Source organism: Macaca thibetana, chromosome 5 (assembly GCF_024542745.1).
Source record: "Macaca thibetana thibetana isolate TM-01 chromosome 5, ASM2454274v1, whole genome shotgun sequence".
Taxonomy (NCBI): Eukaryota; Metazoa; Chordata; class Mammalia; order Primates; family Cercopithecidae; genus Macaca; species Macaca thibetana.
In genome coordinates this window covers 89,397,397-89,469,485 of record NC_065582.1, presented here as the reverse complement: position 1 = coordinate 89,469,485, position 72,089 = coordinate 89,397,397, and the positions used below count along the sequence as shown (strand labels likewise).

Below are 72,089 nucleotides of genomic sequence, written 5' to 3'. Positions count from 1 at the left end.
GTATTGGATAATAAGCTTTCTGCACTATGCATAAATGGAAATCAATTCAAACTGGTAAGAGATAGGATTATACAAATGTTAGCTAATATTTATTGAATGTTTATCATGTGCCAGATGCAAGGCTAAGAGCTTTACATGCATTATGTCGTTTCATTTTTATAAAATAACTTTATGAAGTGGTTGATATTAGTATCCCCATATCACAGATAAGCAAATTGAAGTGTTGCTAGGTTAAGTAACTAATCCAATATCACACAGCTAAGCAGTGGTGAAATCTGAATCCAGACTTTATCAAGACCAACATTTCTAACCATTAATAGATTATCCCCCACCAATGTGTACCATAATACTGACTTAAATCTAACAGCCAGTGATTCCATATCTCCTCAGCCTGATAGCCAACTAACTTAGCACCCCACTAACTGGCACTGTTTGGAGTTCCACCTTTTCCGATCATCTAGAAATAGATTTCAAGTGTTCTTTATTGATTCCCCTCAGGGACAGCACAAGGGAAGAGTGGTAAGAATTTTATGGCTAAAGCAATTTTAAAAACCATGTATGAAACCTTCTCTTCTATAATAGTCACAAATCTGGACTCCAAATCCTATACAGACTCGATTCTTAGGATATTTAAATGCAGAAACTTTTTCTGGGAAATAAATATATATTCTATTTCTTTTTCTAATCCAGTAAGTAATCACAAGAAGAAATCATAAATATATTAAACAATTTTACTGTTTCTTATTTGTTTCTATGTATTACTTTTCACAAAAGGCAATTTCCCCCTAGAGCTGGAAAAATAAAGGAGCAGAGGCCTGGAGACTCTTGGCATGGTGGAGGAGCACAGGAGGTGAGGACAGCCTTGGGGTAAAGGACAGCCCCCAAGGAAGATGAGCTTCTTCCAGGGAACAGACTCTGAGAGAAGAGGTATACACATTTTAACCAAAAGAAGAAAACCAGGAAATTGGAGTTGTCTGAATGAGCAATCATTCCTAAGGAATGCTGTGAGGTGAAACCTGATTCCTGTCTCAGACTCCCCCAACACCTTCCTATCTCTGCCCTAGTCTGCAAAGATTCTTAACTACCATTCCTTCATTCCACTCATTCATTTAGCTACCAATTACCCTAAAAGTGGCACAACATTGTACTATGTGCAACATAAAGGACACATTTACAGTATAGCAGAGAACATAAGACATTGTCCTATGAAAAGTTTAGTAAGACAATAAGCAACTAACATTAATCAAACAAGGAGCATTGTATTCATTCAGAGGCAAGGGCACTGGAATCTGGGATGGGCTTGGAAACAGGTGAGCTCACAGAATGACTCTTGCCTGTGGCTAGTGCCAGATATAATTATGCATATTTAGTCATGAATCTCCTGTTTCCTTAGTTTCTGCCTTGTCTGCCCACTAGATTGCCTCACACAACACACACACAAAAAAGAGCTCCCTCCTTGAAATGTTTTGAGATCTAGGTCTTTCTTACATCCTCTCTCCTGACTTATAACCTTCCTTCTGTTCTTGTTTTGCTCCATGTAAGGAGAGAGCTCACCAACCCATCTGACAAACTAATTTGGGCTCATGGATTAAAATGGCACTATGCTGGGAAATGTGCCAGCTAAAGGTTGATTCTGTTATTGGGACTTTGAGAAAGGCATCGAGTCGGTCTGAGGCCGTCATGCCATGGTTGCACCATACCCTGCCTATTCTGTTCCTTTGGGGAGCCCAGCTTCAGGAACCCCACCTCAGTTTACGTTAAAACACAGCCCTGTGTAAATATATCTCTCTCCATCCACCCCAGTGAAGGAGTGAAAGTCAACAAAACAAATTAGGTAAGTCTAAACTGATTCAGCAAGACAGGCCAATTATTAACTTCTTTTGAGTGTGCCATTACATTGGAGTATTTCCTTTTAAAGAGAAAAATGAGAGAAGACTGAGCAACGTCAATGTTTTTATACTTTGAAATATCATGTTATAAAAATGATTTATCTAAAAAATATTAACTATATTTTTTCTTCTTATTCTTTCAGGTCTTTCTAGATAAAATTATTTGCTTAGTCATTTTCAGTTTGGCTCATTTTCAGTGTTTTATGGTGAAAATAAAACAAGTTTTGGAGTTAGACTCTAAGCTTGGCCAGGTACTAACTACATACCTTGGAAGAGGTACTGCATTTTTCAGAGACCCAGTAAATAAGGCATGTCTTGAAGAGGTATTATAAACGTAGAACAACATAATGCAGTTAAATTGCACACTGTAATAGGTACTTACTAGGACAGTTTTATTTGTGATTGCTAATCATTATTTTGGAGGGTAATACCTTTCATTTTTCAACCAAAGTACCTAAAGATTATATATATTATATAATATATATATTCTGATATAGACATTTTCTGATATATATCTGCATTTATATGATATATATATTATATATACACACTTTTTTTTTTTTTTGAGACAGGGTCACACTCTTTCACCCAGGCTGGAGTGCAGTGGCTTGATCGCAGCTTACTGCAACCTCCATCCCAGGTTCAAGTGATTCTCCTGCCTCAGCCTCCCAAGTAGTTGGGATTACAGGTACATTCCACCATGCCTGGTGAGACAGGGTTTCACTATGTTGACCAGGCTAGTCTCGAACACCTGACCTCAAGTGATTCACCTGCCTTGGCCTCCCAAAGTGCTGGGATTATAGGTATCAGCCACCATGCCCGGACCTAAAGATATATTTTAAGTCAATATAAGTCTTCTGGGTAGCACCAACTTCCTTTCCCTGCTCCCCTGTCCATTCTGCTCTGTAACTGGGTGGGCTAACTGACTCAGGTGGACTAGTCAAGGGCTTTCTTGCCCCCTTGGCTGCATTTTGGCCAAGGGAGAAGTCAGTCGGAGGCTGAGAAACAGAGTGCAGGAGAAGAGTGAGGCAGAGTCAGGTTGTGGTATTATTCCCTAGATGCCTCTTGGGTGGCTCCCTCTACCCAGTGAATCTCTGTCCTGAGGCCCCCTTCATAGAGCCCTGCCTCTCTCCAGCTTCCAGCAAGTGCTTCCTCCACTGCCCCCACATATACCAGCTCCAGGGTAGCAGACCCTTTCTGGTTGCTTTTACAAAATGCTGTCCATAGGTTTATAAATAAGCTGTTAAACTCTTTGCAATAACTCACCTTGATGACACCACCTATTTATTTCCTACTAAAGCCAGAAATGACAAAATGATTGTTATATTTTCTACTATTATTGCTTCCAAACTGCGTTGGCTTTTGTTTCAATAACCTATAGGTATTATCAGTCAGATTCTTTCATGAAGCCTCCATAGATAACAGAAATATGTGCTCTGGAGGAACAGAAGCTTTGGTTTCAAACACAAGTTGGTTCTGGTCATGACTCTGCCGCCTTCCAAACTAAGTGATCCATCCACAACTTCTTTATAGGCCTCAGTTTTCTCACCTGTAAAATATGGGTAATAAAAGTTCCTGCCTCGTAGGATGGTTGTGGGGGTTAAATGGAATAAATGCATATAAATTGCTTAATGGAATCTAGAACATTGTGATCATTCAATCAGCATTAGTTATTAATATTATTAAGCTAGGAAAAAGAAAATGATGTCCCCCCAGCCGACCATAAATGAGCAGCTGGGCTGTCGAATTTGCCTTTAATATTGCAACATTTCTGGTATTGGTCAAGCTACTGAAAACTCAGTATTGTATAAGCCCAACACGACAGGGAACAGGGTGACCTGGCATTGGTGTAGCGGTCAGTGCCCTCTGGCCCTGGAGCAAGTCTTTGAGGTATGGTTCTAGCTATTTTTCTCAACCCTGGCTCTTCATCAATCACCAGGGAAGGCTTTTGAAACATAAACTGTTGACTGGACTTCAGAGCCTACACGATTTTGCAAAGCTCCTCAGGTGCTTCTGATGTTTGACTGAAGTGCAAAAAATCTTTATTCCAAGGGTCATTGGTACTGTCCTGGGCAGAAGTGGTCCTGGGTTATGCTCTGTAGGTTTCCTCTAGTCCATAGCCAGAGAGGACCAACATATCTTCAGAGAAAGCAAATACTTAGAAAAGGGTTTCTTGTTTCTAAAGGAGGGTTAGGAGGATAATATTTATCCTTGAGGCAGGGTTACCAGCCACAGATTAGAAGTAGGAGAAGCCTCTTCAACTTGGAATAAAGGTCTGGTACCAGAGATTAATAAATTCAGTATTCTCGGAGGGAAACTCTCAAACTGCTGACTTTTGCACATGGTCTGTTACTGTCCAGGTGTTTCAGGGTTACTGCAACTACCCAAACTCCAACTTTTCTGGAAGGACAGTGCCTGTCACTGACTGGAGATCCTTTGTGTCTCCCCCTCTTCCCTTGCCCTCCTTTCCTACAGCCTACTGTCCAGCCAGAAGAGTCTATCTCTAAGTCAGTACCTTTCATTTCACCAACTCCACACTTGTCTTATGTATTCATTCATTAAATCACTCATTCACTCAGTAAATATTTATTGAACTATCACAGAGGGTAAATCCCACTTAAATATCTGGAGAATCTTCTGCAAAAAGTCCCCAAGTGGTCCTTTGGTATTCCCAGGAGTGAGAAGCACTCTTCTAAATATTCTCGTCCTGAAATAAAAACTTAAGAGTCAAGCATAATCCATATTTCTCTGGCACTTGTGAGTTTGTAAAGCATTTTTGTAGGGATTATTTTAATTGTTAACTCTGCTTGTCTAGGGGTGTATTATTTTAAGTATTTGTAGCTCATCTTTAGTGAAGAAAAAATGGAAGAATATTGAGGTAGGTTGCAGAATGTCAATTATTGAGGTAGGATGCAGATTGTCAATTATGTCAGTGGAAGCAACGTATTGCAGAATGTTCCAACTTATCAATAATGTCTTATTGAAAGGGCTATACAGTAGCCTTTATTTTTACCTTCTGAGGGTTTTTAGTTCAGGGAGGTAAATGGCCACAGCCTTTCCTGCCTCCAATCTTGTGTTCCACCGCTTCTCTTCTCTAGCTGACTGGGCACTGTGATGGCTGTGCCTGGTGTGTTACCACCACCTAGTGGTGAATATAGCACTTAAACCCTGTGACTGGAATAAAGATTTTAGAAGAGAATATATAGGTAGAGTTAGATTAACATCGGTTTGAAAAGTCTTGAATTTCTCTTCCCACTCCAGAAAGCCACCCTGATATAGATATATTCTTTTGACAAGGGCTCACTGCACCCTCCAACCCCTGGGTTCAAACAATTCTCCTGCCTCAGCCTCCCAGGTAGCTGGGATTACAGGCATTCCCCACCACGCCCAGCTAATTATTTTTTGTATTTTTAGTAGAGACGTGGTTTCACCATGTTGGCCAGGATGCTCTCGAACCCTTGACCTCAAATGATCTGCCCTCCTCAGCATCCCAGAGTGCTGGGATTATAGGGGTGAGCCACTGCACCCAGGCTTGATTTGTATTTTTCTGATTATTAGGGATGTTGAGTACCTTTTAATGTACCTGTTAGATATTTTTATGTGCTTTTTGTAGAAATGTCTACGTCAAGTCCTTTGCCCATTTTAAAAGCAGGTTATATATGTTTGTATGAGCTCTTTACAAACTTTGAATATTAACATCCAATCTGGTACAAGGTTTACAAATTTTTTTCCCAATCTGTAGATTGTATTTTCATTTTGTTGGTTCCTTCCTTTGCTATGTGGAAGCCTTTCAGTTTAATATAGTTCCCTTTGTTCATTTTTGGGACTAAATCCAGTTTCTCAGCACCATTCATTAAAGAAACTATCCCTTCCTCATTGTATTTTCTTGGTGCCCTTGTTGAAAATTAATTTGGATTTGGATTTATTTATTTCTGGGCTCTATATTCTGTTCTACTGGTCGATGTGTCTGTTTTTATGCCTGTAGCATGCTATTTGGGTTGCTATAGCTTTGTAGTATATTTCGAGGTCAGATCATGTGATACCTGCAGCTTTCTTCCTTTTGCTCAGGATTGCTTTGGCTGTTGAGGGTTTTGTAGTTCTATATACATTTTACATTTTTTTTTCTATTTCTGCGAAGAATGTCATTGGTATTTTGGTAGGAATTGTGCTGAATCTGTAGATTGCTTTGAGTAGTATGGTCACTTGAACAATGTTAATTCTGTTGATCTGTGAACATGGGACGTCTTTACAGTTGTTTGTATTCTTTTCAATTTCTTTAACTGTTTTGTAGTTTGCCTTGCAGAGGTCTTTCGCCTTCTTGGTTAAATTTATTTTTAAATATTTTATTTTATTTTTTGATGCTATTGTAAATGAGATTTTTTTTTTTCAGCTAGGTCATTATTTGTATATAGAATGTCACAAATTTTGTATGCTGATTTTATATCTTGCAACTTTACTAAATTTATTTATTATATTAATGGTTTTCTGGTGGAACCTTTGGGGTTTTCTACGTATAGGATCATGTCATCTGAAAATAGAGATAATTTTACTTCTTCATTTCCAAATGGATACCTTTTATTTCTTTAAAAGTGTTATCAAGAACAATTAATTAGTTTTCCCCCATTGATTAGGATGTTAGCTGGGAGTTTTTATAGATGACCTTTAAGTTGAGGAACTTTCCCTTTATGTCTAAACGTTAAGAGTTTTTATCAAGAAAAATCTTGAACTTTGTTAAATGCTGTATCTGCATCAATTGATAAGATCATTTTATTTTTGTCTTTCAGTCTGTTAATATGATGTATGATATTGATTGATTTCCATATGTTAAACCAGCCTTGCATACCAGGAATAAATCCCCCTATGTAGTTATTTTTGGCTGTTTTGACTTTTAGCTTTTATACTAGAGATGTACAAAGCATCATAACAGTATTGGCATATTCTGAATTTGACTATATATTTAACTTTACTAGTGAATTTTATATTTAATCTTTAATTTCCTAGTTATTGCATTATAAAAAGCAAAAAGGAACAGGTGAAATTAATCTCAGTAACATATTTAATCTAACCGGGTATATCCAAAAATATTATTTCATCATGTAATTAAGATCAAAAACTATAAATCGAATATTTTGCATTACACGCATAGCATACCTTAATTGGGACTAGCATACTTCAAGTGTTTAATAGCCACATGTGGCTAGTGGTTACATTGGACAGTATGCCTCTAGAGTTTCTATATTCTCTACATTTATATCACTTAAATTTTTATAATGAAAATTTATTCTTATATTACTTTTACAACTAAAAAGTGAATAAGAAAAGAATAGAAATTGAAGAAACAGAAGTTTTTGCTGTCCAATCTAAAAACAAATTTTTAAAAACCAGTAATATACACATGGAGGAAAGTTAGAAAATAAAGACTAAAATAAATCCATCAAATTAGCTGTCATCCTATGTCCAGAAAAACCACATTTAGGCTGGGCACTGTGGTTCACATCTGTAATCTCAGCACTTTGGTTGGCCAAGACGGGAGGATCACTTGAGCCCAGGAGCTTGAGACCAGCCTGGTCTCAAGACCCTGTCTCAAAAAAAAGAAAGAAAGAAAGAAGGAAACAAACAAACAAAAGAAAAGAAATCAGAAAAAACACATTTAACACTTTGGAGAATTTTCTTTCAGGCCTTTTCCCATAAAGTATATAATATCTATAGTACCCTTTATTTTAGGAGTTTTCTCTCTTCCATTTATAGGAACATGTATCTGTTGATGGTTAAATGCCCTTGGGTGTCCTGGCTATTGAAAAATGATTATAAAACTTTTAGAGGCTGAAAGAAAATTATGATGGAGTCCAGATGAGACTCCTTTGACTAGAAGAGATTTGGAAACTATGTGTGAACATGTACGCACTTTTGCTTTTCTCTTTTAAGACAGCCAAAATGTGTGTGTGTGTGTGTGTGTGTGTGTGTCTATGTGTTAACCTTCAAACAACTCACCCCACCAAAATGTTTTAAGCCTTGATTTTATGTTCATCCTTGGACTGCTGCTGGGTTATTTCCCTTTATTTTAATTATTGGAGGTGTGGTAATGGAGGTTGCTTAAACCACTGTGTTGACACATCCTGGAGATGGGAGTTGGTGAGGAATTCTCTTGACACTGACTGCAGCCAGGTACGAAGATGAATGGAACTCACAGCAGCTAAAATCTCTCCTTCACATTTTACTGTTTTGTGTTTCGTTAGTTTTGTTTTTTAAACTTTTTAAAAATACTTTTCATGAGGTAAAATAGCAATCTGGTTTTTGGAAAGACACCAATTATGTATGGCTATGTTCACATTTATACTAGAAATTATTGTTTTCTTATCTCCTTACCTCCAAACAGAGAGCCTTTCTATTTATTTTTTCCAAAAAAGAGCAGCATTGTATCAAATGAAATGTGTTCCAAAAGGAACTATTCCATTAGTCATACATTTTCCATAATTCTTATGGCAGGATTTCAGGGCATTCAACTTGTTTAAGGGCAGAGAATGAAAAAGAGAGACTTTTTCATATAAAGACATCATTTAAATATGAAGTCAGATTGCTTAGCAATCCCTGGCAAAACCAATCTCCTCCCACCAGTTAAAATGATCTCTTTTTATCACAATCTGTCCATTAAAATGACCCCCTTTTGGGAGAAAATTACTTACAAATAAAAATAAATGTTCTGTGCACCTAAAAGATCCCCATGAAGTTTCAATAACTGGGTTTAAGTGCAGAGGAAAGCACCTCAACAAATAATCAAAAGGCAAAATAAACCATAGAGATAAAGCTCAGTGATGAGTAGCAGTGCCGGAGACTAACTGAATATGTGCTGGAAGTCTCATTTTGCTTTTGCTTTGCCGACAGCTGCATTTTCCAACCAACTCAAAGAGCAATGAAGAGAACTCTTTTTCTTGACTGAACTCTATGCAAGTGGGGAACGTTATTTGTTAGTAAGATGAAGGATGGAAATGACCATGTCACCTTAGATGATTTCCTTCCTAATCATCAAGGAAGCAACAGTAAGAAGAATCAGACTTATATTTAAGCTTTGGAAAGGCCAAATTTTTAAAAGTTTAGGAAAAATACGTTAGAGCCCATGGCTATGTACTCAAGACAATAAGTTATTAAGAGGGGAGGAATATTTGAAGTATGAAACTCTGACAATGGATTCTGCAAATGATCTCTGTGAGGAAGAATAGGGATACACATGTAATGATTCCAATATGGCTACACTAGATCTCTTAAAACAGACTTCTCAAAGAAAAGAACAACAAATTAAAGGAGAGCCCTGCTATCCAGGATAATAAAATGGAGTCTCAGGACCTATAAGAACAGTGTCTCAAAGATAAAGACCAAAAGAATGACTTGAGACTTTCTTTAAAAAGAAGAAAATTAAAGGCAAATAAGGAGGCTTTCAATGTGGTTAACTTTATAATGCTATGTCTCAAACAAGGAAAAAGGAAGAGAAGAGTAAACAGAGAAAGCAGAATTACTCAGGTCATTTTCCTTACATCTTTTCAATAAGGAAAACTCTGGTAGGTCGATCATGGGTAGACTAAACATTAAGAAACAAATTCTAATACAGGTCAAATGATGGTAAGATAGCAAGTGGCAGGTTTGAATGCTGGAAAATTATATTCTGGGATAGTAAAAGAAGCTATCTTTGTGGTTGCGGATACATTGAGGAAGGAGAGAGCTATCTAAAGGGTGAAGATGAGAAACTGCCACTTTTCTGAAAGGGCAATGGCTGCCTTTTCTTGTGTGACATTTCCCCTCACTGGAAGTGGTACTGTAGCAACAGCAAGAAGGGGATTCCCTGCTCTTACATAGTGGCTGGATTAGATCATCTTAAAGGCCTCATCCCAACTCTGAGAGGCTATTAAAATTCAGATTCCCAGCAACTGATGGGTTGCTGTATTACTCCATTCTCATGCTGCTAATAAATACATACCAAAGACTGGGTAATTTATAAAGGAAAGAGGTTTAATGAACTCACGGTTCCACATGGCTGGGAAGGCCTCACAATCATGGTGGAAGACAAATGAAGAGCAAGGAGACGTCTTATATCCACCAGGCAAAAAGAGAGCTTGTGCCGGAGAACTGCCCTTTATAAAAACCATCAGATCTCATGACACTTATTCACTATCACCAGAACAGCACAGGAAAGACTTGCCACCATGATTCATTTACCTCCCACTGGGTCCTTCCCGTGACACATGGGAATTATAGAAGCTACAATTAAAGATGAGATTTGGGTGGGGGGACACAGCCAAATCATATTGGTTGCCCGACCATAAAATCTGCAATCTTAAAAATTTCAGAGGGGAGTACACCTTGGTTTTAACAAAGCCTGTAACTTCAAATACCATGTTGTCACTCACTTCAATGAGCACCTGTCAGATAGGCTTCTCAAGATCCCTGGAACTGATAACATTCAGCAGCTCCCAGAGATATGGCCTTCTTAAATTTGTCTCTGTTGATGTCAACATCAATGATCCTGGAAGCACCAGTAGCTTTGCAACCCATAATAATAAAAAGACCAACTTCACCCAGGCCAAACACGACACAAGTTAGAAAGAATTTGACCTAAATTATCAGAAGACACAGATACCCAAAGGCAATACAGGCTGAGAAAATGAGTGGACCCCATTCCTCTGGGAAAGGGAGGTCATGTTTCCGGTCAATTTGTCTTTTTAAATTATTAAATCTTTCACACAACACTTTCCTTTGAAAGGAACTTAAGAGCTTTATATGATGTACTACCAATCTCTAGACAACAGAGGAAAAGATTTCTTACAGGAATGTCAGAAACTAATATTAGAATTGTCAAAATTATGATTCCCCTAAGGGCTTGGAGAGCAGTTTCCAATTTTTCTTTTTTAGGTTGAAGAACAGATGAATAGCAGTACCTGAAGATGTAACTTTCTCCCTTTGGGCATCATATTTATATGAAGGAAGCTGCAAAATTTTTATTTTACCCAGCCACTGTGATTCAGTTTTTGATGTCTACTTATGAGGTCACCATGCATAAAAAAACACAAATACATGACTAAGAATTTCCTGGGAATGCACATAAAAATCTGTACTGACTGCGTGTCCTTTAACCAAGGATACACATGTAATGATTCTAAATGATTCCATTCTAATGATTAGGCTAAACAATTCTAATAAAGTATGCATCCATAGAATCCATTTAGTAACTGTCATTCCTTAGAAAGCCTTTACTCTCCTTTGAAATAACTGGAAGGGGGTAGGAAATGAGACTAGACTCATAAAAATGAGAAAGGGCAACAAAAGGTAGCTGAATTGTTATTTTATTTATTTATTTAATTTTTTTTTTTTTTTTTTGAGATAGAGTCTGGCTCTGTCGCCCAGGCTGAAGTGTAGTGGCCTGACCTCTGGTCACTGCAAGCTCTGCCTCCGGGGTTCATGCCATTCTCCTGCCTCAGCCTCCTGAGTAGCTGGGACTACAGGCGCCTGCCACCATGCCCAGCTAATTTTTTGTACTTTCAGTAGAGACAGGGTTTCACCCTGTTAGCCAGGATGGTCTGGATCTCCTGACCTCATGATCCACCAGCCTCAGTCTCCCAAAGTGCTGGGATTACAGGCGTAAGCCACTGTACCCGGCCTGAATTGTTATTTTTAACCCGAACCTACTTACCCTTGTTTAGAAGAGGACAACGCTTAGGTTCCATTATTGCACTAAGAAAAGCCAGTTAACTTATGCAATCTTCCTGAAAAGGGTGCTTTTTAAAAAAAAAAAAATTAACTTCTTGACTGAGAATCCCTTGGCCCTTCAGGCAATTTCTGTTGAGACAGAGATGGTCAGCACCTTCAGTCATTAGTTCAGTGTCACTTCTTTTGGGGGACTGTCTTTTCAGGTAGTCAACTGAGCATATACAATGCCCAGTTAGCAATGGAGCATAGGCAGTTTATAAAGTTATGAATTTATGTCAGACTTGAGAGTTGCAAAAATCAGTAGTATAAGGGGGTTTTATTTCTTGATAGATTGATTTGGGTCTTTAAAATTTGGCCCCAAATGTTTTAAGCAGAAATTCTTGTAGAATTTCCAAAGGGCGAATGGAAGAGCTGTCTTTTTTCCCTTTCTGTTCTCCACTTTAAAATATCTCAGACTAGTATTTGAGGGTATTTAAATTTTCTATACCGAAAGAGAAGATCAGCAAACTCTTTACTTTTCATATTCCAGTTTTCTTCAAAAAGCAAGCTTTCTAAATTATAATCTCCTAAAAATACTGGTTAAGAACAGATGCTACCATTTTGTTAGTACTTTATGAGATAACTCCAAGAATCCTAAGGAGTTGCTATCCCACTCTCAACACTCCCTTTACTCTTGTTTTCCATGCATTCTTTTTTATATGCAAGAAAACAAAGAAGTTTCTTTTATTTAAGAATGTTTAATATAGGCCCCCAATCTCTTCTGGTTTGTAGGGTTTCTGCTGAAAATGTGCTGTTACCCTGCTGGGTTTCCCTTTATAGGTGACTTGTTCTTTTTTTCCAGCTGCCTTTTATATATATATATATATATTTTTTTTTTTTTTTTCATGTTGATCTTGAATAATCTGATGATTATATGTCCTGGGAATGGTCATCTTATATAGTAACTTGTAGGGGTTCTCTGGATTTCCTGTATTAGAATGCTGGCCTTTCTAGTGAGGTTGGGGAAATTTTTGTGAATGATATCTTCAGATATGTTTTCCAACTTGCTTGTTTTCTCTCCCTCTCTTTCAAGGACACCAATGAGTCATACATTTGGCCTCTTTACGTGATCTCATATTTCTTAGGGGTTTCATTCATTCTTTTTTATTCTTTTAAATTTATTTTTGTCTGGCTGAGTTAGTTCAGAGAACCTATTTTTGAACTGTGAGATTCCTTCCTCAGCTTGGTCTATTCTGCTGTTAATACTTGCAACTGTATTATAAAATTATTGCAGTGGGAGGCCGAGACAGGCAGATCACGAGGTCAGGAGATCGAGACCATCCTGGCTAACACGGCGAAACCCCGTCTCTACTAAAAAATACAAAAAAACTAGCCGGGCGAGGTGGCGGGCGCCTGTAGTCCCAGCTGCTCGGGAGGCTGAGGGAGAATGGCATAAACCCGGGAGGCGGAGTTTGCAGTGAGCTGAGATCCGGCCACTGCACTCCAGCCTGGGTGACAGAGCGAGACTCCATCTCAAAAAAATAAAAATAAAAATAAATAATAAAAAATAAAATTGTTGCAGTGTCTTTTTTCAGCTGTATCAGATCAGTTTGGTTTTTTCTTATAAAGTCCATTTCATATTTTAGTTCCTGTATTATTTTATTGTAATCCTCCTATTTCTATGATTCGGTTTTGACTTTCTCCTGAATATTGATGATCCTAGCTTTTATTCATATTCTGAATTTTATATATGTCATTTCATCCATTTTAGTCTAATTAAGACATTTTGCTGGGGAGCTAGTGTGGTCATTTGGAGGAAATAAGACAATCTGGCTTTTTGAGTTGCCAGAGTTCTTGCACTGGTTCTGTCTCATCTATGTGGGCTGATGTTCCTTTAACCATGGTGGAGTAATTGGAGTACAGTCAATTAAGTTATTTCTGGATGTTTTCAGAGGACTGAGGCTTTGTGCAGGGTCATATTTGTAGCTGAATTCTTATCCTCAGTTTCATGTTGTGGGGGGGTATATTAGTAAAATATTTTGATGTTGAATTTTGGGCTGTGATCCAGTAGATGGTGCCTAAGTTTAATGGCCAGTAGGTAGACTCTTGCTCAGCTACATGACTCCTCTGTTGTGGGGAAAAGAAAGAGAGATCAGACTGTTGCTGTGTCTATGTAGGAAGAAGTAGACATAAGAGACTCCATTTTGTTCTGTACTAAGAAAAATTCTTCTGCCTTGAGATGCTGTTAATCTGTAACCCTAACCCCAACCCTGTGCTTGCAGAAACATGTACTGTGTTTACTCAAGGTTCAGTGGATTTAGGGCTATGCAGGATGTGCTTTGTTAAACAAGTACTTGAAGGCAGTATGCTTGTTAAAAGTCATCACCATTCTCTAATCTCAAGTACCCAGGGACACAAACACTGAGGAAGGCCACAGGGAACCTCTGCCTAGGAAAGCCAGGTATTGTCCAAGGTTTTTCCCCATGTGATAGTCTGAAATATGACCTTGTGGGAAGGGAAAGACTTGACCATCCCCTAGCCTGACACCCATAAAGGGTCTGTGTTGAGGAGGATTAGTAAAAGAGGAAGGCCTCTTTGCAGTTGACATAAGAGGAAGTCATCTGTCTCCTGCTCATCCCAGGTCAATGGAATGTCTCGGTGTAAAACCCGGTTTTATGTTCTATTTACTGAGTTAGGAGAAAACTGCCTTAGGGCTGGAGGTGAGACATGCTAGCGGCAATGCTGCTCTTAATGCACTGAGATGTTTATGTATGTGCACATCAAAGCGCAGCACATTTTTCTTAACCTTGTTTATGACACAGAGACATTTGTTCACATGTTTTCCTGCTGACCCTGTCCCCACTACTACCCTATTGTCCTGCCACATTCCCCTCTCCAAAATGGTAAAGATAATGATCAATAAATACTGAGGGAACTCGGACACCAGTGCCGGCGTGGGTCCTCCATATGCTGAGCACTGGTCCCCTGGGCCCACTTTCTCTATACTTTGTCTCTGTGTCTCTTTCTTTTCTCAGTCTCTTGTCCCACCTGATGAAAAACACCCACAGGTGTGGAGGGGCAGGCCACCCCTTCACTCTGTGTTTCCTCATGATTGCAACCATGCTCCCTCTCAGTATTCTGAAAGTGTGGGCTCCTTGCCCCATTGAGTTCTGGCTACAGATCTTGGCTTGGCACTCCTGGGCTACACACCACAGCTGTGGGGGGAAGCTCAGGCTTTATGCTCCCTCCCCAGCTTGGAGGCAGCAGGGGAAGAAATCTTGGCCATCACTGTAGCAGAGGGCCTTTTACTTGTCTCTTGGGGCTCCAACCCAGAGAATTGCAGAGTCACTACCAATTGACATGATTGACTTGGAATGGGGTAGCTGTGTTGTGGGCCCAAGCCAGGATCTTCTGCCTGGTGATAATAAAGGGGGAGAGGGGGATCATGAGGGAGACAGATTGGCCTCTTCTTCTTAGGGTAGCTGTGGCTTACTGGAGGTGTGGGTAAAGCCCACAGGATCTTTGTTCTTTCCCTAGCCTGTGGGCAGTGGGGGTAGTGGGAAAGAGGCTTTTGGTTGCCTCTGGGAGGTCCACCTCAGAGAAATGCAGAGTCACTCATGTGCCTGAGTGGCAGCTCTGCTAAGACTCCACATACCCTTTCATATCAATCTGAAAGCCCCAGAGTGAAGGGTAATGGAAGTAATGGAGGATTTTCTGAGCCTAGAGTTGCAGAGGTTCATGGGGTTAGTGTGGGTCCCTGGGAACTCTCACTCACCATTTCACCACAGTGGGGAGCATCCCTTGGTTCTGCACCACTCCCAGGTCAAAGGTTGTCCTGTCTTGCTCTTCTCCATTCTCTGTGGGTTGCATTGCTTTCTTGATGATTCCCAGTGTGTCCACCTGGATGATCCAATTGAAGAGCCAGTGTTGACTCACCATTATTTCTTCTCTCCATGAGAGTGGTGTACACTAGCTGCTCCCAGTCAGCCAGCTTGGTGGGAATTTATTGTTGTCATTTTAAGATTACGTAGAGTTTAAGATGTGTATGAATGCCATGTTGACAGGAATGTACTGTGATGGTTAGTTTTATGTGTCACCTTGGCCAGGCTATAGTGCCCAGCTATTCAATTAAAGTAGGTGCTATGGTCTGAGCATGCCCTCCAAAGTATACATTTTGGAAACTTAATCCTCAATGCAATAGTACTGGGAAGTGAGACCTTTAAGAGGTGATTAGACCATGAAGGCTCTGCCCTCATGAATGGATTAATGCCATTATTGTGGATGTAGGTTAGTTACTATGGGGGTGGTCTCCTGACAAATTCAGCTCCCCTTTTCTCTGTTCTGTGCTTGCTTCTGCCTTCTACCTTTGGATGACCCTCATTAGATGTTGGCACCATGCTTTTGGACTTCCCAGCCTCCAGAACTGTGAGCCAAATAAACTTCTATTGTTTGTAAATTACCTAGTTGGTGGTATTCTATTATAGCAGCAGAAAATGGACTAAGACACAAGGTGTTGCTTTGAAAGTATTTTGTAGATGTGGTTTACATCTGCCATCAGTTGACTTTAAGTAAAGATTATCTTCAACAAAGTAGGTGGGACTCATCCACTCTGTTGAAAGGCCTTAAGAGTAAAACTGAGGTTTTCCTGGCAAAAAAGTAATTCCACCTGCAGACCATAGCATTGGCTCCTGCTCTAGAGTTGCTAGCATGCCAGTCTGTCTTACATGTCTCTAACTTGCATAGTCAGATCCCACAATCATAAAGAATGCATAATAAAATTACAAACAATAGCTTCTTTATTAAGGATACTAATGTACTGCAGGAATTTTGTTAGAGTGATAAACAAACATTAACTGAGTTCATGCCAAGACCAGTTCTCCCATGTTGGGCGCCACCTGTCGAGACCAGCTTGGTTGGGGAGACCCTAACCCAGCAGTGCTAGAGGAATTAAAGAAACATACACAGAAATATAGAGGTATGGAGTAGGAAATCAGGGGTCTCACAGCCTTCAGAGCTGAGAGCCTTGAACAGAGATTTATCCATGTATTTATTGACAGGAAGCCAGTGATAAGCATTATTTCTATAGATTATAGATTAACTGAAAGTATTCCTTATGGGAAACAAAGTGATGGGCCGAAATAAAGGGATGGGCTCTGACTAGCTATCTGCAGCAGGAGCATGTCCTTAAGGCACAGATCACTCATGCTATTGTTTGTGGTTTAAGAAAGCCTTTAAGCAGTTTTCTGCCTTGGGTGGGCCAGGTGTTCCTTGCCCTCATTCTGGTAAACCCACAACCTTCCAGTGTGGGCGTCATGGCCATCATGAACATGTCACAGTGCTGCAGAGATTTTGTTTATGGCTAGCTGTGGGGCAAGTTTATGGCCAGATTTTGGGGGCTTATTCCCAACAAGTTCAGCCATGGAACCAAAGGTATTATTTAAGTAGAAAGTTTTAAGAGGCCATTCTATATGTTTTTACAGTGCTGGGGTATAGGTGCCTCATGGTCCAGCCTAGTCCTCAGATATGCAGTATGCACTATGTCTCTATTCGAATATCATGATCTCTGAGATGGGCAACTCAGCTCCTCAACAGAAATGGGTATGTTTGGTTCCCACACCGCAAGTGCCTTGCATTCAATAACTGGAAGGCATCAAAAGATAATGAATGATATTATCATGTGGGTTCATGTTAGTTTATGAGTAGGCTGATTAAACTACAGCAAGCTGCTATGATAAAATACATTATATTCACACAAATTGTACCACACAATGTAGGAGAATCTTATAATGTGGATTCTGTCTTTGATCTACAATGAAGATATACCTTAAGCAGTGAATAGGTTTGAAAGTCAGAACCACCCTTGAAATTCTTTTAAATCATTCATAAATTATAGTATTCAGATATTCAGTTTCTCAGTTTATTAAGAGCTAATTTTCTACCAGTTTTGAAACAGATTTTCTATTTCTTCATTTGAGCACAAAGATCATGAAGTTAACTTCTATTTATGATCATGTTACAAAAAACAATTATTGATCTTTAAACACTAGAATCAAGGAATGAAGCAAGAGGATTGCCCCATGGGAGCTGCAAGGTAACTGAGATCTGCTCAGTGAAAAACAGATTCGTATCTCTCCTGTCACTCTCACTCTAAGGCAGATGTTCATTGAGCAGAAGGGCTGCCAAATTGCTCCATCTATCTATAGTGTCAGTTTTCTCATCCAGGTCCCTTTACTACTCACCCACACTCTCAACACCTGTAGTTAAAACTGATTGAATGCTCATATGTTACTCCCCTATGTCACACTACTAGTAAATGATAGGCAACCTCTGTCAAATATGATAAAAATGACCTAGAAGACATTTAGATTCAAAACTAACAGTAATCAACAGTGGGAAAGAGGCCAAGGGCTCCCTTTTAAAACTGCTCATACCTTTTTGATTCTTCTTTCCAAGTCCATAATCTATGTTCTATTCTTGTTCATAAGTGGTTATCAACTAAGCCTTCCCATACAGTAACTCATAATTAAAAGGATAACTAAAATGGTTTAAGGTTAAAGGGCTCCCAGCAGTGCTTACGTTTCCTTTCCTCTGATTTCATGTCTTTGCAGGGATCTGAATAAATATAAATTTGATATATGCTACTTGCGAACAGTTAATCTACTTCCTCCTTAGAAAAATATTTCATTCAAAAGAATCAACCAGTAGTAAATATTGTTATATACTAAGTACGAGTTTTCTCTGTGCTAGCCATTGAATATTATCTCTTTCAGTCTTCATGGAATCCTCATCCAACAGGTTTTATTTTCCTGTATATAGCGAAGATCTAACCCAAAGAGAGTTTACATAACTTTATAAGACCAGACATCTAGTACAAAGCAGAGGCAGGATTCAAATTCAAGTTTGTCTAATTATAAGGTCCATGCTCTTAATCATTAACCATGCTTCCCTCACAGCTTTATTGTGCTCTGCAGCCAAGTCTGTTGAGTTGTTGTATCATCTGGCACCTCTAATCAAATTCTTCATGTCATAGTAACATCAAACTTTGCATATTGCTTTATCATTTGCAGAGCACTTTTACATCCATTATTGATTTGGCTGATACTTTAAATCAATCTGCAGGAATCTGAACAACAACTACTCCCTGTGTGGAACAGAGACTGGGAATAAAATATGAGTGTTAGTTCAATAAGCCTTAGTTGGAATTTCAACTCTGACAAGGTTTTTGTCACCTTGTATAAGTCCCTGGATTTGTCTAGGTCATAGATGTCTTGTATGTAAGCTAGTATGTTAAATAAAATGATATGTATATTTTATGTACTTGGTTTTGTCATTGCCAATAGTAATATTAAGGAAACAATTAAGTGAGCAGATATACTTCTACTGCAGTTTCCTATTCCAAAGAGCAGATAACATGCAAATTTATCACAGCAATTTTACTACTAGGTATCTGCCCAAGCGAAATGAAAACATACTTCCCACACAAAAACTGGCACAAAAATGCTCATAACACTTTTATTAATCATAATAAAAAACTGGAAACAATTCAAATATTCATCAACTGGTATATGAATGAACAAATTGTGGTGTATCCCAACAATGGAATACTACCCAGCAATAAAAGGGAGATAACTACAATATAATCAGCATCACAGATGAATCTCCAAAATATTATGCAAAATATAAGAAGCCATATCCAAAAGTTACAAACCATTTGTATAATATTCTCAAAATGTAAAATCATATGAACAGAAGAGATTAGTGGTTGTCCTTGTTGGTTAGGGCTACTATAACAAAATGCCATAAATGGAGTAGTTTATAAGCAACAGAAATTAATTTCTCACAGTTCTGGAGGCTGGGAAGTCTAAGATCAAGGTGCTAGCAGATTCATTGTGTAGTGAGGGCTTACTTTCTGCTTCATAGTTGATGTCTTCTTGCCGTACCTTCACATGGTGGAAGAGACAAGGGATGTCTCTGGGGTTTTTTATAAGGGGACTAATCCATTTATGTTTTAATCACCTTCCAAAGGCCCCTTTTAACATGATCACCTTGGGGGTTAGAATTTCAACATATGAATGTTAAAGGAGCACAAACATTCAGTCCTAGCAGTGGTTGCACGGTCATAGACATGAGGGAAGGGAACTTACTGCCAAGGAAAGGGAGGGAACTATGCATTAAAGGACACATTCTATATCTTGATTGTAGTGGTATTATATGACTGAATACATTTGTCAAAACTCATTATTCAACTGTGCACTTGTAAAAAGATGAGTTTTATAGGCAAATTATATTTCAAATAAGTAAAAACTGTAAATCTATAATTCACAATTAGATACCACTAATCACCACCTAAACTGTCTAAAATTTAAAAAGACTTATAATACCAATTGTTTGTAAGGATATGGAAAAACTGGAATCCTCTTACACCACTAACAGGAACATCAATTGATACTACTGGATTGAAAAACTTTTGGCCTTATCTACTAAATTGAAGATACACAACCTATGACTTAGCAATCCATTTCTAAATATGTGTCCACTTAAAATGCATGCACAAACATTTTCATAGAAATATTATTCATAACAGCCAAATTTATACACAATCCAAATGTCCATCAACATGAGAATGGATAAATACACAAATTATGGTATATTCTATAATGGGATACTATGCAGAAATTAAAATCAACTAAAACTGCCCCCAACAGCAGGGGTAAATTTTACAAATAAAGCTAAAGAAGTCAGACACAATACAATAAGAAAAAGAGGAGAAGCATTTAAGGATCCCACCCACTGTATTCTGTCTGGCCACAATATAATTGGAAGAAGCACTTTCCAACCTCTCCCACAAGATTAGATTAGATATCTCTCAGTATCTACTTCAACTCTTCCTACTTTGTCAAACTTGGTTTTAGATGTAAGCACATTTTCTTGGTCTATCCCAAAACCCAAACTGGCTACAGCATTCCACACATTTTCCCTTTAATTTGGTCTTATTCACTGTGCTCTGACCTAAACTTAGGTGCCTAGGTTCCCTTCCCAAACCTGCAGCCCCCACAGAGCCTATTGACTTCCTTCTACAGACTATGGGGGGAAAAGTTTATAATATTTGTAGTGGCCCTGTGTTGAGCAGGTTATGTGCTAAGAACTTTACAAACGCTGGCTTCTCTGCAGCCAATGCAATGAAATAGGTCCTCTCAGATCCTTCTTTTCCTGATAATAAAATAGATGCAGAGTGGCCAAGTGCTGAAGTCAAAGGTCACATGTAACTGGCAGAATCAAAGCTCCAATGTCTCACTCTGATGGCCCTGCTCTTTACTGTATAGGATTCTTAGCAGGAGGAGAAAGCTGTAAGTCACAAAAAACCCTGCACTACTCTCGGGAGGTACTCTCAGAGCTGTATTCAGACAGCATCGTCAATTCTCTCCACCACAGCAGAATCTGGACGCATGGGTCTGGCAGCAATTCACTGTCCACTTGTCACCGGTAAGAGCACTGGATTTGGAATCTGGTAAAGCTCAGTTTAGTGCATTTGCTATAAGGGCAAATTACTTCACCTCTTTGAGTGCCAGTTTTCTAATCTCTACAATGTAGATAATAGGTGCTTCATAAGATATTTTAAAAAGTAGATGTTATGATGGAGGTAAAAGGTTTCATACAGATTAAGCACCATGAGTGACAACTATTTGCTGTGGGTTCCATTTCTATCCCCTCTGAGGCAACAGTCTAAGGGGCACACTGATCCAACAACCACATCTACACTCTCCTTGCTTTCTCTCTCTTTGTCCACTAACTGACTCTTCCAGATCTCAGTCTCTGCTCTACCTCTATTTCTGTCATTGTCAGTTCTTTTTCTTGCTCTTCCATTCTTTTATTAAGGCCTTTCCCTTTCTTCTTGTTTCAAAATTGACCCCTCTCCCACTGCCCTGTCTATCTCAGAATTCCCCCATCTTTCTCCTTTTATCAGAGTCTTTTTTAGGACATTCCCTTTTCAGGACCTCAACTAACTGACATGCAGTATGTGCGGTACTGCTGTGTATAGATCACAGCAAGGAATACAAAGGTGTGTAAGACACAGGACCTGGTATTGAGAGGCTCACTATCTGGTGTGAGAAAGAACACACGCACTACACACACCAGCCTGTGTCAGCCTGCCCCGTCCACTCCTAGGGTGCAGTGCCCTCCTCAAGCAATTCCCTCTCTCCTTTCACCTAGTTATCCAGGTTTAATGCCATTTTCCCCAGCCTTTTCCCATTGTGTCAGATGACTACTCAAAATCAATTGGTCCTACGTCTCAACAAGTCTTTGTCCTTTCCAAGATCTTAACTAGCTAATCCAATGAGCTAATTTTCCATAGTGTGCTCAAGATAGAGGGTTAAATGTGAGGACCCAGGTTCTTTTGTATTTGTCTGTGATTTTAAAAAAAAATTCCCCCTTGAGGATGTTACTTTAATGTTTTTAGTTTATGGTAACCTAGTTCAGCTCTGGGTGCTTTCAGGGGTGGAGACTCTAAACGAGTTCCTTGGTTATATAGAGTCTTTGTGTGGTGGCTTTTCAGATGCTGGTTGTAGTAGTAATGTGCTTAGTTTGCGTGCAGGTTCACTGTGTCCTGTGTGGTTGGAATGGCAGAGGTCTCTTGAAGCTTATCTCATCCTCCAGTGGTAGGTACTTTGTTTATTTATGTTCCCCCAGCATTTTATTTACTGGGTTGAAAAGTTCGGGCTTCAGGCCAGGAGGGGAGGTATCCATGGGTTAAAACCAGCTGTGGTTAACGCAGGTTGGCAAACCCAATACCCAATCGTGGGCAGAGGTCCCAGCCTTGATAGAGACAGCTGGGGGAGCTCTTTGTGAAATGCACTAAGGTCTTTTCAGGGGAAGGGACAGAGCCACCTCAGCTCCCCTTTCAGTTCAGCAGGAAGGCAATCCACCTGGCAGTCACACTCCTGATGCAGTGTCATGGCTATTCAGAGCAGGCAGGCACCTCTTTTCATTTGCAAGAATGCCGATGTTCCATGTAGAGAGGGAGTGTGACTCTAGCCCTCATGCAAGCCTGCACCTGGAAGGCACTCCTCTTGTGAGGTTGCAGACACCCTGAACTGTTCCAGAAAGGCCGTCTACAGACACATCCATGCCAAGCTCCTGTGGGAGGAGCCCCAGCTGTATCTGCAGTAGTGGATGAGGGGGAAAAGAAGTCCCATTCTCCAAGACCCTTCAGGAGCACCAGGACTGCCTCATTGCTGGAGTGGAGCTGCAGATTTTCTCCACCGAGCCCAGCACTGCACTTCTGCCTCTGCTGAAAGAAACTTCCCACAAGTAGAAAATTATAGAACTCAAGGCCTATCATCTGGATTTTTCTTTTTTTTTTTTTTTTGTCCTAAGAGGTGCTCCCTTGATGTGGCGCACTTCCTCTTCCCCTAGGAGTGGGAGTCCCTTAGAGCCAGACTACTATGAATGTTGCTGTTCTTCTGGGTCTAGCTGCCCAGTGGGGCTGCCACACTCCAGAGCAGTGTTGGGGAATGTCTGTAAGGGGTCCAGTGATGTGATCTGTATTCAGGGTGCCCAGCAGTGGGTATCAGCGCCAGCTCTGAAAAGGGTGGCAGCGGAGTGACATAGAGTTTGTGAGATTCCTTGAATACAAGTTGCCTTACTGTATTGTTGGCTTTCTCAAATGTCAGTTGTATTAGAAAGGAACTGGTCACGTGGACAGACTCAGGACCTCTTGGTTAGCCAGGATGATACAGGCAATGGTGATAGCTGAGGTCACACACAAATTTTCTCCATCCTGCACACTGTCATTGTGCCTGTAGAGACTGTAATGAACTGCGGCACTTGGCCTCCAGCCAGGAGGTGGCGCTTGTAAAGAAGCACCAGCTGCAGTGGTAGCAGAGGGATTTGTGTTTGCCTTATGTTATCCAGAAGATGTACTCTGGTGACTTAGGAAATGGATGGGGCCACACAGAACCCACAAAGGTTTTTGTCCTTTATGTTAAGCTGCCAGGGGAGTTAGAAGGGCAAAGGCAGGTAGAAGCTGGGTCATGCAAGTCTACGCTTTGCCCTCCACATGTGAGCAAAAGCAGTGGTCCCATTGGTGACTGTAGAGCAGTTCTCTAGCCACCAGAGTAATGTTCCAGGGAAGAGCACAGTTGCCTCTACTGTACAGAAGAGTCCACATGGAGACTGGAGAGTAGAAGGTGGCCATAAGCTCCACCCAGCTCCCACTCACTAGGCAAGGCCAGTCTCACACTTGCAGCATTCCACTAGCAGCAGCCTGCTAGGTTCCACATAGACTGTGCTCAGAACTCAAAACTGCCCCAGGTCATATTTCTTCCCCCAAGGAGACGGCAACCATGGTTTTTAGGCCATGCCTCTCCTAGTTTGCCTGTGAAGCAGGGGCGCCCAGCTCCTGTGCTTGTAGCTGCAGCACATTTCCCACTCAAACCTCAGTTCTGGCCAAGGGGGTTTGTCTCCACTGAAGATCATATCATGAATCGCAGTTGGGAGCTTCTTTCTACCTGTGACCGCCACCTGAGTTAGCTGGTAGATTTCTGCAAGATCCCCTGTGAGGTAGGATCAGGAATGGCTTCCCTCTACCCCTGCTGGAGACTGAAAATGAATATAAAGCCTGTCCTAATGCCAATTCTTCTCATATACTCCCCACCACTCACTAAGTCAGCTCCAGCACTGGGTAGAGTTAAGACCTTTCTCCATGGCCTGGATTGCCAGGTTTCCCAGTGGGAGTGTATGTTCCAGAGGTAGTCTATCCCCTTCTCACATTCTGGGGACTTACAGTTTTCTAGTTGGCTCACAGTGTAAGCTACATCCCAATGCTTCTTTCAATAGTCTGTGACTTTCAATTTTCTTATTACGTTCTTGTGTTTGCTTCTTGGAAGAAAGTTCATGTGTGAATCTCTACACACTATTTTGTTTTTCCAAGTGGGAGAGGCAAGCTAACAATGCCTCCAATCTGATATCTTGGGGAAAAATAACAAACTCCCCTAGCACTTGGAATATATCATTCCACTCCTTCCTAGTCAGCAAGTTTCTCCTGGAAAATCTGCTGATGGGCTTATGGAGGCTGCATTGTACATCATGAGTCACTTTTCTTTTGCTGCCTTCAGTATTCTCTTTCATGTTTGAAAATTTGATTATATTGTGTCTTGGTGTGGATTTGCTTAGGTTTATACTGTTTGGGATCTTTTGAACTTCATTAGTCTGGATGATGATTTCCCTCTCCAGATTTAGAAGTTTTCAACCAACCTTCCTTCTTTGTTTTTCTACTTTCTTTCTCCATTCCGTTTCCTTCCTTCCTTCCTTTCTCTTTCTTTCATTTCTTCTTTCTTTCTCTTTTTTCTCTCTCTTTCTTTCTCTTTCCCTCCCTCCCTTCCTCTTTCTTTCTTTTTCTTTTCTTTTTTCTCTCTCTCTTTCTTTCTCTTTTTCTTTCTCTTTCTCTCCCTTCCCTTCTCTTCTCCTTCCTTCCTTCCTTTCTTTCCTTCTTTCTTTCTTTTCTTTTCTCTTTTTTCCCTTCCTTCCTTCCTTCTTTCTTTCTTTCTTTCCCTCCCTCCCTCTCTCCCTCCCTCCCTCCCTCCCTTCTTTCTTTCTCTTTCTTTCTTTCTTTCTTTCTTTCTTTCTTTCTTTCTTTCTTTCTTTCTTTCTTTCTTTCTTTCTTTCTTTCTTTCTTTTTCTTTCTTTCTTTCTTTCCCTCCCTCCCTCCCTCCCTCCCTCCCTCCCTTCCTTCCTTCCTCCCTCCCTCCCTCCCTCCCTTCCTTCCTTCTTTCCTTCCTTCTTTCCTTCCTTCCTTCCTTCCTTCCTTCCTTCCTTCCTTCCTTCCTTCCTTCCTTCCTTCCTTTTTGATGAGATCTTGCTGTATTAACTAGACTGGAGTGCAGTGGCTCTTCTCAGACATAGCACACTACAGCCCTGGGCTCTAGCACATAATCATAGCACACTACAGCCCTGGGCTCTAGCCATTCTCCTGTCTCAACCTCCTTTGTAGCTGGGACTAGAGGCATCCACTGCCACACCTGGCTCAATCATTATTTCTTTAAGTAAGCTTTCTGCCTCTTTCTTTTTCACTTCTCCTTCTGGGACATTCATAATTTATATATTAATTTGCTTGATGGTGTTCCATAAATCCCTTTGTCTTTCTTCACTCTTTTTCATTCTTTTTACCTTTGTTCCTATGACTGGAAACTTTTAAAAAATTTTTATGTTTTTGAGAAGGGGTCTTACTCTGTTACCCAGGCTGGAGTACAGTGACACAATCATGGCTCACTGCAGCCTCCACCTCTCAGGTTTAAGCAATTCTCCCACCTCCTTCCCACCCAGGAGCTGGGATCACAGAGGCACCACCATGCCTGGCTAATTTTTTGTATTTTTGGTAGAGACAGGATTTCACCATGTTGCTGAGGATGATCTCAAACTCCTGAACTCAGGAGATCCACCTGCCTCAACCTTCCAAAGTGCTGGGGTTACAGGTATGAGCCACCATGCCCAGCCTGACTGGATAATTTTAAATGACATGTATTCAAAAATTACTGAGCCTTTCTTCTGCTTGATCTAGTCTGCTGTTTAGTCCCTCTAGTAAAATTTTCAGTTCAATTTTTATATTCTTTATCTTTAGAATTTCTGTTTGGTTCTTTTTTATAGTTTTTGATATTCTCATTTTGTTTATGTTTTATTTTTATGATTTCATTTAGTTGTTTATCTGCATTGCCATATATAACTCATTGAGTTTCTATGAAATGATAATTTTGAATTGTCAGGCAATTCACAGATCTCTCTTTTCTTAAGACCGGTTGCTAGTGCTTTTCTTTCTTCTTTGTGTCATAGTTGTCCCACTCATTGTATTTCTTGTAGCTTTGTGTTGATGTCTGTATATTTGAAGAAATGTCCACCTCTCTCATTCGTTAGGCCTGAGTTCAACATGGAAAGCCCTTCACCAATCAGCCTAGCTAGAGATTTTGGGAGCCTCTCATTTTTTTTCTAGGGATATGTATACTTCACTTCCCTCCTTCCCTCCTGGGGAAGAGGTTTAAGGGTTATGTATCTTTTCCCAATCTTGCAGAATTGTGCCAGCTGCGGTGAACTACTCACCTCTTTTCTTTATTCTTGACTTCCCCTAGGAATTTAAACTATTCTGATTCTCTAAGTGTTCTGAGCGAGGCAGGGCAGAAAGAAGTCCCTTGGGCACTGGGCCAAAATGCCAGGAATGATGAATATATGCTGCACTCTCTTTTTACTCCTAAATGGAGCATCCACAAGCTGAGGCAATTTCTCCCAGCGCAGAGCTGTGCCAAATTGCGGGAGGGGCTGATGGTAAAGTAAATTGCTCTTCCAACTCATTTCAGTGTGGCCGATATCAGTATTTTTGCTCATCAGGGGGTACTTCTTAACTGCAATCTGAAATATGTATAAAGGTATTTTGCTCTGCATATCATTGTTAACTTATCATTGTTAAGTATTTCGTTGTTTCTGTAGGGAGATAAGGGCTTAGAACTTCCTGTTCCATCATCTTTTGATATCAAGGAATTACAAATTTCAAAGGCAGTTTTGTTGTATTTTTATTTTTTTGTGTCTGAAAATAATATTCTTCTACCTCACAGAAGAAAACAAAATCAAATCATAGTGACAGAAGAGACTCTAGAGATAATCTTAATCCATCTAATTACATAATTCCTGAGAAGAACAGAAAAGTCAATGTTATCAGCCAGAGAATGTTATAAGCCACAGGGACTCCTATGCCTGCCAAAGGAGGCTCTAAGATGATCATATGGGGTTGGCTATGACTGGACAATAACAAGGTAAGTAACTGGGCTTAGGAGTTTTGCTACAGTGCTCTTCTAACAAGAAACTATATTTTCTTTTTAAAAAATTTTATGTAGTGACAGGGTCTTGCTATGTTGCTCAGGTTGGTCTTGAACTCCTGGCTTCAAACAATCCTCCCACCTCACTTTTCCAAAACACTGAGATTACAGGTATAAGCCACCATGCCTGGTCTGAAGCTTTATATTTTCTACCTATCCAATGTGAACCCAGATTTTAACCCATGAAGAGAACTCTAAGGGTGTATTCACCTTTTTTGAAGAGCTTCTTTTTAATTCTTTTGAAGTTTTCAGTTACTCATATTCTTAGAGGAAGGCATGACTAACAGAAAGTCTTTGGAAAAGGCTGGGTGAGAACTGTCAAAAGGCCGCAATTAAGGTATGTGCTGTGGCTTGGGTCTTCTTTTGAGGTCTTCTCCCAAACTCTCATGGTTGTTTGCAGGTTCATTTCCTCCCAGCTTTAGAACTCGTAATACTTTGCTTCTTTAAGGTCAGCAAGGGAGCATCTCTAATAGTGGGGAAGGCCTAAATCTTATTTTAAAGGGCTTATCTGATTAGGTTGGGCCAGGCCAAAATAATTTCCTTTTGATTAACAGAGATTAATAAACTCAAAGTCATTCTGATTAGGGACTTCATACCTGTAAAATCTCTTCATCCTTGCCAGAAAATGCAACCTAATTGCAGGATTGATATTCATCATATTAATAGGTCTACCCACACTCAAGAGAAGGCAATAACACAGAGTATGTACACCATGGGGGGGAGGTCTTGGTGGCCATTGTAGAATTCTTTCTATGACACTTATGTCAGCATTTTCGTTGTGCTCTGCAGATCACAGAGTGTAAAGTACTGTTTTCTGTGATTGTAGATATTTGTTACAAATTCAAAACTGAATCATATGCTTTCAAAATTGATAGAACAGAATATAGGTGGTCAAGGTACCAGATGAAATTAAATTTTATTCTTCCATTATGTTAAATTAGCATCTTTTCCTTTCAGAAATCACCTACATTGCTTTCTCATATGTTAATCAGACACCTGTGACATTTTTATAGTAAATGCAAAGTGAGAAAGATTTTAGGTGATCAAAGTGAATAGGCCTAACTAGTTCACAGCTCTGAGATGTGGCCACACTGAATATTCATGGAAAGAACAGACCTTACAGAGTATCCTGCATATTTACACTTGTATCAGTCAGCTTGTGCTGCCATTACAGAGTATAATAGACTGAGTGGCTTCAACAACAGAAATTTATACGTTCAAAGTTCTGGAGGCTGAAAATCCAAGATCAAGGTACTGGCAGGCTTAGTTTTTGGTGAAGCCTTGTCTTAGTCAATTTGGGCTGCTATAACAAAATACCCTAGCCTGGGTGGCTTAGAAACAATAGAAACTTATTTCTTACAGTTATGGAAGCTGGTAAGGCTAAGATCAAGGCACTGGCAGATTGAATGTCTGGTGAGGGGCCACTTTCTGGTGATAGATGTCCCTTTCTTGCTTTGTCCTAACATGGCCAGCTCATACAAGGAGACAGAGAGGGCTCTGGTGTCTCTTCCTTTTCATATAAGGACACCAGTCCTATAAGCTTAGGGTCCAACCATTATAACCTTATTTAACCTTAATCATCTCCTTGAGGGCCCCATCTGTAAATACAGTCACACTGGGAGTTAGAGATTAAGATATGAATTTGTTGGGGGACACAACTCAGTCCGTAACAATTTTCAAAATATCTGTGGGCAATGAACAACCTGTGGATTTCCTGCTTATCATGACCCCCAGATAATGTTTAAAAATCACTAATTACCATTCATAAATATATGCACATATTCCAAAAATAACTCTCCATCTATTTTAATTGCTAAAATAATAGAGTATCCAAGGCAACAAGGACACCTGTGCTACCCTGAGAAGTGCAGCAGAGCAACCCCTGTCTTTTTTATTCTGACAGAATTAATGCAAACAACCCAGTTGAATCATTTTTTTTTTTCCTAGTAATGAGACAAGAAAATTCCCCATGGGGCTTCATAAACAGAAAATAACATAGTTACATAGCCAAGTACATGTTGATCTCTAGTGGCCCTCTCTAAGGGAAAGCATAGCGCATAGAGTGTAGACTTCTCCTACACAGAATTAGGTATTAATGTAAGGATCTGTGGTTGAGATTGCTTTTTATAACCTAATATACACTTTCTCCCTCTCTTGTTAGAGACCCTGTTTTACAATGGGATGTCAGTGTGCCCTGTTAAGAAATTACATTTTCTATCCTTCCTTGTGGCTATAAGTGGTCAATGCAACCTAGATTATTGTCTGAGACTCATGAGAAGGCTCTTACAAAGAGAGCAGATAGCTAGCATGTGCCCTTCTCAGCCCTTACCTCTCCAACCTTCCTCTTGTTTCCTGCTTGGAGCACAGATTTGATATGTGCAAATATAGCATCCATCTTGGATGACTGGAACTTCAGGAACCATCTTGAATAAGGGATAATTTCAAAAATGGAAGCCAAATATTAAGAAAGATGGACCTAAAACACAGATGAAGCCGAGGTCCATAATGATGCTTCATAAAGCTTCCATAGCAACCCTAGATGGTTGAACTCTTTCATGTGAGGAAGAAATACATGTTTTCTATCTTACTTAAAACACGATTTCTGCTCTCTGTTATTAGCTGTGTAAAAAAGTTTCTCAACTGATACAAAGTGAAAACTAAAAATCTCAAAATATAAAAATTACCTTAGAAAGTCAATTAGATCTCCCATAAAATCCCCCATAAACTACAGTAAAACAGGGAGGCATAGGGCATAAGAATGGGTTATAGGTAAAGGCAATTAAGCCTTTAATTCTTGGGCCAGTCAAGAAAACAGACCAATTAGGCTCTATCCTTGCATTGTTTTAAGCTAGTATTTGCCTTTCAGAAATTGTCTATATTGCTTTCAGAGATTGTAATTCAGAAATTCAAAATCATATGTATTCTGAAAAGTCTTGTGAAGCACCACATGTACATGCGTGTATGTTTCTCTATGACTTCTCATTAACATTTCAATATTTTTTCATGGCTGTTGAACAGGTCATTAGCACAGACATCCTGACTACCAGAGCAGTGTATTCCATTCACAATTATTAGAAACTCCTTAAAAGCATGTATACCTTCTCCCCGTTGGTTTTGGATTAAGCTAAGTTTGGTTATATCATAACTGTTCTTTAAGCAGAATTGTGGGAAAAATTATAAATTTGATTTATATTGCTCTTTGTTTTATTTTTCTTCTTTTTCTTTATCTTGCATTGGATTTAACTCTATTATATGTTCAAAATTGAGGAAAGCCATTTGTGGCCACATGGTTTTGTCAAGTGAGTAACTGGAGGTCTGAGAATAGTAGGTGAGAGGTTCTAGAACTCAGATTTTTCTAAGGAATGTTACCACGTTACTAAGCTATGTAACATATCTTGACAACCAGGGAGCCACATAGGCTCCTTGGAGAAAGAGTGTGAGATACTGGATGAAGACAGCTGTATTATTTTGGAAGCGTTCGAGATTGGTCTGTCTCTACCAACTAAAAACTTCTAGCTTAAGTGCAGAGATTTAAGGAGATTAACAAAAACTCAGTCTAGACATATTACAAGGCTGGGAGGGTATCAACAGACTTGAGTTCCTGTAAGCAAGTCACCTGCTTTTAATACTGTCCTCAGGTATAATTTTAAAATCATCATTAGAATAATGTTCTAAAATTTTAGGTATGATTTAGTTAATAGTCTTCAAGTTCATTCTTTTTTCAAGAGTATGTAAAAGCCAAATAAGTCTCTTTTAAGAAAATGAAATACACATTGTTTTCTCGTTGACTTTTTTTTCAAAATTTAAAGTGGATCACCACCCTTTAATCTAAGAGAATTGATGTGGGACAGAGATATATAGATTAACTGAATAATATCAGCTAACATTTAAGTCAATTTCATCAGGTTATAGATAAACAGACTGAAATCTAGGCAATAGAACAATTAATCTGTGGTCACTTTGCTGGTTAGTGGCGAATCTGGGACCATGAATCCTATCTTTAAATTTCTGGTTTAATGTCTTTTTCACTCTCCAAATTGCCTGCTGTACTCCTTTCCCCTCAATACAAGTAAAAAGCAAATTTACTGGCTCAATTGTACAAAAGGCCCCATACCAAAAGAATGAGTAAGTCTAAAGTGTGATTTAAACAAAGAGGTCAGAACTAGCTCCTCACTATGATATTCACAAAGAGCAATATGAAAATACACTTTTTATTGCTAGATAGATATTTTCTGGATTTAATATCTACATATATTTTACCCAACCTAGGATAATTTTAGTATTTATGTATATCAAACTGAAGTTCCTGAAAACCAGTTGTTCTGTGGCAACAAGGCTGGGAATTTATACACCATACACTCTAAGTATATAGCATGAAGCACTTAAACATAGATTGCTTTGGTCTAAAAAGACAGTCAATGATCTAAAAGCATCCATCCCAACAAAATCCTGAGATCAATTTCTAGAACATGAACATGTTTTAAACTCTGCAAATTACTCTAACCCAAAAAATCTCTGCCATGGTTATAAATAAAACATGTATTTCCCAATTCTGCTACAATGAATAAGATTTCCATGTAAGATAGAAAAAATGCAACAGGCACCAGAAAATCATCCTTCTTAGATTTCAAAATCGTATACTATTTTCAAGAAAGTTTAAATAATGACTTTCTATGTTCTTAATCCAGAAAAGTTTTTTCTCACATGGTTGTGAATTCACCAAGATACATAACATTATCTTTAATCTCCCAGGTCTATGACACCATAGGTGTCTAAAAATGTTAACTGTTACTCAGTATTGCAAACAACAATATGGCAAAGGTTCTCTGGTTTATCATCTCTAGATATATCACTCTTTTGGACTTTTTTCCTCCTTTAGGTTTTACCATTCTCTGAGAAGATGATACACATTTTAAGATGCTGGGTTTTATAAGTACAATATGAAGAGTCTTTACTTAAAATTAATTCAATGTAAAGTGCATTTGTGAGTATTGTATTTAAAAGTCATCATTTAAATTTACTGTATCAAAATTGATAATCATGTAATACATTTTTTGTTGGTAAGCCAACAAAGTAAGCTCAAATGAAATTAAAAACAGAATATACCTATGCTTTTTATAAATATAATATAAATATTTCAAAATCAAACACTTTGATTTTCCTCTAGGTAAATTTTTTATGATCCACCCATGCCTATGCTTTTCAACGTTTACAAAAATTTGGTTTGAAAACAAAATAGCCTCACATTGCTGTAACATGAGAAACAATTTAGTTCAAGCAAAGAAGATGAAGAAATGTTTGATATATAAGAAAATGACAAGAAACTCTTGTCAGAATGTTTGTCATTTTGTGATTTCAGGGTCTGAGCACATCTGGAAGTGAGGTCAATCAAGTTAGACCCCAAAAACTTTTGTGACAACAGTGGAGAGGGGAAAATAAACACACCATGAACATGAACCTCAACCCCCCAACATCTGCTCTTCAGATCGAAGGCAAAGGCAGCCATATTATGGCTAGAAATGTAACCTGCTTTCTAGTCAGACACACCCCTCATCCCAGAAGAGTCTGCCACATCAAAGGTAAGGTGACTTAAGGTCCTAGTATGTGTCTCTATCCTCTACACTTGGGCTATTTGCTAATTCTGGCAGGTAAACACAAGGCTGCTATTCAAAATATTTAACCACTGGAGAGGTATGGGCATTGACTGTTGGGACTAGGTGCCAGCACTGGAGTGACAGCAGGGGCCTGGAGTCCCTCTCTGTGTCATACAGTAACACTTAAATTGCTTGATTGTTAGGATAGAGACCTGGAGAGGGGCAAAGTTGAAGACCACTCAGGGAGCTCAGGGCAGCCTTGACCCATTGATATAAAAATATTTCAGTATTTTAACAATCCACACATCCATGCTAACATCTACATGCTAAATATCATTCCTAAGGAAGCATATGTTTTACTCCTGCTTCCTTCCCTTCTGTCTTGTCTTTTCTCCCTCCTTCCTTGCCTCCTGACCTCATTCCCTCTCTCGCCTCCTCCCTTTCTTCTCTTTCCTTCCTCTCTCCTTTCCTACCTTTTACTTTAACTTTATACAATAGAATTACTCAAAATTAGACATTAATAACAGCATTTCCCTTTTGAGGGAGGCAGTTAAATTGAGCTTGGATTGAAGAATTTTAAAAGTATACAGTTTTTAAACACATCTTGCATTCTGAGATGTTTTGAGAGGTACGAAGAGAAAAGGGTTCTGATGTTTTGAGGGGTACATTTCTCAAGGTTATTAAATATATGGAAAATAAGCAGAATTGTTTGGACTTCACAGGGTGAACCAGCCAATTCACCTAGGATGCGGTGACTGTGTGATACCACTCCCAACAAAGTAGCATATCAACATTGGCTATTGGGTATAATCTAAATAGACCCTTACACTTATCCCTGAGATTCTTATCCCCAAGAGAAATGCTGCCATAGTGAGCCCCAGCAGATGGAAATGTGTCATATTCCTGAGGTGACAGAAAAAGTGACATTAAAAACCAATGTCATTTGGCTTAGGCAAATAATTCATGACTAACACCACAAAAGCAAATGCAACAAAAACAAAAATAAACAAATAAATTGGACCTAATTAAACTAAAAAGCTTCTCCACAGCAAAAGAAATAATCAGCAAACAGAAAACTTGCAGAGTGGGAGAAAATATTTGCAAACTATGCATCCGACAAGGGACTAATATCCAGAATCTATAAGGAACTCAAAGAAATCAGCAAGAAAAAACAAATAATCTGATGAAAAAGTGGACAAGTAACAAGAATACAAAATTCTCAAAAGAAGATATACAAACAGCCAACAAACATATGAAAACATGCTCAACATCACTAATTATCAGGGAGATGCAAATTAAAACAACAAAGAGATATCACCTTACTCCTATAAGAATGGCCATAATTAAGTCATAAAACAATAGATGTTGGCATGGATATGGTGAAAAGGGAACACTTTTACACTTACGGTGGAAATGTAAACTAGTATACAACCACTAGGAAAAACAGTATGTAGATTCCTTAAAGAACTAAAGGCAGAACTGCCATTCAATCCAGCAATCCCCCTACTGGGTATCTACTAAAAGGAAAATAAGTCGTTATATGAAAAAGGCACATGTGCATGCATGTTTATACCAGAACATTTCACAATTACAAAGATAAGGAACCAACCTAAGTGCTCATTAACCAAGTGGATTTAAAAAATGTGGTATACATACACCATGGAACACTACTCAGACATAAAAAGGAATGAAATAATGTCTTTTGCAGCAACTTGGATCGAACTGGAGGCCATTATTCTAAGTGAAGTAACTCATGAATGGAAAACTAAAGATTACATATTCTCACAAGCGGGTGCTTGTAAAGTATACAGTTTTTAAACACAAGCTAGAGGATGCAAAGGCACAAGAATGATATAATGAACTTAGGGATTCAGTGGGAAGGTTGAAAAGGGCGTGAGGGATAAAAGACTACATACTGGGTTCAGTGTACACTGTTTGGGTGATGGGTGCACCAAAATTTCAGAAATCACCACTAAAGAACTTATCAGTAACAAATCATTCTGTTATAAAGACACCTGCACCTGTATGTTCACTGCAGCACTATTCATGGCAACAAAGACGTAGAATCAAACTAAACGCCCATCAATGATAGGCTGGATAAAGAAAATGTATACATATACACCATGGAATACTCTGCAGCCATAAAAAGAATGAGATCATGTCCTTTGTAGGGATACGGATGGAGCTGGAAGCCATTATTCTCAGCAAACTAACGCAGGAACAGGAAACCAAATATCACACGTTCTCACTTGTAAGTGGGAGCTAAATGATGAGAACACAGGGACACATAGAAGGGAACAACACACACTGGAGCCATTCAGAGGGTGGAGACTGGGAGGAGGGAGAGTGTCAGGAAAAATAACTAATGGGTACTAGGCTTACCACCAGGATGATGAAATAATCTGTACAACAAGCCCCAATGACACAAGTGTACCTATCTATGTAACAAGCCTGCAGTTGCACTCCTGAACTTAAAATAAAAGTTAAAAAAAGAACTTATCCATGTAACCAAAAATCACCTGTGCCCCCAAAAACATTGAAATAAAAATAAAAATTAATTATTAAATTTAAATATAAAAAAACAATGCCATGATAGAAATAAACCAAGCTTTTTTGAAAAAAGGGCAGAGTCCGGAGATAGAGAAGAGAATTAGGAGGCTGCTGCACCTGTGCAGATACACGAGGACAAGCATCCCTGCTATGCTCCTGGCAGCAGGACCAAGCAATGGCAGAATATGAGGCTAGAGAGAGTTTGTAGGGAAGAAATGAAAAGGTGCTGGTTACTGATTAGTATAGAAGGTGAAGAGGAACAAATCACACACCCTTTGCACCTTTCCCCACCCTTAGTTATTATAACTAAAAAATGATGAAACAGGGAAGCTGAAAGGGAGAAGGTGAAGTCATTTCATTCAGCAGATATTTATTCAATTTCTAATACATAAGAAGCTCTGTTCTAGATGTGGGAGATAGAGGAAAGTTTCTGAGGGAGGAAAAAAATGTCCCTACCCTCATGGAGCTCACATTCTCATCAGACAATAAAATCAATTCAGTGGTATACATACTGCATGTGTAGTAACACCAGGCATCCAAATGGAAATGGGCTGCCTACAATCCCAAACCTAGAATAGAAATCTATGTCTGAGTCTCAAATGGGAACTTAGGAGTAAAGATGCACATCGGGAGTCATCAGCATAGAAGTGATATTTAAAGGCATGAATATTGATCATCTCTTTATTCATTCAGCCATCTATACGTTTATTCATTCGTTCAACAAACATTTATTTAGAATGAAAATATAGGCAAGAGCCTGCCCTCAGGAGCTGGACTATCTGGCTGGTCAATTCACTCTGTGAAATGACATTAGTAACAATAATACCTACATCAGGGTTAAGTATACAAACAAGGAAGGCAAAGGCAACAGCAAAGGAATATTAGGAAACTTTGTAGAAGAAGCTCCATATGCCTGTTATGGAGCATGTGGGTAGGAGGGAAGGGATAATGGAAAGTCGGGGTGGAGAAGTGGATAAGAGGCCAGATTTAGGCAGGCTCTGGATATCATGCTAGGGAATTTATATTTCTTCACAACCAAAAGAAATGTCTACATTCATGTTTTTACTTCCTCTCCTCGGAGCCACTCTTCAGCCCACTGAAGCCTGGCCTTTTCGCCCACCATTCTGCATAGGCTGGGCTTGCTAAGTTTACCACTATTCTTCAGTTTGACAAATCCAATGCAAAGAGGATCTGCTGGCTCAAGTAACTGGAAAGTCCATAAGGGAGGTGGGCTTTAGGTTTGAGTTGATGGCCCACTTAAACAACCTGTTTTTTAAAAGCTCTTCTCTCTGCCTTCCACAATTCCAGACTCATCCTAGAGCTGGCTTGCTCCTCTCCTAGTGGCAACATAGCTAAATCAGTTCTTAGTTTCACATCTGCATGCCACTTTGACTTCTTCCCCAGCAGATTTCAGCAAAATTCTCTTTATGTTTTCATTTTACCAGCACACACCAGGTCACATGCTATCCTTGAATGAATCCCCATGGACAGGGAAGTGGCATGCACAGATTAGTAGGCCATGGTTCAGATAACCAATCACTACAGCAAAGGGAATTGGTTCAATCTTCCCCAGAACATATGGCTGCAGGGGCTGCAGAGTGGTAGATAAGGGGAGGAAAATGAAGCAAAATAACCTAAGTAGTGTTGTTAAGGAAAGATAGAAACAGGTCCTGGGCAGAACTGACAGATATCCACTACACTGCAATTCTCTTCTTGACCCCTTGGCTGCATTTGACACAGTTAACCACTCCTCCCTTCCTCTTTCTCTTTCCCTTTCTCTCTCTTTCTTAACCTTTTAAAAAATGTAGCTTCTGTAACAACATATGCTTTAGTTGTTTTTCCTCTACCTCTGTGGCTTCTCCTTCCTAGCTTTATTTTTGTTCTTCAGTAAATGCTGGAGTCCCTCACAGCTCAGTCCGTGGCTGTTTCCTCTTTTTAATCTGTAATGGGATGCTAGACAAATATGTTCATTCACAAGTTTCAAATACCCTCTATAGGCCAAATATTTTTCAAATATGTATCTCAGACTCAGACACCTCTTCAAAAGTGTAGACCTATATATTCAACTGTCCACTTGCAAGGCACGGGATGCCTCGTGGGCACCTTGAACTTTGCTCTTCAAAATTGAACTCTTGATCTTCCTTCAAAAGCAAGGTCCCCCAACCAATGTATCCTAACAAATAAATAGTATTGTAAAATCGAAGTTCTTCTTTAACTCCTCTCCCTCATTCTCTTCCCCTTCCAATACTTCGCTTGATCTTGTCATTTTCCTTCTCAATATTTTATAAATTAAGTCACTTCTCTCCATGGCTACTGTCACAGCTCCATTCTAGGCCACTATTATCTCCTGCTTTGACTACTACTTTGCAACTTGCAGCCCTCATAGCAGCTTTACTTCCACTTTTGCCCTCTCTCCAGTCAATTCTCCATAGAGCAACCAGAAAGATCATATTAAAATATATTTGCCTATTTAGGCCAGCCTCAGTAGCTCACACCTGCAATCCCAACACTTTGGGAAGCCAAGGTGAGAGGATTGCTTGAGGTAAGGAGTTGGTGGTGCACCTGTAGTTCTAGCTACTCAAGCTGAGACAGGAGGATCACTTGAGCCCCTGAGTTCAAGGCTGCAGTGAGCCATGATTGTGCCACTGCACTCCAGCTTGGGTGACAAGCAAGACCCTGTCTCTTAAAAAAGCAAACAAACAAACAAACAAACAAACAAAAACATACATATATAGACTTTTTATCCTACACAAAATCCTTCAGAAGCTTCCCATGCATTTAGGATAAAGCAGTTCATTTTGACATAGGCTAAAATGTTCCCTATTATGTGGCCTCATCTCCTATCAACCCCCTCCCCCATTATGCATATGCCACAGTGGACTTGTCTAAGTTGCTTGAACATGTCACAAGCTCTTTCCCACCTCTGTCTGGATTTCCACACATACTCTTCCCTCTAATTATAAACCTCCCCTCATTATTTGTGGTTCCTCATTTTGGTTTAAATATCATTTCAGAGAGACTTTTCAGGCTCCACATCCTCAATCTAAATTAGATTTTCTTACGGTATTTTTTCATAGTACTCTATATTTTTCTTTAGAGCAATTGTCTTAGATAGACTCTGAGGTGGAGATTTGTGTGAAGGAGCTTTATTAGGAAGTGCTTTTGGGAACAACACTGATAAGAAAGCAGTAAGTAAAGGAAGAAGAACTGGGTAGAAGGGGAAGTGGAACTGCGGAAACAATAGGGACCTCAGCCAATTGCAGGAGGAGCAGTGGAGCTGGGATATCCCTTCAGAGGTGTCTCAATTCCAGGTAAGGGGGCCAGGCCTTTGTAATTCCTACCAACCAGTCACTGTGCACAAGAGCTCTCACTGTGTATGAGAGCGAGAGCAATTCCCGGAGAGGGACTCAGAAGGAGCCATAAGTAACTGACATATGTGGAGCTGGGGAGCTGAAAGCCTAGGTGCTGAAGGCATGATCTAGGTAGGTGGTGGGGGTACTATAGCAATTACCACACCATATGTTGTGATAATAGTTATTTTCATCATTAGTTGAATAGTTTCAGAAATCCTCCACTAAGCTGTGATCTCCATGAAGGTGTGTCTGTTTTGTTCATGATTTACCTCAACTTCCTAAGGAGTGGTTACCACAAGTGAGGTGCTAGATAAATTATTGTGGGAGGAAGGGAGTTTAAATTGCATCCAGATAAAATTGTAGAGTTACTGACAGATTTTAAACAGGATTTATATTCTACACCAGCAGTCTCATAGTTCTATGTCCCTGAGGAATTGATTTCATTCAAAAAATCATTCTAGCTGTATTGTAGAAAGTGGAAGATGAGCAGGACCTTACTAGACATTGGGAGATCGGTTAGAAGATGGACTCAGTCGTCAAAGTGGGAAGGAATGAGTGACAGGCCAGGGCAGAGAGAGGAGCAGAGAAGGTCGAACTCGGGGTAGAGTGAGGAAATTTCAGCTAAGTAGCACAGAGAGAACCAGCAGAGGGAAACAAATTCAAGGAAAATGGCTAGGTGACTAGCAAAGTCATATTCCTAAAGGAGATTAGGAAAATGAAGGCCAAGGGGAAGCAAACAGATGTCACTATAAAGAAGTCATAGATGGCCTTGGAATACATTGTCTTGACCAAACCTGAGGGTACGGTTTTTCACAACCTACATGTGGGAAAAAACCCCAAAACCCACATTTAATTTTTATTTGAAACTGTTTTTTTTTTCTCTATGAAGAACAAATAGTATTAAATTGAATAATTTTTTTCTGGTTTTATATACTTCAAAGCACTTGATATATACCTCTTCTATATTTTCTTTCACATTCTGCTTCAAATTTTCTTATCATAGACTACAAAACTATTGGCAGGCAAGGGACTAATTTTTATGTCTTCAACTCTCCTCTAATGCCTGCCACAAAGCCATGCTCATAGTAATATATGTTCAATTGAAAGAAAATTTTCAATTCCAACATTATTTGTCTGCCTTAGAAATGTAGCTAATTTTAACACTCACTTCTGGGGTGGGGGGAAATCTTTGATTAACACTTGGTCCCATTTACAAACTTTGTTAATTAAATACCTTTAAAAGCTTTAAATGACACTTATTCATTAAATATACTTGATTTTAAAAAATATTTTACATACTTATCAAATTTCTCACTAAGTTGTAAATAACTCCTGTAAGTTAAATAAATTATACTTATAAATATAGATAACTTGGCTGGGCACGGTGGCTCAAGCCTGTAATCCCAGCACTTTGGGAGGCCGAGACGGGCGGATCACGAGGTCAGGAGATCGAGACCATCCTGGCTAACACGGTGAAACCCCGTCTCTACTAAGAAATACAAAAAATAGCCGGGCGAGGTGGCAGCGCCTGTAGTCCCAGCTACTCGGGAGGCTGAGGCCGGAGAATGGCGTGAACCCGGGAAGCGGAGCTTGCAGTGAGCTGAGATCCGGCCACTGCACTCCAGCCTGGGCTACAGAGCGAGACTCCATCTCAAAAAAATAAATAAATAAATAAATAAATAAATAAATAAATAAATAAATAAAGATAACTTAAGCCATTTCTTTACTGTTTACCAACTTAATAATATTTTCATAGTGTTCTACTTAAAATCAGAAATGTAAAATCATTTTAACATTTTAAACTGTAATTCCAAAACTAATTTGTTAGATATTCTAATATTCCAAATTAGCTAATAAGCATTAGCTTAAATGTGTATTTAAGATGTAGATCGGTCCAGGCATGGTGGCTCACACCTGTAATCCCAGCACTTTGGTGGGTGGATCACAGGTCAGGAGTTTGAGACCAGCCTGTCCAATATGGTAAAAACCCGTCTCTACTAAAGATACAAAAAATTAGATGGGCTTGGTGGTGCACATCTGTAATCCCAGCTACTCAAGAGGCTGAGGCAGGAGAATCGCTTGAACCCAGGAGGTGGAGGTGGCAGTGAGCCAATATTATGCCATTACACTCCAGCCTGGGGGACAGGGCGAGACTCCATCTCAAAAAAAAAAAAGATGCAGATCTTAAATTTGTGACCATTGCATATCGTGTATTTAAGATCGATATCTTAAATAATTTAATCTTACATTCTAATGCCGCTCAGATAAGCAATGTGCAAACAGATGTATTATGATATGTGACAAATGCTGTGGAAAAAATAAAAGCACATAAAGGGACAGAGAGTGATGGGGCTCGTTTCAGACAGAGTTGCCAGCAAAGATGATTTTGATGTTATTGGAGAAGACAATTCAGAATGAGGTGAAACAGTGGTACTGGAGGGAGATTTGGAAAAATGAGCAATTGTAGAAAACAGTATCGAGAAGCTTGCCTGGCAATTTCTGGGAAGGCAAAGCAGTCATCTTTTACTACTTCTCGTAACTCGCTGATTAACAGATAGCAATACCCAGCACACCCTCATTTCCTAAGCTGTCCAGTTTCACATGACATAGCATTGATATTGAAAAGAGAACCTTTCTATAACTTAATATTTGAACCAAATCCTATATTTGAGCCAAAAGTGAATAGTTATTTTTAGGAGAGTGATTGAACCCAGAAATCTCTCGTGTATGAGGAAGGAGTTCCTTTTATACCAACCTCTCCTTCCTCCTTCTGTCACAATTTACCTTATCCTGGCTCCTATTCCCAGCTCCTACAGCTTTTTACCTTCTGCCAGGACAAAGGAGGAGCCAGGGTATCTCTTCTAGAAGACCTATTTACATTGAGGCATTCTGGATGCTTTAAAAAATTTAAATCTGACATTCTTGAAAAGAGCCAGCACAAACCCTCTTAGTCATTATCAAGCTTTGGGAAATGAGAGATTTGTCTGGGATAAAAAGAAGGTCTACTCCACTGGAATCCCAGACCAAGATCGAAGATGTGGTCTGGCTCTCAATACTGACAAAATGGCAGGAGATTTTAAGGAAGCATGTAATTGGCTACACTGACTTTCAAAGAATGTCTACCTTGCACTGGTTCATAATACATTTTTTTTTTTTTTTTTTTGGTTCATACAATTTGAAGTCCAATGTTTTACATACATTTAACGATATTTGGTTGGGGAGTTGTTGATCGTTCAAAGAAAACCTTCCAAACATCTAATCTGGTTGTTTGATCTTTCTCTTTTTATAATCTTTACTCAACTAGGCTTGAATAACATTCCAATCTGTACTGTGAATGATGATGAGAATGCATTTGGAACATTGTGGGGAGCTGGCCAGTCTAACCACTTAGAGAAGAACAGAATACCATTTGCCCAGTGCAGTTACCCACCCAGCACTGCAGTCCAGGACAGCCCTGTAAGAGGAGTGTCACCAGCCCCAAACAGTGCCAAAGTGCCTCCACGGCCTCATTCTGGTGAGTTGAGTTAGAATTGATGAAATGTTTCCTTATGCTTCCTGCAAACAAGGGTGTGGGGAGTCTATATGATGCTAAAATAGCTGCAGTGGTTTTTACATAAAGTTTCCTCACTGTGAGGAGCATAAATTTTGTTATATATTATAATTTTTTTCACTCTTCTAATCTCATCTCAGTAGCACGATGATGTCAAAAATGTTATTACCATTATTATTAATAGTACCTAAGACATATTTGGTGTGGTCCTATTCTCTAATCCCTACAAAACTAGCTAAAAGATGCCAGAAATGAATGTTGATCCAACACTGATAGGGAAACTATGTCAGATGAAAATCGAGTCCAGGAAACGCAGTAAGAATGAAATTGCATGTTTACACTGTCCTCATGAGACTGTCATCTCCTTAAGGTCAGGCCCTGTGTTTTTGCTTTCCGTGTTTTTGCCATCCTTCCTTTCTCCCCAGGTCCAACTCAGTGCCTGGTCCTTAGTAAACAATTGAATTAATTTGTACTGAATTGAAGGAAAAAGGCATTGATCAAAAGTAAAGTGTGGAAAAATCCAAAGAGCAAGGTAAAATAGAAGAAAGGAATTCTGCATGGTAGAAATTATATCCAGTTCTTCTCTTTCTCTTGCCCTATACAATTTACATACTGTTACTAAAACTGTCAGGATACAAGAAAATTATTACGGCATAATGTAGTAAAATATATCTCTAAAGATAGCGATAGGACTGGTCAATTATAGAGTACTCACTATGTGGACATATACCATTCTAAAGTCTTCATACTTAACTCATTTCATCCTTTCAAGAATTTCTCTTCCCTCCCTTCCGCTAGCAATGAAGAGTCAAAACCCACTTATTTTCCCTTATTTCTCATGTCTCTTTTTATACCATAGAACCTAGAAACTTAAAAACTACATTTGCAAGAAAGAGGCCTTTGATGGGAATCAGGTGTCACCACCTAATAAGATTTCTATAGCAGATATGGGAAAAGGTCATCTTTTTCTTTTATCTATAAATTAATGTAAAGGAAATTAAGTAAAACTTTAAGTGGTTTTAGGGTAACTTAGGGGGATTTAGTTATATGACTGAGTATGAAATGGGTAGGGTTGAGAGGCTGATAAAAGAAGAAAGAAAATAAAGAATGTAATTGTAACTCAGCACAAATCATCTTTCTGTCTAAAGGTCAAATAACAACAACAAAAAAATTCTCTTTAATTAGATAAAGTGATATTTATATGGACAGTAAACAGAGAAAAATATGTCTTATACTAAAATATATACTTTTTAAATCAGTTTAACCAGATCAAGAAAGCATTTTCTGTGTGTTCTTATATTATCATCTTGGGCATAGAACTAGTTTTTAAATGCAAATACTTTATGTTATTATAATGCCATTTACCTGCAAATTTCCTAACATTTAGAAACAGATTCCTGAATTGACCTTAAAGTCAGAAATACTCTCATCAATTTCAGCAATTGACACATATATCATGTGATATAGATTCTTTTTCAGTTTAATCTAAATACATTTTTCCTCAATTTTATTTCAGAGCCCAGTAGAAAAATTCAAGAGTGCTTCAAAACTTCCAATGAGAATCCCTTAGTAATTAAAAAGGTAAGGAACAGCTATGTACCACTATCTATTTAGTTTGACTTCTGTCAGTTCCTCTCCTTTTCTTTACATATCTTTCTGAAAAGTCACCATGTTTCACAATATTTTTACAGCTTTAGTAATGTCTAATTAACATAATATAAGATACACATATTCAAAGTGCACAATTTAATGAGCTTTGACAAATACAAACCTGGGAAACTACCACTTCAGTCAAGAGAATGCACATCCTCATCACTCCCAAAAGTTTTCTCATGATTCTGGCTGTCCCACAGGCAAATGTTTGTCTGCTTTCTGTCACTAAAGATTACCATGGGCTTTTTTGGATTTTATAAAAATAAAGTCATATGGTGAGTTCTCTTTCTAAAATCTGGTTTCTTTAACTCAGCATGATTATTTTAAGATTCATCCATGTTTTTAAGTGCATCAGTAGTTCATTCCTTTTAATTGCTGAGTAGTATTCAACTGTATAGTTATCCTACAATGTGTTGATCTATTTACCTGTTGAGGGACATTTAGGTCACTCCCAATTTCTAGCAAAGCTAATATAAACATTTGTCTACAAGTCTTTGTTTGGATATATACTTTCTTTTCTCTTGGATAATTCCTATGAGTGAAATAACTGTGTTTTATAGTAGTTGTATGTTTAAATTTCTAAGAAATAGCCAAATTGTTTTCCAAAATGATTGTCCCATTTTACATTCCCACCAGCAGCATATGAGTTTTCTTTTCTCCACATCTTCCCCAAACTTAGAATGGTTAGTCTTTTTATTTTTAGTCAACCTAGTGGGTATGTAGTAGTATCTTATTGTGGTTTTAATTTGCATTTTCCTCATGAGGTTGACATCTTTTCCAATTCTTACTTGTCATGTATATATCTTTTCACAGGAAATATATTGTTAGATATTTTGCCCACTTCTTAAATTGGGTTGTTGGCTGGGTGCAGTGGCTCACGCCTGTAATCCCAGCACTTTGGGAGGCTCAGGTGGGCGGATCATGAGGTCAGGAGATCGAGACCATCCTGGCCAATATAGTGAAACCCTGTCTGTACTAAAATACAAAAAAAAAAAATTAGCTGGGCATGGTGGTGCATACCTGTATTTCCAGCTATTGGGAGGTTGAGAAGGGGAATTGCTTGAACCCAGGAGGTGGAGATTGCAGTGAGCTGAGATTGTGCCACTGCGCTGCAGCCTGGTGACAGAGCAAGACTCCGTCTAAAAGAAAAAAAAAATTGGGTTGTTGACTTTTTAATTATGACATTGTAAAAGTTCTTCATATATTCTAGATTAAATCTTTTGTTACATGCATGTTTTTGCAAATATTTCCTTCCAGTCTGAGGATTGCTCTTTTTTTGATGTGTCTTTCAAAAATTTATAATTTTTTCCATTAGAGCTTCACATCTGCTTGCTGTTTATCTCTGTATTGTGCTTTATTGCAATGGCTAGAATCTCTAGTACAATGTTGAATAGAAGTGACAAGAGCAGACATCCTTGCCTTGTACCTGATTGTAGGAGGAAAGCATTCAGACTTTCAACATTAAGTATTATGTTAATTTACTTTATTCATGGATGCCCTTTATATGACTGAGAAAGTTCCCTTCCGTTCCTAGTGTGCTGAGAGTTTTAACAGAAATGGGGAGAGATGTATTTTGCCAAATGCTGTTTCAGTATCTAGCTGAGATGATCAAATGATTTTGCTTTTTAGCCTGTTAATATAGTGAATTACACTGGCTACGTTTCAAATTTGAACCAACCTCGGACATCTGGTAAAAACCTCCCTTGGTCGTGATGTATTATCCTTGTTATATACTAAAATTTCATAACATATTGTTAGCATTCTTGTGTCTATGTTTATGAGGAATATTTGTTTATAGTTTTCTTATAAAGTCTTTTTCTGGTTTAAATATCAGCATAATGCTGGCTTTATAGAATAAGTTTGGAATTCCTCTTTAATATTCTGGAAGATTTTATGTAGAACGGATATTATTTCTTCCTTAAAAGTTTAGTAGAAATCTTCAGTAAGATATTAGGCTTGATATTTCCTTTGAGTCAAGGTTTTTAACTACCAATTCAATTTCTTTTTTTTTTTTTATATATAGATATAGGCTATTTGGGTTGTCTATTTCTTCTTTAGCCAGCATTGGTAGTTTGTATTTTGCAAAGAATATGTCCATTTCATCTAAGCTGTTGACTTATTGATGTAAAGTTTTTCATAAAATATTCCTTTTATTATTTTATAATGTTTAATGTTTGTTTCCTCATCCCTGATTTTGGCAATTTGTGTCTTCTTTTTTTCCTGATGTGTCTAGCTAGAGGTTTGTGAGTTTTATTGACCATTTTAAAGAATCAATATTTCATTTAATTGAGTATTTCTATCGTTTTGCTTTTGTTTCCATTTCACTGACTTTGGCTCCTATCTTTATAGAAGTTAAAATCTTAGGTCATTGATTTGAGACTTTTTTTTTCCAATATAAGCATTTATTATTACATTTTTCCTATAAGCATTACTTTGCCTGCATCCCCCAAAATTTACTATGTTGAATTTTCATTTTCATTATGTTCAAAATACTTCCTGATATCCTTTTTGATTTCTTCTTTCACCTATTCGTTACTTAAAATCATGTTATTTACTTTCTAAATATTTGGGGGATTTTCCAGATATCTTTGTGTTATTAATTCCAATTTAATCCCACTGTAGTCAGAGAACACACTTTGTATACTTTGTAATGTTTTAAATTTATTGAGACTTGTTATATGGCCTAGAGTATTGTTGACCTTAAAAAATTTTTCATGTACCCATGAAACAAATGTTCACTCTGCTGTTGTTTGGTAGAATGCAATATAAATATCAATTAGGTCAAGTTAGATGATACTGTTGTTCAAGTCTTCTGTAGCAGCAGCTCCCAACCTTTTTTGGAAGACTATTTTTCTACAGACCTATGGTGGGATGGGGGGAATGGTTTCAGGATGAAATTGTTCCACCTCAGATCATCAGGCATTCCATTCTCATAAGGAGCACACAACCTACATCCCTTGCATGCGCAGTTCACAATAGGGTTTGCACTCCCATGAGAATCTAATGCCGCTGCTGATCTGACAGGAGGCAGAACTCAGGCGGTAATGTCGACTTGCCCTCCCACCGCTCACGTTCTGCTGTGCAGCAGGTTGTGGTCCAGGTATTTGGGGACCATCGTTCTGTAGCCTTACCCATTTGCTACTTTTTCTGCCAATTATTGAGGGAGAGGTGCTGAAATCTCTGATTATAATTGTGGATTTCTAAATTTCTCTTTTCATTTCTACCAGTTTTTAATCACATATTTTAAAGCTCTCTTATTAGGCATAAAACTGTTTAGGTTTGCTATATCTTCTTGATAAAATGATCTTTTTATCATTATAAAGTTACTCTCTTCGTTCCGGACACTATTCTTTGCTTTAAAATCTATTTTGTTATAAAACTGTTCAGATTTTCTATTTCTCCTTGATTCAATTTTTGGTAATATATTCTTTCCTAAAAACTGTTTATTCAATCTAAATGTTCAGATTTATTGACTAAGTTATGCATAATATCCTTATATTCTTTTAAAAATATCTGCTGGTTCTGTAAGAAGTACCCTTTTACATATTAGTTGTTTTGATTTGTGTCTTTGTTTTTCTCAATTAAAAGAAGTTTATGATTTTCAACAAAAGTTTATTCAATAAGTTTACTGATTTTATTAGTATATCGAAGAGTTGATTTTCATGATTTTTGATTATCTGTGTTGTATATTTTCTATTTTATTAATATCTGCTGTTATTAGTTTTCTCTTTCTATTACATACTTTATTTTATTGCTCGTTTTCCAAGTCATTTTATCTTTCTAATACATGTATTTTAAAGCTATAAATTCCCCTCTTAAAATTGCTTTAGCCACTCTCACAATTTTTGTATATACCATTTTCACTGAGTTCAAATTCAAACTAGACTGAATTCAGTCTAATTCTCATTATTATTTCTTCTTTGACTCATGACTCAATTGCTGGACTTTATTTGTGTGACATATCCAAGACTAGGTAATTTATAAGGAAAAGAGGTTTAATTGACTCACAGTTCTGCATGGCTAGGGAGGCATCAGGAAACTTAAATCATAGCAGAAAGCAAAACTGGCATGTCTTACATGGCAGCAGGCAAGAGAAGTGAGAGCCAAGGAAAGGGGGAGGCCACTTATAAAAGCCATCAGATTTCACAAGAACTCACTTTCATGAAAAAAGTATGGGGGAACCTGACTTCATGATTCAATTAATTCCACCAGGTCCCATCGGTGGCATGTGGGGGTTATCACAATTCAAGGTGAGATTTGGGAGGGAACATGGAGCCAACCATACCAGTTGATGAGAAAAAAATAAAATGGATTTGTTATACATCATCTCATGTAAAGTCGGTTTCTAAGAACTATTAACAACATTAAGGACTTAATGTGTTACTATATTTCCAAAAATAAGTCTGTATAATAAACTTAACAGAAATTATAACAAACTCTCTCTCAGACCACAGTGCAATCAAACTAGAACTCAGGATTAAGAAACTCATTCAAAACCACTCAACTACATGGAAACTGAACAAATTGCTCCTGAATAACTACTGGGTACATAATGAAATGAAGGCAGACATGAAGATATTCTTTGAAACCAATGAGAATAAAGACACAACATACCAGAATCTCTGGGACACATTTAAAGCAGTGTGTAGAGGGAAACTTATAGCACTAAATGCCCACAAGAGAAAGCAGGAAATTAACACTCTAACATCACAATTAAAAGAACTAGAGAAGCAAGAGCAAACACATTCAAAAGCTAGCAGAAGGCAAGAAACAACTAAGAACAGAGCAGAACTGAAGGAGATAGAGACACAAAAAACCCTCCAAAAAATCAAAGAATCTGGGAGCTGGTTTTTGCAAAGATCAACAAAATTGGTAGACAGCTGGCAAGACTAATAAAGAAGAAAAGAAAGAAAAATCAAATAGACTCAATAAAAAATGATAAAGGGGATATCACCACTGATCCCACAGAAATACAAACTACCATCAGGGAATACTATAAACACCTATATGCAAATAAACTAGAAAATCTAGAAGAAACGGATAAATTCCTGGACACATACACCCTCCCAAGACTAAACCAGGAAGAAGTTGAATCCCTGAATAGACCAATAACAGGCTCTAAAATTGAGGCAATAATTAATAGCCTACCAACCAAAAATAGTCCAGGACCAGACGGATTCACAGCCAAATTCTATCAGAGGTACAAGGAGGAGCTGGTACCATTCCTTCTGAAACTATTCCAATCAATAGAAAAAGAGAAAATCCTCTCTAACTCATTTTATGAGGCCAACGTCATCCTGATACCAAAGCCTGGCATAGACACAACAAAAAAAGAGAATTTTAGACTAATATCCCTCATGAACACTGATGCAAAAATCCTCAATAAAATACTGGCAAACCGAATCCAGCAGCATATCAAAAAGCTTATACACCATGATTAAGTGGGCTTCATCCTGGGATGCAAGGCTGGTTCCACATATGCAAATCAATAAACGTAATCCAGCATATAAACAGAACCAGAGACAAAAGCCACATGATTATGTCAATAGATGCAGAAAAGATCTTTGATAAAATTCAACAGCCCTTCATGCTAAAAACGCTCAACAAATTAGATGTCGATGGAAAGTATCTCAAAATAATAAGAGCTATTTATGACAAAAACACAGCCAATATCATACTGAATAGGCAAAAACTGGAGGCATTCCCTTTGAAAACTGGCACAAGATAGGGATGCCCTCTCTCACCACTCCTATTCAACATAGTGTTGGAAATTCAGGCCAGTGCAATCAGGCAGGAGAAAGAAATAAAGGGTATTCGGTTAGGAAAAGAAGAAATCAAATTGTCCCTGTTTGCAGATGACATGACTGTGTATTTAGAAAACCCCATTGTCTCAGCCCAAAATCTTCTTAACCTGAAAAGCAATTTCAGCAAAGTCTTAGGATACAAAATCAATGTGCAAAAATCACAAGCATTTGTATACACCAACAACAGACAAACAGAGAGCCAAATCATGAGTGAACTCCCATTTACAATTGCTTCACAGAGAATAAAACACCTAGGAATCCAACTTACAAGGGTTGTGAAGGACCTCTTCAAGGAAACTACAAACCATTGTTCAACGAAATAAAAGAGGACACAAACAAATGGAAGAACATTCCATGCTCATGGATAGGAAGAATCAATATCATGAAAATGGCCATACTGCCCAAGGTAATTTATAGATTAAATGCCATCCCCATCAAGCTACCAATGACTTTCTTCACAGAATTGGAAAAAACTACTTTAAAGTTCAAATGGAACCAAAAAAGAGCCTGCATTGCCAAGACAATCTTAAGTCAAAAGAACAACGCTGGAGGCATCATGCTACCTGACTTCAAACTATACTAAAAGGCCACAGTAACCAAAACAGCATGGTACTGGTACCAAAACAGAGATACAGACCAATAGAACAGAATAGAGGCCTCAGAAATAATACCACACATCTACAGCCATCTGATCTGTGACAAAATGACAAAAACAAGAAATGGGGAAAGGACTCCCTACTTAATAAATGATGCTGGGAAAACTGGCTAGCCATATGTAGAAAGCTGAAACTGGATACCTTCCTTACACCTTATACAAAAATTAATTCAAGATGGATTAAAGACTTAAACCATAAAAATCCTAGAAGAAAACTTAGGCAATACCATTCAGCACATAGGCATGGGCAAGGATTTCATGTCTAAAACACTAAAAGCAATAGCAAAGAAGCCAAAATTGACAAATGGGATCTAATGAAACTAAAGAGTTTCTGCACAGCAAAAGAAACCACCATCAGAGTGGATAGGTGACCTACAGAATGGGAGAAAATTTTTGCAATCTATCCATCTGACAAAAGGCTAATATCCAGAACCTACAAAGAACTCAAACAAATTTACAAAAAAAAAAAAGCATCAAAAAGTGGGCAAAGGATATGAACAGACATTTCTCAAAAGAAGACATTTATGCAGCCAACAGACACAGGAAAATATCCTCATCATCACTGGCCATTAGAGAAATGCAAATCAAAACCACAACGAGATACCATCTCACACCAGTTAGAACGGCAATCATTAAAAAGTCAGACAACAACAGGTCCTGGAGAGGATGTGGATAAATAAGAACACTTTTGCACTGTTGGTGTAACTGTGGGACTGTAAACCAGTTCAACCATTGTGGAAGACAGTGTGGTGATTCCTCCAGGATCTAGAACTAGAAATACCATTTGACCCAGCCATCCCATTACTGGGTATATACCCAAAGGATTATAAATCATGCTGCTATAAAGACACATGCACAGATATGTTTATTGTGGCACTATTCACAATAGCAAAGACTTGGAACCAACCCAAATGTCCATCACTGACAGACTGAATTAAGAAAATGTGGCACATATACACCATGGAATACTATGCAGCCATAAAAAAGGATGAGTTCATGTCCTTTGTAGGGACATGGATGAAGCTGGAAACCATCATTCTCAGCAAACTATCGCAGTGACAAAAAACCAACCACCACATGTTCTCACTCATAGGTGGGAATTGAACAATGAGAACACTTGGACACAGGAAGGGGAACATCACACACCGGGGCCTGTCATGGGGTTGGGGGAGTGGTGAGGGATAGCATTAGGAGATATACCTAATGTAAATGACGAGTTAATGGGTGCAGCACACCAACATGGCACATGTATACATATATGTAACAAACCTGCACGTTGTGCACACGTACCCTAGAACTTAAAGTATAATTTTAAAAAACCTCAAATACAATATAGCTTTATTTTTACTAAACATAAAGTTTAATATTGTTCTATCAATTCCAATCATCAAAATCCCAGGTTGTTGACTCCTTTATGTACTAGGTTCTATGTGTTGTTACAAATCAGTCACTTCGAAGGATAGAAAGCCTTTCCTGGAACAGGCACATGGATCTAAGGCTTCTGTAACTCTTCATGGACTTAAAGCTCCCACAACCTTTTAATTTTTAAAAATTGCAAACAGTATATTTACCTCCCAGAACAAGAAAATAACCTTTGTATTTCCCTTCCAACTGATCAAGGGAAGAAATTTAGTTTGCCTTTCTAACTCTCCAGCTGTTAGCTGTTACTTAGAGCAAGGAGGTAGCAACTTGCGTCATGTAGTTGCTTCACAGACAAAGCATAAAACCTCTCAGCTGTCTTTTCCTGGCCACAAAAGAGAAATCTTCCCAACTTAACAGCAAATCTCATATGTCATGAGTTGGCTGTTATTTGGAATTGCGATGTAAAAGGTTATACATTGCATACTACAAATTTGTTATCTTGTTATTTGACCAAGAGTTTAAAGTGATTTCATCAAAAGTTAATAAGATATCACTATTTGTTTTGTCTCCAAATATAAATATTTGATAGTTTAAGATAACACTAACCTTTTTTACTTTCATGTGTCTCTCATTAACCACAATATTTCTTATTCATTTTACAATGAGTTTTCATATAAAATATAGATAGGTGCAAATGTATATTGGTTATATTATACCTTTGATTTAGGAAGAAATTAAGGCCAAAAGTCCACCATCACCTCCAAAGGCATGCTCTACTCCTGGCTCCTGTTCTTCAGGGATGACGAGTATCAAGAATGATGTGAAAGCAAACACCATTTGCATACCAAACTATCTGGATCAGGAAATAAAAGTAAGTATCAGGTTTATCAAATCCATAACTTGGAAACAGCATGAATATACAAAAAAATTTATACCACTAGCATCCTTAAAACTCTTAAATGATTCCTTACTGATAACTGAATTGATTTAAGACTGCTTAGCCTAAAATCCAAGGCATACTCCTATTTTCATTTCCAGTCTTACTTTTCCTTGGAATCTTGACACTCTTAGATTAACACAATCTTTGGTTCAGACATAATGAAAAGCCTGGTGTTTATCAAACAAACCCAGTCCTATTCTTTCCATCTTTCATTATCATCTTAATACTTGAGAGGCACTATTCTTAATGTCTTGCTGCAATCTATACATTTACTTCTCATATTTTAAAGCATAAATTCCTCTAATCAACATTCATCTCGTCCTCTTTTCTTTGCAAAACTATGTCTTCAAACTTTCTCTGCCTGGGGTTATAAACTTAGTTATATTAATAGTAATATGTCATATCAGCTTCCTGAAAGTCCCTCCCCAGCCACAGTTATTTCTGAGAATGATATAAAATCAAGAATACATCAGTCAGCTGATATTTGTCATCTGCCATTTTTCCTTCTTTTAATCTCTTTGATAACCTCTATATTGAACCACCGTTAAGTCCCACTACAACGAACTAAGGGTTAAAAGATGTAATGATGACTCTAATTGGAAGTTTAAGTAATCAGTATCTGTAGCTGTAATTACAAATAACAGAGCACATTGTTGAGATGGTTATTGAATAAGCCTAACAAGGAAGTATTTTAAAAGTAGAGCCCAGAGTATGATAGTGACATTGATGTAATAATTCATGCTGATGATTAAACTTGAGAAGGAGAATAGAAGGAAATGTATAGAAGGGAGAGTATCTACATATTTGACTTATGTTTATACATTATTTCCTGATGATTCTGGCTAAAGACTTTATATTATACACAGTCTTCAGAATCACTGTTTCACCTGCTACACCCTGGCACTTTGATCTTTCTATAATTTTCTCATTCTCACCTTAAGAGCTTTGCTCTAAGAATTATCTTTCCCTTTATTGGCTCAGTGATCAGCTTCTCATTAAGTTTAAGTATCACTTACTCAGAAATACTTTCTCTAACAACGTAATCTACAGTAGCTAACCAGTCACTCTATATCCCATCACCCTTTGTTATTTTTTGCATAAATATGCTATATATGTATGTTCAGACTTATTTATTTGGTTCGATATTTTCTCTCTCTCCTCGCCCCACTCCCACTAAAATTTAAATCATATAAGATCTCACACTTGTCTGCCTTTGCTACTGCTTAATCTTCAGTGCCTAGGTGAGTGCCAGATACCTAGGAATTGTTAGATGAGTATTTGTTGGATATTGAATAAATAAATTAAAAGGAAAAGTCAACTCAAGATAAAAAGGATAACTGTAGAAAATCAGCTAAATACATAGTTCTCAACTCAAATAATCCATAATCTGAATGCAGTTTTAGTAAGACTGTCATTCTTCCTTGGGCATATCAATAGACCAGCATGATCCTATAGAGCTGGGTTTCTGGGCATCTATGAAAGAGCCCTCCTCTCAAACGCATCTTCTATTTTACAAAAATCAACTTAGCTGGACATCAGTTGATATAAAACTCACTAAAGTATAAACTCTTTGAAGGCAGGGATCTTGTCTGCCTTATTCACAACTGATTTCTTAGCACTCATCACTTCACTTGAAAAATATTAACTGGCACACAGACAATGGCATTTTGCCAAATAGTTGTTGACTATTTGCTAAATAAATGAACAGAGAGGGAGTAAAGTGATAAAATAGGTTTTATCAAGATTTTTTGGCTTATATAAAAGAGCCCCAGAAATATTGCTCATCTCGGAGGTATTCTATTCTTCCATGTTTCCTACAAAAAAAAATCAGGAATATTTTCTAATTTCCTACTATCCATTGAGTAACTCTAAATAGGCTGTGAAATCAGGAAATGCTTTTGCAGGGGTATGTGTGAAAGGGTATGCAGTTGCATGATTATTACTTTAAAAGGAAAGAGAAACATAATTCCATGTCTATTAGCACTTTGTTTTAAGCCTTCCTTCCAAAGATCTGGAATTTATAGACATAACACCAAAATGTCTGCCAAACTCTTATAAACAGTTGGTGGGACTATAAATTAGTTCAGCCTCTGAAAGCAGTTTGGAGAGTTCTCAAGGAACTACAAACAGAATTGCCATGTAAACCAACAATCCCATTACTGGGTATATACCCAAAGGAAAATAAATAGTTCTAAAAGATAAAAAGACACCTGCACTGGCATGTTAATCACAGCAATATTCACAATAGCAAAGACATGGAATCAACCTCAGTGCCCATCAGTGATGAATTGGATGAAGAAAATGTGGTACATATACACCACAGAATACTACACAGCCATAAAATATACAATAATACATTTTGCAGCAACCTGGATGCAGCTACAGGTCATTATTCTAAGTCAATGAATACAGAAACAGAAAACCAAATACTGCATAGTCTCACCAGTAAATGGGAGCTAATCACTGGGTAAATGTAGACATAAAGATGGGAACAATAGACACTGGAAACTCCAAAAGGTAGGAGGAAGGAAGGAAACCAAAGAAGGAAAAACTATCAGGAACTCTGTTCACTATTTGCGTGGTGGATTAACTGAAGCCCAAAGCTCAGCATTATTCAATATATCCATGTAACAAACATGCACATGTACCCACTGAGTCTCAAATTTAAAAAGAAAAGTTGACCAAACACATCCATTTATTCTGTAAATATTTAATGTCAAACTACAAAATACTAGAGTATGAGGATATAATCAATTTCTTCATTCATAGAGCTTATGAAGTAATAGTGCAACTGTTATAAGAACACGTACCAGGAGACTTTGTAGCTCAGAGAGTCTTCAAGGAGAAAGGGACCTAAAGAATGTTTAGGATGTAATCAGAAGATAAAGAGAAGCATGGAAGAGATCTTTCCCAGTCAAGTGACCTTCATATCTTAAGACTAAGGTGTGAGAGCATTGCTTAATTAAAACAACGAACAACAATTAATATGGTTGATGCAGACAGTGCATAGAGAAAGTGGCAAGAGATGGGGCTGGAGACTTAAGAACAGACTGGATAATGTAGTACTCTATAAGCCCTATCAAGGTGTCCAGATTTCATCCCAAGGGGTGTGGGAAGCCAGTAAAGAATTTTAAGCACTAAATGATATTGAATTACTTTGTAAGTATAAGAATTACATAGTTAGAACTGTACTTTAGAAAAATCACTCTGGATACAATATGCAGATTAATTTGGGAACATAAGGGGTGACAAAGTTGCAAGCAAGGGACTCTGATTCGAAAATGATAGATTAGATTCAACGCTTAACCTCCTGCTTTAAAAAACTATATAATTCAGCGAAATATATACAGAAACGATTTGCAGGTACCGGGCAACAGACACTACAGATTGGATCATTGAGAGAAGAGAAACAATTGGGGTTATTTCCATATTCAACCCAGACTTCTACCTGGGGCACATGCCTAATCATGGCACAGAGAAGTGGAGTCTGAACAGACAGCAGCAAGTTCACTAGGTACAGAAAACAGAGTTTAGTATTTGGGGATGCTGAGGTGGCTGGAATTTGCAAAGTAAGATCTGAAGAAGATAAATCTGTGCAGAGAATGAGCTCCAGAAATTTAGGGGTACCATTAAGTGTTCAGTCCAATATGAATCCTCACATGTACAGGATGATTCTGAGACCCGGCAAGGAGAGCTAATGGGAGGTATTACAGAGCTTAGAGTTGCTGGAGTTCTAAAAAACCCTGAAAAGACCTCGCCGGAGTGAAGATACCTTGCAGAACATACCAGGACTTCAATTCAGACCCCGGAAAAGTTACACCTTAAAAATAGCCCTGCAATAGAGGCTACTGTAGGCTAGATTCTCAAATCCTAAAATAAAATTTCAGGACATCAAGTTCACCTGCCAATATATTAATAATGTTCAAGAACAAAACACTATTTTTTCCCTCAACTTTTATTTTAAGTTCTGGGGTACATGTGCAGAATGTGCAGGTTTGTTACATAGGTAAACCTATGCCCTGGTGGTTTGCTGCACAGATCATCCCATCACCTAGGTATTATGCCCAGCATCCATTGGCTAGTCTTCCTGATGCTCTCCTTCTCCCCTAACACTCCCTGACAGGTGCCAGTGTGTGTTGTCCCCCATCATATATCCATATGTTCTCACTGTTCAGCTCCCACTTATAAGTGAGAACATGTGGTGTTTGGTTTTCTGTTCCTTCATTAGTTGCTGAGGATAACAGCTTCCACCTCCATCTATGCCCTTGCAAAGGACACGATCTTGTTCCTTTTTATGGCTGCATAGTATTCCATGGCGTACATGTATCACATTTTCTTTATCCAGTCTAGCATTGATGGGCATTTAGGTTGATTCCATGTCTTTGCTATTGTGAGTAGTGCTGCAGTGAACATATGCATGCATATATAACAAAATAATTTATATTCCTTTGGGTATATACCCAGTAATGGGATTGCTGGATTAAATGGTATTTCTGCCTCAAGATCATTGAGGAATCACCACACTGCCTTCCACAATGGTGGGAGTAATTTTTACTCCCACCAACAGTGTAAAATTGTTCCTTTTTCTCTACAACCTCGCCAGCATCTGCTGTTTTTTGACTTTTTAATAATCGCCATTCTGACTGGTGTGAGATGGTATCTCATTGTGGTTTTGATTTGCATTTCTCTAATGCATTTAGCCCATTTACATTTAAGGTTAGTATTTCTATGTGTGAATTTGATCTTGTCACCATGATGCTAGCTGGTTATTTTGCAGACTTGTTTATGTGGTTGGTTCATAGTGTCACTGGTCTGTGTACTTAACTGTGTTTTTGTAGTGGCTGATAAAAGTTTTCCTTTCCATATTTAGTGCTTCCTTCAGGAGCAAGGCAGGCCTGGTGGTGACAAATTCCCTCAGCATTTGCTTGTCTAAAAAGCATCTTATTTCTCCTTTGCTTATGGAGCTCAGTTTGGCCAGATGTGAAATTCTGGGTTGGAAACTCTTTTCTTTAAGAATGTTGAATATTGGCTCCCAATTTCTTCTAGCTTGTGGGGTTTCCACTGAGAGATCTGGTATTAGTCTGATGGACGTCCCTTTGTAGGTGACCTGACCTTTCTCTCTGGCTGCGCTTAATGTTTTTTCTTTCATTTTGACCTTGGAGAATCTGATGATGATGTGCCTGAGGGTGGATCTTCTCATGGAGTATCTTACTAGGGTTCTCCAGATTTCCTGAATTTGAATGTTGGCCTGTCTTGCTAGTTTGGGGAAGTTCTCCTAGATGACATCCTGAAGTATGTTTTCCAACCTGGTTCCATTCTCCTCATCTCTTTCAGGTATTTCAATCAGTCTTAAGTTCAGTCTTCTTACATAATCCCACATTTATCAGAGGTTTTGTTCATTCTTTTTTATTCTTTTTTCTCTATTTTTGTCTGCTTGTCTTATTTCAGAAAGATGCTCTTCAAGCTCTGAGATTCTTTCCTCTACTTGGTCTTTTCTGCTATTAATACTTATAATTACATTACATTGTGAAGTTCTTGTGTTTGTTTTTCAGCTCCATCAGGTCAGTTATGTTCCTCTCTAAACTGGCTATTCTTGTTATCGGCTTATGTATTGTTTTATCATGATTTTTAGCTTCTTTACACTAAGTTACAACATGCTCCTTTAGCTTAGCAAAGTTTGTTATTACCCACCTTCTGAAGCCTACTTCTCTCATTTAGCCATCTCAGCCTCAGCCCAGTTCTGTGTCCTTGCTTGAGATGTGTTGCAGTCATTTGGAGGAGAAGAAGAACCCTGGCTTCTTGAGTTTTCAGTATTTTTGCGTTGATTCATTTTCATCTTTGTGGGCTTATCTACCTTCAATCTTTGAGGTTACTGACCTTTAAATGGGATTTTTGTGGCATCCTTTTTTTCTGTTGCTGTTGTTTTCTGTTTGTTTTTCTTCTAACAGTCAGGCCACTCTTCTGTAGGGCTGCTGCAGTTTGTTGGGTCTGCTCCAGACCCTGGTTGCCTTGAGTTTTCCCATACCTGGAGGTATCACCAGTGAAGGCTGCAAGACAGCAAAGATGTCTGCCTGCTCCTTCCTCTGGGATCTCCATCCTAGGGGGCTACTGACCTGTTGCTGGCTCAAATGCTCCTATAGGAGGTGTGTGGAGGCTTCTATTGGGAGGCATTACCGGGTCAGGAGGAATGGGATCAGGGACCCACTTAAAGAAGCAGTCTGGTTGCTTTTGGGAAGAGCAAGTATGCTGGATTGGGGGGATCTCTTCCTCGTCCAGACCACTTGGACTTTCCAGAGCTGGCAGGCTGGAATGGCTGAGTCAACTGAAATGCTGAGACAACAGCTGCCCTTCCCCCTGGGGGGCTCTGTCCCGGGGGAGATCAGAGTTCTGTGCGTATGACCCTGGCTGGAGTTGCTGAAATTCCCACAGGGAGGCCCCACCCAGTGAGAAGGAATGGATTGGGATCCCACTTAAAGAAGCAGTCTGGGCATGATCTGGCACAGCAGCTGTGCCTTGTTAGTGGGGACTCCTCCCTGTCCGGATGGCCTGCACTCCCTGGAGCCAGCAGGCTAGAACAGCTGAGTTGACCAAAACACAGAGATGCTGTCTGCCCCTTCCCCTGGGAACTTGGTCCCATCACAGGCAGTCTCCAGCCTGTTGCCATTGGCTGGCTGGAATTCCAAGCCAGTGGGTCCTAACTTGTGAGAGCCCTGTAAGTGGGGCAAACAGAATGATGCTGCTTAGCTCTCTGGATTCAGTCCCCTTCCTAGGGATATGCACAGATAGATTTCCTGTCTTGCCAGGATTTCTGAGCTGGAGTATGTTTCTGTGTGTACCTGAGTGGCTATTCTGCTGAGACTCCACACAGCTCTGTGTTTCAGGCCCAGAGCCCTGTGGCATGGGCTCATGAGGGCACTTCCTGATCCACAGGTTGCAAAATGTAGACTCTCCACAATGTAGCATATACAAAGTCCCTCAAATAATAGTTATTAGACACCCAAAGAGCAGCAAACTACAACCCATAAGCAGAAGGAAAAAAGAATTGATAATAACAGACACAGAAATGGCACAGATGTGGAAATTGGTAGAAAAGGCTGTAAAAGAGATTATTTTTAAAGATTTTCAAGGATTTCTAGGAAAGAAAAGACATAATGAGTGAATAGATGAGGCATCTCTCAAGAGAAATGGAAGTTAAAAAGAGACCAAAAGGAAACCTTAGAATTGAGAAATACAGCTATGTACTGCATAACAATGTTTCCACCAATAACAGATCATAAATATGACAGTGGTACCATAAGTATATAATATGGTATCTTTACTGTACCTTTTCTATGTTTAGGTAAGTATATGTTTTCTATGTAAGTATATGTTTACACAAATACTTACCAATGTGTTACAATTGCCTACAGTATTTAGTACAGTAACATGCTGTACAGGTTTGTAGCCCAGGAACAATAGGCTATACCATATAGCCTAAGCGTGTAGTAGGTTGTATCATCTAGGTTTATGTAAGCACACTCTATGATGTCCACACAATGACTGGATCATTAATGATGCATTTCTCAAAACGTGTTCTTGTCATTAAGTAATGCATGACTGTACAATATTTGAAACCAAAATTTCACTGGATGTGATTAGCAGCACACGTGGCACTGCAGAAAAAAATATATAAGTGGAGTTAAAGAGAGGGCAATAAAAAAAATCCAAATTAAAGTAAAAAGACTTCAAAAAATGTAAACAAAACCTTACTGACCTGTGAGAATATATTGGGTGGTCTAACACATGTGCAATTGGAGTCTCAGAGGAAGAAGAAAGAGAGATTAGAGCATAAAAATTATTTGAAGAGCTAATAGCTAATATTTTTCTAAATTTAATGAAACTTTACAAAACCCAAGAAAGATAAACACAGAAGTTACATCTGGGCACATCATAATAAAGCTGCAGAAAACTGAAGAGAATATCTTGAAATCAGCAAGAGAAAAAAGACATATTACATATACAGTCATGCATCACTTAATGACAGGAATACATTCTGAGAAATGTGTCAGCTCCTGAGCTATAAACCTATATAACATTTTACTATACTGAATACTGTAGAAATTGTAGCACAATGGTAAGTATTTGTGTATCTAAACAGGAAAAGATACAGTAAAAATACAGTATGATAATCTTATTGGACCACCATTGTATATGTGGTCCACTGTTGACTAAAACATTGTTATATGGTGCATGACTCTAATGATGAAAATGACAGCTGACTTCTCACTAGTGACTTCTCACTAGAAATATGCAAGCCATAAGACAATGAAATGACACTTTAAAGCTCTTAAAATTTAAAGATAAGCTGACATTTTATAGTTCTGTCATTTGGAAGTAAAGGAAGAGGTGAGAGGGAGATAAGTGTGGTTATAAAGAAAACAGAGTAGTAAAATGTAAAACAACAATAACACAACGTTCAGGTGAGAGATAAATGGAAGTATAACTCACAAGGTTCTTACATTATACATTAAGTGGTATAATATTAATTCAAGGAACACTATATTAGTTTAAGGATGCATATTTTAATCCCTTGAACAACAAAAAAAGTATAGCTAAAAAGCCAATGGAGAGGATAAAGTGGAATATTAAAATATGCTTGATTAATCCAAAAGGAGACAGAGAAAAGAATAAGGGGAACAGTAACAGAAGGAAAAAATAAAAAACAAATAGCAAGACGGTACACTCAAAACTATGCAAAAGGACAAGTAGACTAAAAACTCCAAGAAAAAGACAAGGATTGATAGGTTTGATAATAATTTTTAACAAGGGCCATTGTTTCACCTTCTTTAAATGTTTGGAGTTGATACTGAATATATTTGGAATTATTTATTTTAATACTGATGTGCAGAGTAAATGGTAACTCCTTCATTTCAAATGTTAAATAATCAGCAAACAAATAATTTAACATGTCTTTTAAGGGATAAATATGCATAAACAATGTCAGATAGTTCACACCTAGGTTTTCACCTAAAAAAATTAAAAAGTTTGGACAAACATAAGGATAGAAGTCTCCTATTCCAGAACCTGGCAAAATCAGTTTTCTTTGACCAGAGAAGACAGTTTCTTAGAAATCCAGTTCATTGCCACTCAAATCTCTAATCCCAGGACTGGTTTGGGTAGTTTCTTCTGGTAATGTGCATTAATACCACCAATTTTTTCCCCTGTGACCACTCTTTACAGAGATTCGAAGTCACTAAATCGTGCCAGACCTGACCTTTTATGACTTGGGAGGGCAAATATATTGTTAAAGAAGTGCTGAACCATGTTTTTTGCACACTCCCTTTCAAGCCACAACACACAAAAACTGAGGATGGATCTTTGACTTTGATTTCTAATTGAATAGGTTTAATGACCAGGGAGCTTCCCTCTATTGGGAGTAATTGAAAAAGTTCCATTTCAAGTTTAAGGAATTTCCACATGTGTTAAAATTTGCACTCATCCTTACAGCACGTAGACTTGTGAGTACAGAATAATGCCAATAAAGATGGGAAGATATGAATCATATACATTATGCCACTTCATGAAATATGTTCAGGACAGGCACTCAGAACTCAAGGTCACGAACCATTTTGGAAAATATGATTGTTGGAATGAGAATTGGAAAGTCCTGCAAAGACAGGATGTCAGGACAACTTTTATGGTAGGTACCAAGGCTGGAATCCCCAGAATCTTTGCTGGACAATGGTGGATATCTCTGATGCTGAGCACCTATCCTCTGGAGTTGGAAGAGAAGTTTTCAATTCCAGAAGCCTTTCTGGTAGTCCGCTCTGAGTTTTTGCCTACCAAGATGATACAGAGAACCCTACATATAGGTTTTCAGTTACCACTATGGCAAAAGAAACATGGGGTTGCCTTGAGGAATTAAGGTTTCTTTGCCCTAGAAATCATGAGATCATTGACGAAAAGTTTTTTGAGGGATTCCAAAGAGTGAGTTCAATAAACTTCCACAGGTGGAATAACAGAGAGAATCTACTCATTGGATACTTTTCCGTTTCTCCAGATCTGATCAAGACTTGATTTGTGACCCTTTGGAAAAGCTATAATATCTCTGACACTCAAGAAGCCTGATTTACAGGTGTAGTCATCATCCCTGCCCCAAGCTGCAGAAACAAATGTTTTTCTGAAGAGATTGGAAGCTACTGTGTTCATTGTGCATCTGCGTAGGTTTCTGTAACAGAGAATGCAGGAGGTTTCCCAGGAAGACATATTCTACATCCTCTCGCTGAAAGGATAATTATATTATCTAGGATGTTGTTGATCAATCAGTGATCTATGACAGAAGCAGCTAAGAGTGATGTGCAATCACTATATTGATGAAAAATCCATAGAGGCAGAGTGGTTTAGAAAATACCATGAGGCTTTTTTTCCATTTTTGCCACAGTTGTTGATTTGTTGTGAAATTAGGAGCAAATCTAACTTTCTCTCTTTAGAATATGTCATTATCAAAGACAGAAATCTTAACATAATAACAACGTTCAATACAGGACAGTTGATTTTCCAGCCATTTAATTTTGCTTCTCTATCTTCAGCATCTAGATCAGTGACTAATACAAATATTTGTTAAATTAATAATAATTTAAGACTTCAAGCAGAAATACTAAGAGAATGAATGTTGCAGTAGCTCAAACCAGATTTGATGTTGCTTTAGGCTGGGTCAAGACAATGAGGATGAAGACAAAAGGAGTGATTTAAGAAGTATTTAGAAGGTAGACTTTACTGAATTTGTCTGACATTATGTTTTAGAAAAGGGCAAGGGAGTTGTCCAGGATGAATCTCAGCATCTGGTTTGGACAGTTTAATGTATGTTGGTGCTGTTCATTGAGACAGGGGAACCAGGAGGAAAAGTAAGTTTGGAGCAGGTTTTAGGAAAAGAAATGTGGATTTTGTTTTATATATTTTGTGTCCAAAATATCTATAGTATAGCTAAGTGAATACATCTAGTAGGCAGATGGATATACAGGACTGAAGTTCAGTAAATACATATGAATATCAGATATGTCTAAATTCTAACAGCAGACACAATTAAGACTCAGTCAGGAAGCTTCATTACCTGTGCTTAACACATTGTATTTTATTTTAATGCTTATGATAGTCCATTTTCATGAGAAGTAATTATTCCATATTTCTATTTCTACTGTCACCTACATTTAAGCCTGTAGCTCCAGAGTTTTAAAAAAAACTCAAGTAAGCATTCTGAATAAATAAAGGGAATTATATTCCTATCCCACTGGGCCAATTGCTGTGTTCAAGAAACTGAGGTACAATGATGACTCGAGCCCAGATCACATCCCTCTATCTCAGACTATGGAGAGGAGCAGGGCAGATGGGGCCAGTTCTGTAACTGATGGATTCTCATTAGAACCCTATGGTACAGTGGGAAGGATAAATTCACCAAAAGTATATTCCTACTAGAAGACGTTGGTATTGAATAGACAAAGCAAGACAAATGTTGGGATTCACTCAGGATGGTGGTGGAAATATTAAAGGGAAATATTAGGGAAAGTTATAGGGAATAGTCACAAACCTTTTGGAAGGCCAGAAGGTTACATAGCTTGTAATAATTGAACAGGCTGAAGGCAGCTGGTTCTTACCTTGGAACATTAGGTCATCGGGTAAATACTAGGGACAATTGAAGCTTCCCCAGTTGTCTGTTTACCCTACCTCCATTAACTAACCTTTGACCTAGATGGCCTTCTTGGGGGAGGCCAACTAGGGATATTGCCCCCTAATGGTATTTACCTTAGACCTCGGTACCTGAGCTTTAATCATTCCTAGAACTCTCTTAACCATGTAAATTATCCACAAGTGTGTTTACTCGAAGCTTCTGTTGTTTATCAAATAAATGCCTGGAGTGTGAGCTGGTCAGGGCCAGCCGCAGTGACAAACCTCTCTTGGTGTGCAGGCAGTCGGACACTCGGCTGTACTGGCAAAACAGAATATCTGTGTGTCAACGTACGTTTTATTCATCCGTCGTTTAGGTCAGGGTCTGAGGGCAGACCCCCACAGCTAATGCCCTCTTATGAGGAGCAATACCTCAGACAAACACACTCCATAGCCTAACCTAAAGTGTTAATTGTACTGGAAATGTTGTTTTCACTAAGATTCTACTGTGTGCTATTTGAAATTGAGCTCCCGAGTTAAAAATCTCAATTGACTTAATTGCACATCGTATACAGAGTGATATTTGGGAAGATGGGATTTGGAGAAGGTAAAGGAAAACTGATAAACCTTGTATTATTTATTTGCTCATATGTCACTCTAATGTTCTCTGTTAGATCCTGGCAAAGCTCTGTGACATTTTGCATACTGATTCTCTGGCAGAAGTTTTACAGTGGCTACTTCATGCAAGTTCAAAAGGTGCGATTAAAATATACATTTTAAAACAGTGAGCTCAATTTATTGTCAGAAACTGGAAATATGCCAATATCTGAAGTTTTGTACGTTGAGTTTGCAAAGATAATGTTGCAGTACTATTTCTGCAATGTTTCAGTATAAGGTAATTGCTGTTCTGCATATCCAGCTGCATGCATGTGGGTCATTCAATGAACCCAAAATTCAGTATGCCTTAAATTGAACTCATTTGGGTGACATGAAACACTTGTGTCCAAGGGAGGTATTATTCTCAGCTAGAGTTGGTTTGTGCTCCTCTAGAGTCCACACACCCAGGGGCCTTCCTGAGCACATCCTCTGACCTGTTGTTAACTCCAAACACAAAGCTTATTTCTTTCCTTTGGTAAGCAGAACAGTAGAACAGCTACCCAACCTGCAACAGCTCTTACAGTTGCCCAACAAAACCATCAACTCAGTCATCTCCTAACCTCTTTTGGGCCCTTCCTGTCCTGTTTCATGAAAACACATGCCATTCCCAATCGAGACACTGATAAGTGGCAGAGAGCAGCTATCTTCAAATGTAGCTGGTCATCCTACTGACTGAGGCAAAATCTCTGCGGTGGGACTTGAGAATTTGCATTTCTGACAAGTTCCCAGGTGTTGCTGATAATGCTGTTCTCAGGACTACTCTTTGAGAATTACTGCACTGATCAATGCTAGGAAGTACCAATGTGTGAGGAACAGTCTAATGTTTTAAAGTAGGAAGAATTTGGAAATATTACCTTGCCCCAGGAATTCAATACTACTTTTTAGGCAACTGAAAAGTGCTTAGAGGCAATGGGTCTTTAGTTATCTTCCAATTATTTTTTCTTTTTAAGAATGTAACATTTAATAAACTATACAAGTAATAAATCCTTATTGTTGGGAGAAAGAACAGATGAACCAGAAAGAAAAAAAGAGACGAGACAGAACAGAAATAATCAATAAAATTACCACAGACATCATTTAAGTGAATACTTTGGTGTATATCTTCCTAGATATGCTTGTAACTATTTATTACCTATTAGTCTATATTTTAACGGAATCATATTGTACTTCTTATTTTTGTATAGGTATCCTAATATCTTTGGTGGCAGCCTGTAAGACTGGCTACTGTACTCAATATTTTAAAACTATTCCACCGCTATTCAGGGACAAGTGCCTCAGTGAGTTAACTACTCTGGGCACTCTACAGTATCACAGGTCAACAGAAACCATGTTAAAATGAACCAACTTTTCTGCAGAAGTCTTTACTCCCACATAGGTAACTATCCAGAAAATAGATGACCAGTCTTTCATACTCAGGAGCTGGATAATCCTGTGTTTCTAGCCAGAATGACAATTGCAACCTTCACTCCTCCCATCCTTTTTTATCTCTTAAAACAGAAAAAGAGTGGGTCTCAGCTTTGATTCATTCTGAGCTTGCTGAGATAAACCTGTTGACTCATCACAGAAGAAACACCTCAATGGAACCAGCACCAGAGACTGGGAAACCACCCACAGTTAAATCACCACCCACAGTTAAATTGCCCCAAAATGCACTTGCAAAATCAAAAGTGCTGACCAGAGATACAGAAGGGCATCAACCAACCAGGTAATTAGATGTAATGGCCTCCTAGAAGGAGGGCCTATGGTATATGAAGACTTTGAATTATCTTGTTATTTACCTTTCAAAATGTTAAACAGGAGGTTCTAAAGCTCCGCTTTATTTAGTAAATGACTGCAATATATATTTGCTTTCATTTTCATATATGTAATATAAGAATTGTTCTCAATTCTATTGTTTAGAACATTTTGGCAGAAACTATGTCTTTCTTATCTGGTAACCTTTCTTTTTAAGAAAAATTATTTTTCCACTAAGGGAAAAGCAAGAATGGCTACCTAGAAATCTAAGATAATAAAGGTTTTTATAGTTTAACTAAAAATAGATGCAATTAAGGAAATCAAAATTGTATTGTTACAGTTAGTGTATATTTTGTTAAATGTGTATCACACAGGTTTCACTTTTTTGTGTAGAACAATGCAAGATTAAAATAAATTGCTTCACTTAATTTTCTCTGATTTACTCCTGGGGCCTCCTAGAAAGAAAAATAACTACTAAAATAATTGAAATTACTACAGGAGAAATTTTTCTCAAATGCTGTAACTTCAATAACAGAAGAAAAATATATATTAATGTAGAATCATGGTGAAAGAATGTGTGGTAGGATATTATTTAAGCTTGGAGAGAAAATCTTGTTGCTTTACAATTAAAAGTTGAGTGAAGCTTAAAGTTAGAGGAAAAACACATTTTTGGAAATATAAATATGTCAATTTAAAAAGCATTAAGACAAAAAACTTGTATTACTAATTGTCGCTATCTCAAAGTTTCCATAAAATCTGAAACTGGAAGATAGTAAGAGTTAATCTCTACCTTAATGACTAATATATGATACAATAGTTAGATATTTACTCAAAGTAAGAAGAAGTTTTCATTGGGAAGTAAATTTAGCACTGTATGCGTTTAAAAAAACACACAAAGAATTGGGGTAGCATATTTAAGATACATACACACTGAACTTATTGACGACAGTGTAGTCTATAGAAAATACTTTTTCGTATCTGTGAAACTCACTTTTTTCTTTCTCCAACTGATCTAGAGTGTCAAGTCAAGGATCTGCAGAAAACAAGGAAGTACCAAAAGGTTAAGTACAGTTTTTGGTAGCTACTGAGTTGGTATAAAGAAACCAGTAAGTACTAATGACCTAGGGAACAGATTTTAAGGATCAGTGCTTTTAAAAAAACAGAAAAATACAATAGTAGTTTCCAGATCAACTCTTGCGAGAGTATCTGCTGACTTTCTCATAAAGATAAATTTACCTTTGTTTTGAAAGGCAAAGTGCCTGATCAGGGACAGACATTCTTGGAGAAGCAAGTCAGCAGGACAACAGGAACTATAGGTTTGGTTATAGCAAGGCAGTGAAAAGGGAAACCCTGCATTGACCTAACAAAAGGATAATGATCTCAGAGTTTTGGTTCTTCAGAGCTTAATGGAGCTAAATAATTTCACTGGAAACAAAATCAACCAGAGAGAAGGGCAAAATGGCAATCAGCCACAAGCAGGTGACCTACGAGACAGCAAAAACACAATAGAAAAGAGCAGTTTTGTGTCCCACCAGAAGCCCAGCTCCAGTCTATAGGGGCACCAGGGAGAATCAAGAATTGTGGAAAGTCCTACCTTGGTCCAAAATAGCCCAAACAAAGTATCCTTGTAGGTTTGGCAGTTTCTAGGTTTAAAACAAGCAGAGCACTCATGACTACAGAGCAACAACTATGAAGCGTATCTACAAGCTTTATACAAAAATCTGTCTTGTCATTTCTACAAGTTCCCTTTACACCAGGAATGATATATAGTCAATTAGAGTTCACTGGGGTCACCCTAGACCCCAGCAAGTTCCACTGTGATTAACCAAACCCAAAAGAGGCACTATCTGCTAACAGCCAATAGTAAGTATAATTTAAAAATTACAAAGTACTCCCCTACTTAGACCCCAAGAACAGCCTATTGTTTCTGGCCTCTCCTACCAAACTCCTCATCCTGGGACTATAACATCATGACAGTGATGGTTTCTATTATTCAACTTGATGTCTTACCTGTAACGCCCACACATATTTTATCATTTAGATATTTGGAACTTTTTTGTATAAGAATTCCCCAGTCATGCCCCTTTCTCTCCATTGTTGATATTCAGCATCTCCTTACATCCCTATTCCTGCTTGGGTGCAACTATGTAGGTCTTATGAGCACAATTAACTGGTTTTAGCCTGCTTTTCTCTTCTTTTGTTGCATCTATCAGGACCATAGATCTTCCTTCTTTCTCTCATTGTCCCATTCTCACCCATCACTCTTACCCATAACCAATTCTATATCATTGCAATCAAAATCATGTTTACTTTTGAGAGTGAAGGAGCATATCCTGCATGTTACAGAACAAATAACTCATTAAAGATGAGCAAGTGGTTAAAAAAAAAAAAAGAAGAAAAGAAAAGGAATATGTTATTTTATGAGTTTTGGGTGTATCTGATTCACCTAAACTTCACATAGTTTTTTGTAGATAATATACTACTAAAACATGGAGAAGCTGTATTCAGTGTCTCGATTATGGTCTTATTTAGATTTTTTCTCTATTTCAGAGGCTGAGCACAAGCCTCCATCATTTATAAGAAGAAATAATATGAAAATACCTGTTGCAGAATATTTCAGCAAACCAAAGTCTCCTCCCAGGCCTAACACTCAGGAAAGTGGATCAGTAAAACCAGTGTCAGCAAGGAGTATACAAGAATACAACCTCTGTCCCCAAAGAGCATGTTATCCTTCAACATACCGAAGGTAGAAGTTCTAGACTGGGTGAATTCTTTCATGAATACGAGCTTACCATTTACATCATCGAATTATTTTTCAAATGTATATTTTTGGTATTGAGGAATCAAGTGGTCCTCTTTATGGTAGCACATGTAAATCTAAAAATACCTGTATGTAATGCTACAAATAAATATTACTGGAAATGATGTTTCCATTTGTAGTTAATCCTATGTGTAAAAGAAATATGTTTATTTATATACTATGTTTCCAGTCTTGCACTATTAGTACATGAGCATACAGCCCTGATACTAGAAAAATCATCCATAATCAGAATTAGGCAGTTACAGTTTGACATCTACCCCAAACTCTGTTAGGGGGAACAAAACACAAAAAACAAAAAACAAAACACCACCATCACCACAAAAACAAACAAACAAAAAAACAAACAAAAACCCAACAACAGAATTTTAACATGTGAGATGATTTTTATCATCTGGTGTCTCATTGTTGTTGAACTATTATGAAAAAATGCTCCCCTCTCCTCCAAAAAGAACACATACACAAATTGTTTCTAACTCATGAGCTAGAAAGAAACTAGTTTTCAGTCAGTACTAATGGTGGATATTAACATTTCATATTGAATTTTTTGTATTTTTAAAAGAAACCACTCTTGGGCCACAGATATGATTCTTTGAGCATGTTGCTGCAGTCTATCTACCAATAAGTCAATCCTTTATTTAGAATGTTCACACTGATATTCATCAGAGATACTATAAATTCAGTGTGTGGTATGTGTATGTGCATGCATGTCTATGTATACATTAAATTTTAATGATAACATACTATGTGTCAGGAATCATTCTAAACACTTTAGATATAATAACTTAATTTTCACAAAAACTATTTGAGGTAACTACTCTTACTTTTCTCATTATTTAAAATAAGAAAGCTGAGGCACAGATTTGAACTCATTGTGATGGGATAAGTTGTAACAAATGCTATCATTCAAATACAATTATTTCCCACATGAGAGTCTAAAGTTTATGTTTCAAAGATGATTTTGCTTTACCTGGTGATTTAGAGGCCCAGAATCCTTCCACCTTGTGGCTCAACCATCACCTAAAGCTCCATTGTCAACTGTACCATGCTGGAAAAGAAAAAAATCAGAGTAAAATATTAGTTTCCTATTGCTGATGTAACAAATTACCACAAACTTTGTGACTTAATGCAACACAAATGTATTCTGTCACAATTCTGTAGGCAGAGGTCTGAAACGGGTCTTACTGGCCTAAAACCAAGGTGTGGCAGGACTGCATGCCTTTCCTAGGCTCTAGGGAACTATTTGTTTCCTTACCTGTTCCATTTTCTGGAGGCTATCTACACTCCTTGCTTCATGGCTCTCTTTCATCTTCAAGGTCAGCAATGGTCAGTCAAGTTGTTCTCATAACAAATCACTCTGATGCTGATTCTGCCTCCATCTTCCACTTTTGGACCTTTGCGATTGCATCGGGTCTGTTATCCAGCTTATCCAAGATAATCTCCTTCATTTAAGGTCAGCTGATTAGCAATTTAATTCTATCTTCAACCTTAAATTCCCCCTTACCACGTAACTTAACACATTCAAAGGTTCTGGAAATTAGGATCTTTGAAAGGGACATTATTATGCCTTCCACAAGGAGTATATATCTGCTTAAAGTCTTGGCCTTGAAATGGTAAATATCACTTATAGTTACATTACATGGTTGAGAATTAGTATAACTGAAAGGGAAACTGATTAAAAACTCTTGAGTGGGAATCATATTCCAATTACAGCTATGTTCTGTGTTAACAAAAATTAGCTTTTGGTGGACAATCAACTTTCTCCGACACAAAAATTTCATGGCTGGCTCAAGGTATGGCTAGAATCTATGTGCTTAAGCACTAGGTGCTACTGACACATAACAAGATTATGCTCAACTCATAAAATTAATGAAGTGCACTCTTTCTCACTTTTCTGTTATGAAGATGTTACAATGGCATTGCCAATTCTTTTTCCTTAAAAATTTGCTAACATTCATCTATCAGACCGCATAGGTTTTGTGTTTTGGGGGGTCGTAGCTTTTTGACAATTTTATTTCTTCTGTGGTAACTGGTCTATTTATATTTTCTGTATTTTTGGAGAGGAGGATCAATTTGGGAACTTCATGTTTTCCCAGAAAATTATCCATTTCATCCAGGTTTCCAAGTTTATTTTCATAGAATTGAGTTTTACCTCATAATTCATCTAAATTTGTTTATTCTACAATCTCATTTTTATGTATCTGTAATTTTTTTCTTGATCCAGTTAGCTAATTACTTTCACATTTTGCTAGTTTTCAAAACACAACGGATCTTGGATTTATTCATATGTCCAATAATTTTCCTATTTCTATTTTGTATCTCTTTTCAGTTTTTATTAAGTTCCATTTTTTCTTT

At 38.1% G+C, this 72,089-nt stretch overlaps 1 protein-coding gene across 3 annotated transcripts; it reads left to right on the top strand.

Annotated features, from left to right (window-relative positions):
• The first annotated feature begins 27,177 nt into the window (after positions 1-27,177).
• C5H4orf17 (chromosome 5 C4orf17 homolog) lies at positions 27,178-69,860 on the top strand. Of its 3 annotated transcripts, XM_050790016.1 has the most exons (10): positions 30,815-31,062; positions 32,304-32,408; positions 32,784-33,003; positions 42,226-42,435; positions 43,988-44,052; positions 52,673-52,816; positions 65,200-65,281; positions 66,680-66,887; positions 67,933-67,976; positions 69,467-69,860. In XM_050790016.1, the coding sequence occupies exons 3-10, from the start codon at positions 32,871-32,873 to the stop codon at positions 69,664-69,666; spliced, it is 1,086 nt and encodes a 361-aa protein (XP_050645973.1). In that variant the 5' UTR covers positions 30,815-31,062; positions 32,304-32,408; positions 32,784-32,870; the 3' UTR covers positions 69,667-69,860. The 3 variants fall into 3 exon arrangements, with proteins under 3 accessions (XP_050645974.1, XP_050645972.1, XP_050645973.1); XM_050790017.1 differs by lacking the exons at positions 30,815-31,062; positions 32,304-32,408 and adding an exon at positions 27,178-27,361; XM_050790015.1 differs by lacking the exon at positions 32,304-32,408 and having other exon boundaries at positions 30,800-31,062.
• Positions 69,861-72,089: the final 2,229 nt, after the last annotated feature.

Excerpts from the sequence above, each read along its gene's own strand:
- C5H4orf17 (XM_050790017.1), top strand. The coding sequence starts at position 32,871 with ATGAACATGAACCTCAACCCCCCAACATCTGCTCTTCAGATCGAAGGC. Across the intron at positions 33,004-42,225 it reads AAGAGTCTGCCACATCAAAG|GCTTGAATAACATTCCAATC; the intron begins GTAAGGTGACTT and ends TTACTCAACTAG. Across the intron at positions 65,282-66,679 it reads ACTTCATGCAAGTTCAAAAG|AAAAAGAGTGGGTCTCAGCT; the intron begins GTGCGATTAAAA and ends CTCTTAAAACAG.